This window comes from Pinus tabuliformis, chromosome 6 (assembly GCF_031772625.1).
Source record: "Pinus tabuliformis cultivar Carrire ecotype Pingquan chromosome 6, CPIR1, whole genome shotgun sequence".
Lineage (NCBI taxonomy): Eukaryota > Viridiplantae > Streptophyta > Pinopsida > Pinales > Pinaceae > Pinus > Pinus tabuliformis.
Genome location: NC_142292.1, coordinates 777245115 through 777317203, shown reverse-complemented (window position 1 = coordinate 777317203; position 72089 = coordinate 777245115). Strand labels below are relative to the sequence as shown.

Genomic DNA, 72089 nt, shown 5'->3' with positions numbered 1-72089 from the left:
GAATCTCCTACTAGGGCTTCATGATGATTGGAAAATAGGCTTCCTAAGTAGTAGGTGCTTAGAATAAACCTAATTTTCTAATTCATCCAAAAATTGAAGAAATTTCACTTACAAAACTCCTTTTTAACCCATAAAAGTATCATTAAATCTCAGTTCCATAGATATAACCTAGAAGAGAGAATTAAGCCAAAGAATATATAGCATGCCTAGTTGAATTTTAATACAACCTAGTATCCCATAAAATAGCTCACATCCAATGAAAAGGTCTAGAGATGATACTGCAAAACTATTGGGCACTAGTGGAAATTGTAAGTGTCTGCAAAACTTATAATCCTAGAATATGTGAGTCCTCTTTCTCATCACACCATACCTGAAGCATTAATGGGTCTGGTTCTAGCAAGTCTATGCTTGCTAGCTACTCCTTAAATTGGGAGCTTCCATTCAAATTCTCTAAAGCATGGATGCCCAAGGTGATAGCATTATTTTTCCTCGACATTTGGTTCTCAACATCCATAACCATTTGGAAATCATCTTCTCAATGGTACCTCTCTAGAGGCTAACATGAGAGAAAAAATCATTCAGACTAGATTTAAAATCATTCAGACTAGATTTACCACTGGGCTAATTTATGTCTTACCATCTTGGCTCAACTATTGGAAGGGTTCTCTTAAGTGTTCATTATTTCAAGGAAGACATGCATATACATTTGTACTAAGATACTTTTTCAGGAATGTTCTTGAAATTTAAATCAATCGACTAGATTCAGATCAAATAGGTCATTCCATATTTCAAAACCCTTGTCTTGAGAGGAACTTTCCACCTAACCTTGGAACTAATACAAGAAACACAATAGAAATTCAAAGACACCAAAATATTAATTACTACTGATGCCAAGATCCCAGGTAATGTCTAGATCACATTAGATTCCATCATTCCATATTATAAGAAAATAAACATTTTCCCATCATTTCTAAATTCTCTTGAAGACAAAGAAACCCTGAAGAGTGAAATCAAATGCTTTGCAAATGATATCCTTCAGGGAAAATAGGCCATTGATACCAAAGATATTCTCAGGAAAGAGAATCCAATGTTGAATCACAATTTTCCACAACACATTCCCACTAATCGTTCTAACTCTCTACTTTGCAGCCAACACCAATATTCAGGTCTTCATTGTAAATCATGATTTTACTTGTTTTCACATAGAGAGAGCACAAGCTCGTTCACTTTTGGAACTTCACATTTGAATCATTCTCCTCAATTTTGTTCATGGCATTGGTGGTAGCATGGTTTCTTTTATATCTTCTCTGCAATTTATTCTTAACTCTTTCATTAAGCCTTTGTGGGATTAACTCTAAATTGAATTAATCCATGGGACTTCAAATTCTCTACAACTCTGGGTTGTAATAACTTTTGCTTCTTACATTTTTCTCGTTTTTATTTCCATTGTGTGTGTATGTGGTAGACATGCAGATATAAAAAATAACCCTTTTCTTCAATCCAAAAATACTTTCACCTTTTTAAATGTTGGCTTACAATCTAGTATCATTGTTATTAGTCTACAATGAGTAATTGACAGGTTAAAATTTGGTATCAAGCCTCTGCTGCTACAAGTTGAAAAGAAGATTGGTCATAAATATTGTTATCACCAAAAAATTGATCATCTAGCCTAATTTACTAGATGGATTGAAGTACAACATGTAAAGCTAATTTTGCTATAGTAAAATTGATTTCAATGTGAGAAATTACTTAATAAACCACCTTTGTTAAGTAATTTATAGTTAAACCCATGAAGAATAATTAAATAAATCACTATTTATTTGATTTTCTTCTAGGAATAATTAATTAAACCATTGTTCAATTATTATTCCTTGTCATATTTGACCCAATTATGAAAAATCAACACATAAATTATTAATTATCTTATTTTTCTCTAGGAATAATTAATTAATTACTAATTAATTATTATTCCTTGTCAAATGTGACTAAATCGCTCGTAAATAATTAAATAAATCATTATTTGTTTATTATTCTTTAACCAATTTCATGAAATGATAAATAAATCATTTATTTATATATTATTTCTAAATAAAAGTTTAAATATTTTTTCCCTCCTAACCAAATATAATAAAATATTCCAAGTGGTTATTCGAAGAATGGGGTTAATAATATTTTATTATTGTTCATTATTCAAGGATAACTCAATATTTTGTTATAAATAGAAGGGTTTTCCATTCATTATTCACTTTTGATTATTTTCATGGTTGCACTCACTGTTGTAACTCTGATTATTCTCATTGTCGCACACCATTATTTGATGGGTTTACACATTATAAAGGAGAGAGACTCTACACAAGCTGAAGATGTTTGAGCATAGCCAAGAACCCATCCCATAGAGGGGGACTGGTAACATTTATTTCTTCCCTTCATAGGTGTTATAATAAAACTATTCTTTGTATATCTGGTTTCCATTGGACGATTAGAGTTATTACTATCTATTTTTGTTGTTTAACTATGATTGTGGCATAGATTAGAATTTTGGCAAGTTTTGTTTCTACCAGTTGCTGCAAATCTACAATGTTTAACAACCATTTATATTGTGGAGATCGTTTTTCATCCACAATCTTAAGTGGGTTCTTTTCGTACATCTTTGAGGAGAAAACACTACAATAAAATTGGCGACTACGCTGGGGAATTTCTGATTCTCGACAACAAAATTGGTGACTCCACTAGTTTTATACTTTAGATCCAGAAACCTGGGTGACCTTCGGTTTTTAGCTTATGGTTTATTCTTTTTTCAGTCTCTTAATGTTGTTTTACAGCTTTTTAACCCTAGATCTGTTAAATTTCTGACTTCCACAAGTTTTCTGGTCTTTTTCGCAGGTCACAGGAACAAGCCGCGACAGAGACGACAGTTTTTCCTGAGATTTACCAATCACACTTTTTAGCCCAAAAAGTGTGATCTGGAGTCCATGGCGCACCTTTCAGCACAAAAAGTGCGATCTCACCTGAAAACAGGTCAGTACCTGCGATTTTAGGGTTTCCGGGTTTTTATCAAATCTATTTCTGGGTTTTGTTGAGAGTTGTCTACTGGGTTGTTTGACCTTTGTCTCATCCCGCTTAGGCCTTGATCTACTCTGATTTACTCGTCAAAGTGGAATTTAGCCCCTTAGGGCTTCTAGTACGCTTCCACCTTTATAGGAGGAGTTTAGTTGAGTGAGTAGTCTGAGTTTCTTACAACACTTTCAACCATATTTTCCATATTTGTACCCTTTTATTTCAAATCTATAAAGATATGTTGTCACCATCCATAGTTTCATATTAAAACTTGTTTGTTCATTGGCCTTAGGGTCCCATCGATTGCCCTAGGTTTTTCACCCATCTCCCTATCTTTTTGCAGCGATCTTCCTCTCTGGTTTTTTGTTGTTGATGCACCAATTCCCAATAGCTTGGTGTCACTTGATCCCAGTCACACTGACACTTAGATCTCTTGACCTTTTTAGTGTGTTTCCAATCAATTTCGCCACCAACCAACACAGTATTTTCAAACCCAGTTTGGGTGGGGTTTAGTTAATTGTTTTGTTGTTTATTTTCTGCTATTAATTTTAGTTTATTTTCAGCAAGCTTTTTTCTTTTTTACAAACACAATCTGGGCTTAATCAATAAATAAACTTGCACACACAAACACACCTTAAGCGAAGGGAGTTTGATTTACACCACCAAGCCAAGACTTAACATAAAAAATTTATCTCCCCTCATCGAGAAAAATGCATATGTTGATCTCCCCTCACCATTTCTGTGTCACGTGTGTCTTAACACCATTGCGCCACCAAGGCGGTTGTCGCAGATACTCTTAGGCCTTCTGGTGGGCTCCAGTATTGTAGCAATAATGCTACAACTCCTGGGGCTCCCTATCTCTAATTTTATCAACCCGGTAGTTCGTACAAACTTGGAAGCGACGGTGCTGTATGCACAAGTACTAGCTCTTGTCGCAGTTGTCACTTGGTCAGCTGGCACAAGTCCGCTAGGGCTCAAGCCAACTTCTATATGCTCTCAGAAGAAGCTTTCTAAATGATGGACAAAGGCTATCTCAAGGGAAATTGATCTACTTTGCAAAAATGAACTGAAAGCCAACCAAAGCATGGAAACCCTAGTAAACCCTAATCTGACTAGTTTAACCTCTATGATGCAATAGTGAGAGTGCAACTGTCTAAAAAGGATGCCATTACTTCTAATGATGTGAAATGCATGAACTCAAACTACTTCTATGAAAGAGAACATTGTTTTTGTATTTTTGCTTAAGTGATGGAGTGATTATGAATTTGTCTCTTATTAGGGTTTGGCTGTGCAGAGGTGGTGCGAAGGGAGAGAAAGCTTGGGAAAGGTCAGGATGGCTAGGAGAGGTCCCAGAGGGTCCCTAGCATTAGTCCACAGAGGTCTACAACATTCGGATGCTCGGCAACCAAGTTTGCAGGCTTCTACAGGATGTCTGCAGGGGATCCTACAGGAAACTAAGGAATTCTACAGGAAGTCTGCTAACTTCTACAGGATGTGCTGTAAGTGGAAGTTTTGGGTGATGGTGAAGGGATGGAATGGTTTGGGTGGATAGGTGAGGTGGAGATGGAACTTGTGATGGCTCAGGGGCAGAGGAACAAGATGGAGAGAGAGTGCACGGAGTTGGTTGGTGGATAGAAGGATGGGATCAACAAAAGGTCAAAAAGCTGAAGCTACGTGGCAATGGATGAGTTGGAGGGTAAACGAGCTGGACAGAGGCCGAGTAGGTGGCTTGAGGAGAGGTCAAGAAGAATAAGAAGGAAGTGGAATGATATGGAGCAGTGTAAATGAAACAAATGACTTATGTCTTGCACCAAAAACGAGAATTCATTAACCTATGATACCTGTGCCATTAAACCTATGAACAGCAATGTAAAACCGAGAAAAGAAACTGTGCATGGAATGAGAAATGTAGAAGTATGGTTCAATATCAAAAGTGCATGGATGGAGCTTCAACGAAAATGACTATGTTGCAGCTTGCATGGAAGTAAAAGACTGCGTTTCTTTTTGGTGGTTGATATGGACTGCACCCCAATCCCTAAACAGAGATGGCAGTGATCTCTAACAACCTTTTTCTTGGAGCTCCTGTGTATTACAAACCTCCTATCTGAATCTAAACAGCTGAAAGCAAGTAACCATAAGCTAATCCTACTCAATCACACAAAAACTAAATCAGCAGACTGTAAATTCGAATTGCATGTCAAAGTAAAGAAACAAAGTGCTGGAACGAAAGGCAAATAACACTACAAAACAGAGGAGGTCTATTGCTCTCAGGTTGGGCCCTAACCTGAGAGCTATAGCTCCCTTAAAAACTCAGAATTAGATCCAAATCTGCTTGCCTTTATTCATAATCAAAAGTCTAATGTCATGCCAAAACTGGCTTACAAAACAACAAAAACCGAGCTGTAACTCGTGCTTAGAGATTACAATAGTAATTCCAAAAGTCAAAAAAAGCTTCTAACAAAGGCTACGGCCTCCATATTTATACAAAATGAGGATCAAGCTGGCTGCCTTCATTCGTGGAGCTTGGCTGTCTAACTGAAAGTCAAACTGCTGTAAAACTGCTGATCCTGTAGAACATGATGGCTGCCTTTGAGCTCGTTGGGGAGAGCTGTTAGAGCTCGGAGTTAAGGTGAAAAGTACGAGGGAAGTCATTTAAAGCTGTAGACAACCTCCCTATAAACATGCAATGCCACCTTTGCTGTCTCCTTGTCTCCTTTTGCGTGGTCTTTTGCTCTCTTTAATGCCAAGAACCTGAAATCATCATGTATTAGTCACATAGATATAATGCCTGCCCTTCTTCCTACAAACAACACGAATATACTAAGAAATGAATTCATAAGTGGTAAAAGATGAATGGTTGAACAAGGTAAGTAGGCCAATATGAGCCCAAATTGTACCAAAAATTGGGGCTCATCATCACCCCCCAGCTAAACTATTTGCTCATCCTTGAGCAACTTTGCTCTGGCTCCTCGTCTTTGGCCGAGAACTAGAGCCCGGAGCATGCTCTTCCTTTCCTGTTTTTGGTGGCCCTGCCTTTTCTGCCCCTGGTGGTGATGAGGGTGGCACTTCTTCCCCCTTTTCCATTTCCTTGAGCCGGGCTTCGGAAGGCGATTGGCCTATTTTTCGTGTCCAGGAAGTTATTTTTGGGCTTCCCCTCTCGGGGGTGGCTGATGTTTTAGAGGGGGTTCTTGCACTGGGTGAAGTAGGGACATCCCCTAAAATGGTTTGGCTGCTGGGTGGAGGCTGCGGCTTGCCCGTGTTTATCCTCTTACTTCTCCTGGCTTCAGATGATAGAGGGGTCTCCATCTCTCTCTTCTCCTTCGGCTTTGGAGGTGTACTGAGGGCGGCCAGCGCAGCTGCTGCCTCCTTTTCGAGAATACCAGCCCTCTCTTCCTTGCGTTTTGCTTTCTCAGAGCTCCTTGTAGAGGGCCCCTTCTTTTCAGATTTCGGGCTTCCTATAGAAGACCCTGCTTTGCCCACTTCCGGGCCTTCTGTAGAAGATCCTTTCTTTACCAATTTTGGGCTTCCTGTAGAAGACCCGGTTTTAGCCACTCTCGGGCTTCCTGTAGAAGCCCCTGCTTTGGTAATTTTCAGGCTTCCTGTAGAAGACCCTTTCTCTGTCTTTAGGCTTCCTGTAGAAGCCTGTTTCTCAATGATTTTCGGGCTTCCTGTAGAAGCCCCTTTTTCCAATTTCGGGCTTCCTGTAGAAGCCTTTGTCTCTGTTTTCGGGCTTCCTGTAGAAGCCTGTTTCTGCTTTCCTGTAGACACAGGTGTCTCCACCTTTGCTTGCTTAGCTGCCTGAGTTTTGCTTTTTGCTTTGGTTGCAGGTGCTGATGAGGTACTTGGGCTGATGTGGACCACCTCAGCTTTATCCATTCTGCTCTTCAGCCTCTTTTCTCTTGCTGACAAGATAGGTGTGCCACCTTTTTCTTTGTCATCCTTTTCCTCATGCTTCTTCTTTTGTTCTTTCTTCTGCACTGTGGTCGGGGTCTTCTGGCCTTTTTCTCTCTTTTCCTCGGCCACTGCTTCTTGTTCCTCACTGTTGGAAGAACCCGTTTCTTCGATCAACATTTTAATGTCTCCATCTCTTGTCAAATTCCGGAAGGATTCCCATGAGAGGGGAACCTTATATGAATGCAGCGCATCCTCCACAAGAAGCTTGATCAACCCATGGTGGGCTATCTGATCTGGTATGCCCTCTTTTAGCTTTGTGGCACACTCCATTAGAGACTACAATAGGAAATAAGGGATGCTCAGTTTTTGTTCTACAGGAAGATCAATCCGGTGCCTTAATTCAGTGAGCAACCGAAAGTGATATGCATACACGATGCTAAAACGGCCTTCACAAGTTATATATTTCATGATTTGCAAACTGACTTCATTCCATGGTGGCGACAGACTCGTTCTTCGTACCCCATTTTTGTCCTCCGAGAATTCCTCCTCAGGTGGAAAGAATTCTTTCTTGGCCTGCTGGCTCAACTTCCGTTCTTCCTTATCCCACGGCAGACCCATTGGAAGTTCAGTGATTCGACTGATATATTGCGGGGTGAGCTTGAGGCTTAGGCCCCTGAAATTCACTGTGGCCAGTGTCTTGGATTTCGGCTTCAGAACCTGCAAAAATTCTTCGGCCACTTCATCATCGTAACCCTGCAGCTTATCACAAAAAGATATCCATTGTGCTCGTGTGAAGAGCTCTACCACCCCCTGGTTTTCCCTTAATTTGGCTGAATCAGTGGGTTCTCGTCTAATAAACCCACCCGGCATGATAACACAGTTTTGTTAACCAGAGGACTTTTACACAATTTAATTACTCGACATCCTGTAGAATGACAGTATAGGCACAGCAGACAACAATTTCACCGTTTTTTCTATGACCGGACTGTGGACGACAATCTTGCCACCTTTAATAACCAGTTGCATGAAGAGTTCAGGGTTACCTCTTTAATTGGCCACCTTTTTACGTGAGGCACCCGCTTCCCTATAGAAGACTGCGTTCCTGTAGGATGACAGTGTTCCTGTAGAATGCAGTGTTCCTGTAGAATGACAGCGATCCTGTAGAATGCAGTGCGTGGATTTCGGAAGAGACTGCAGTCGGTCTGCGCCTTGAGCGTGCTTCTCAATCGCTCTGATAGCCCAAAATCTCGGCGTATCACACTGCAGAGGGAGCAGGATAGCCGCTCGAGTTCAAACCGGTTGGTGATAAATGCATGAATGAGATCGAGCCGATTAGATTTCAAATTCGGCGGAATCCATGGCGCGGGGGGTGAGTTGTCCCCGCCGGACCGTTGGGTGACGTCACCCCATCATTCCACTGTGCATTCACTTGCTGCTGCATCAATTCCCGCGGATCTGCCGCCGCCTCTCCTGTTGAACTCGTTTCCTCGACGGGATTTCTCTCACGTGCATGCTGTCCATTCTCTATGTCATGGCCGCCACCCACACATCCAACTAGACCATTAACTGGCCGACGTGGCCAGCCAAATGGCCACACAGTCGCTCAACCAATTCACCTTTACACCTAAGCAATCAATCGAAGTAACATTCATGCAGTCTGATGGAAGGAAGGGTCGAGACACTTACCTGCGTGGCTGTACACGATGTCTCGGCTCTTTGGACGATGATGAGTTGATTTACCTGCTGCTGGCGGACTTACACAGGCCCGGAGGTCCATGTTCATGAGCTGTCGTCGATGGATGGGATGCTTCAGTTGCATGCACCCACGTTTCGCTTCAGATGGCCTGCACGGTGAATGGTATCCACTCTAGCAGGTTTAACTGTTACAGGGCTCCCGCGGGATGTCTTGGAACAGTTCTTCCTCCTTGGGTGCATGCTGCACGACGATGGATGGCCTCACGATCATGCTCTCGGGGCCTCGGGCTGACTATGATGAATATGGTGTGAGATCTCTAGCGCTTTTTCCATTTACAGGTTGTTTTTTCTCGAGACTCATCGATCTGCTTTGCTGGTGCAGGTACTTGGTTGCATGTCGACAAGGACGGTGGAGCAAGATAATAGCAATGTGCATGGTTGACAACCGTGGCATGCATGCGTCCAAACTGATCCTTAGCCGTTAGATCGCCTCATGAAATGAATTCTGGCCCGTTCTGAGCTTCTACAGGAAGCTTCCTGTAGAAATACAGCGTTTCCTGTAGAAAGGATGCGTTCCTGTAGAGAGTCTGCACCTTCCTGTAGAAGATCTGCATCTTCCTGTAGAAACTCTGCATTTTCCTGTAGAAAATCTACGTCTTCCTGTAGAAGACTCAAGCTGGAATAAAATTGCACATACCTTGGAGAAAATGAGGATTCTTGGAGGAGGTGCTGGTGAGGTGTCCTTGCTGCATGATGAGGACCCTTGGCTTTGAGTTGAGAGGCTTCCTCTCCTCCATAGAACACCTGCATGCAATTTTACATGATGAATCTGCTGACCTTGTTTTTCTTTTGTTTCTTTCTTTTTTTTTCTTTTTTTTTTCTTTTTTTTTTTCTTTTTTTTCCTTTTTTTTTTTTGAAAGATAACAGGGGCGCCTCATTGAGGTTTTCACCCTTGCCATCTGCCTTGAGCGCCTCAAAGAGGTTTTCACTCAAGGATCTTTTTCCAACCTTTTTTCTTTTTTTTTTCTTTTGAACAGACAATAGGGGCGCCTTAGTGAGGTTTTCACCCCTACCACCTGCCTTGGGCGCCTCAGAAAGGTTTTCACCCAAGGATCTTTATTATTATTTTTCTCTTTTTTTTTTTTTTTTAGATTCTTCAGGGTATGCCCAAAGTAGAGGCAGAACCCTTCTCTATGACCAACACCGCCTTCTCCATAGTTTTGATGAACTCTTGTCTTGAGGGAGGCTTCCTGTAGATCTTCAATCGATGCCCATTGACAAGCATGGGGATGGCTTCCTCATCAATGGTCCTAATAAGCACAGATCCATTGTCATGACATTTTTCCACTGAATATGGCCCTAGCCATCTGGTTCTCAGCTTCCCCTTGAAATCCTTGTATCTGGAGTCATACAACAAAGCCCAATCTCCCGGCTGAAATTGCTTGTCATGGAGATGTTGGTCATGCCACACCTTTCTCTGAAGTTGAACCACTTCTGAGTGAAGGAGGGCCTGCATTCGGTGCTCATCCAGGCCATTCAGCTGCAATAGCCTTTCTTGTTGTGCATGGCTGAGATCTAGGTCCAGCTGAGCTGCCATCCTCAAAGTGTTGTATTCAAACTCAATGGACAGCAAAGCTTTCTTCCCATAGACCAGCTCATAAGGTGTGAAGCCGGTGGTGGTCTTCCAAGTGGTGTTGTAAGCCCATGTGGCTTCAACCAGGCGATCTGCCCAGTCCTTTCTGCTGTTGCTCACCACCTTAGTCAAGATCCCTTCTAATGCTCTATTGGTGACTTCCACCTGCCCATTTGCTTGAGGGTGATAAGGGGTGGAAGTCCTATGCTTGATCTTGTGATGAGTTAGTAGATCTTCAACCAGGTTGGAGGTGAACTGGCTCCCTTGATCGGTGACCAGCTCTCTTGGATAGCCAAACTTGTAGAAGATGTTTTCTCTTAGGAACTCGGCCACCTTTTCTTCTGTTGCTGCTTTGATTGCTTTAGTCTCTGCCCACTTTGTCAAATAGTCAGTACACACAATGATGTAAGACCTTTGCCTCGAAGAAGGGTTGATTGGGCCCACAAAGTCCATGCCCCACTTCTCAAATGGCTCAAGAGTCACTTGAGGTTGGAGAGGCATCTCATCCCTTTGGGTCGGTTTCCCCATTCTTTGGCATTGGTCACACTGGCTGACATATCTTTTGACATCTTGATGAAGTGTGGGCCAATAGTAGCCTGCCTGCAGGATCTTGAAGGCAGTTCTCTTTGCTGCAAAATGTCCTCCACAAGGCCCATCATGACAAGAGAGGAGGATATCAAAGACTTCCTCCTCCCTTACACAACGCCTTAAGATCTGATCGGGGCCAAGCTTGAACAGATTGCCCCCGATCCAAGTAAATGAGGCACTTTTTCTGATGATTCTGCTCTTCTCTCTGGAAGATAGGTGCGGAGGGAATTGTGCTGAAACAAGGTAGTTTGCTATATCAGCAAACCATGGAGAGAGCACTGAAATAGCAAACAGATGTTCATCGGGCATCTGGTCATCCACTGTTCCATCTTCATCTGCAGACAAATTCAATCTAGATAAAAAGTCAGCAACAACATTTTCTCTACCTGGTTTGTCAACAATGGTCAAATCAAACTGCTGCAATAAAAGTAACCATCTAATAATACGAGCATTCACATCTGGTTTATTCATTAAATATCTAATTGCAGCATGGTCTGTATGTACAAAGGTCTGGTAACCAGTAATATAATGTCGGAACTTGTTCAGTGCATGGACCACAGCCAAGAATTCTTTCTCGGTTACAGTGTAATTCAGCTCAGCTTTGGACAAGTTTTTGCTAACAAAGTAAATGGCATATGGAAGTTTTTGCTCAACCTATCCTAAAGCTGCACCTATGGCTTTGTTCGAGGCATCAGTGTGGATGTGGAAAGGTAGGGCCCAGTTTGGACCTCTCAGGATTGGGGCCGACACCAACTTGTCCTTCAATTCATTTAAAGCCCTCTGACAATCGTCAGTCCATTTAAACTCCACATCTTTTGCCAACAGGCCAAACAATGGCGAGGCTAGCTTGCTGAAATATTTAATGAATCTGCGGTAATATCCTGCTAATCCCAAGAAACTTCGGACATCCCTTACCTTTTGAGGAGGTGGAACCCTCTTGATGAGAGCAATTTTGTTAGGATCCACCTGCAACCCTTGGCAAGAAATGGTATGGCCTAGCACGGTCCCTTCAGTCATTAGGAATTCACATTTTTCAGGACTAAGGGACAAGTTCATCTCGATGCATTTGGTTAGGACTTTTCCCAGATTGGACAATGCTTCCTGGAAGTTGGCCCCATAAGGAGTAAAGTCATCCATATAGATTTCCACTGCATCATGGACCAGCTCCGAGAAGATGCTCAAAACAGCTCCCTGGAAGGTAGCAGGAGCATTGCATAGCCCAAAGGGAAGAACTCGGTAAGCAAAGGTACCCCAAGGACAAGTGAAGGTGGTCTTATCTTCGTCTTCCGGGCTGATTTGGATTTGGTTGTACCCGCTAAACCCATCCAGGAAAGAGAAGAACTTCTTTCCTGCCAGTCCATCCAACACTTGATCTATGAAAGGTAGAGGGAAATGGTCTTTCTTGGTAGCTTTGTTCAGTTCTCGGTAGTCCACACAGATTCTCCATTTCCCATTTTTCTTGGGAACCAACACCAGAGGGGACACCCATTCACTATCTGAGATGGGGTAGATGAATCCTGCATCCAACAGTTTTTGCAATTCTTCTTTGACAATGTCCTTAAGAGCTGGATTCATTCTCCTCTGGGGTTGCCTAACCGGTTTACAATCCTCTTTGATGTATATATGATGGGTACAGACTGAAGGATGGACTCCTTTCATTTCCTTATAGCTCCAAGCAAAAGCATCTAGGTGGTTGGCCAACAGACTACACAGCTCCTTTTCCTGGGAAGGAGATAGGGAGGAGCTGATCTTCAATGCTTTCTCAGGGCCGAACTCCACATTCTTGACTTTGGGAGTAACAGGGTTGGTTGTACAAAGATCCACTAAGGTGCTAGCTTGGGCATCCTCCACCAATTTCTCTAAGGGTAGTGCACTGGAAGGTGGATTCTGGATCAAGGTCTCGATCAAGTCATCCTCGGTTGGGGGGTCTCTTCTAGTGGTATCTAAGGTGCACAGAGGTGCTGAGTACACCTCGTCCTCCTCTCCTTCTTCCAACCAGAGTGGTAAGTCATGCTCTAAGGAGGGTTGGGCAGGAGGGTATAGGACTAGCTGCTTGGACATGGGACCATTTTTGATGGTTATGTTTCCTGCACGACAACTTATGTAAGCATCTGCAGTAGCTAACCAAGGCCTTCCCAAAATGAGAGGATATCCAGTAAGCTTTGCCTTTGGTTGCAGAACCAGGAAGTCTGCAGGGTATTCCCAAGAGTCAATAGAGACCAAGACATCCTCCACAATCCCTTCGGGAGTCACGGTGGAGCGATCTGCTAATTGCAGTACTTTCGAGGTCTTCCTCAAGGAACCCTGAAGATTGAGTTTGAGCATGGTATCCCTGGTCATCACATTAATGGCAGCCCCCAGATCAATCAAGGTGTGAGGTATGATGGTGCCATTGATGTGGACATCTACTACAGGACTTCCAGGATCTAGGTACTTTGGGCAGATGACTTGTCCTAGCATCAGGTCAGACAGTTGTCCTATGACATTAATGGTTGAAGCATCTTTCTTCCGCCTGCCTGGGTGTTTGAAGCACTTTTCCTTAACCAGTTTGTTGTATATTGGCACATCCTTGATGGCTTGGAGAAGTGGTATTTTTACACACAACTGCTTGAGCTCACCCAGAAGCTCATCCTCCTCTGGGTTGGGTTGTGTGGTGGCTGTTAGTCTCTCAGGAAAGGGTGGAATAGCCTTTGGTTCACTTTCTTGTTTATCTTCCTCATCCTCTGGGGGAGGAGGTTGGCGATCTGGTAGAGTCTTTCCAGATCGAAGATTGATCTCCTGGATCTCCACAGCATAGGTAGGGCATGAGGTTTCCCTAGTGTATACCTGCTGGGCCTGTCTATTGTTGGGGTTCGGGTTCGGTTGAGCAGGCATTTGAGGTTGCCTTGGAGGAGCAGGAGGTAATGGCTGAGGTTGAACTGGTGGTGGAGGCAAGATGGCAGGAGGAGTGTTGTATTGGGGCCTCCACCCCGACTGAGGTGCATTCCATTGAGGCTGTGGCTGGGCATGTGAATGATATGAATGAGAAGTAGGTTGAGTGGGGTACTGAGGTGGATAAGACCATGGAGGAAGCATGGACCATGAAGGATGAGCAGGGGGACCCCAGGAAGGCATAGGAGTCGATTGGTTGGGGCTATAGTAAGCTTGAGATGCCCCTTGCATCCCCTGCTGATAAGGTCTAGATCCCTGTGGCCTCCTTTGGTTGAGGTAATAGAGAGGTTCAGTGGGAGGTTCTGTCCCTTGGTACATGGCTTTAAACCCAGGTAAGGTTGGACACTGATTTGTGGGATGGTCCTCCTCACAAACGAAACATACTTCAACCGAATGCAATGGGCATTCGTTCTTAGGGTGTCTCCTTGTGCACCTAGGGCAAAAGATAGCCAAGGCTCTCTCAGCTTCTTCTTTCTTCTGCTGGATTCTGAATGTGTCCAGCTGCATGGCAATGGTCTGTCTCACCTCACTCTTGAGATCTTCTAATTGATTTGCAAGCTCATGTTTGGAGAAAGGAACACTAGTTGAGAGGAGGTTTCCCCTACCTCATTTCCTAGCTGCCCTGGAGTGGTTTCTAAACACAGTCTTGATGTCCTCATAAGGCAGTTGGTAAATGTCCCCCCCAGCTAACATGTGAAGGGTATCTAAGAGGTCTTCAGGGACTCCTCGGAGCAGGACCAACTTGAGGGATTCAGGGTCAAGTGTGCACCTGGCCCGCTTATAGCTTAGTTGGAACCTCTCCTCATAATCCTCTAAGGACTCATCATTTCCCATGGTCATCCGAAAGATTTCTCCCTTGGTTTCCTTAGACCTACAATAATCCCTGTACTTGGTATTGAAAGCTTGCTGCATCTGAGCCCAAGTGGTGATACTATTCCCAGGTAAGCCCATGAACCAGCGTAATGCTGCATCCTTAAGAGTTGAAGGGAAGAGTTTCAGCTTTTGCTCATCTTCAGTATAGTCATAGGTTCTACAGAGGACAGCAAACTCAAACAGGAAGGTATCAGGATCTTCAGTAGTCAGTCCATGGAAGTGAGGTAAGGCGGAGGGGCTAATGTTCTTCATTTTCATTTCTCCATTGGTCTCTCGGATGGGGAAGGCACCTTCTATTCTCTCATCTTCTCTTCTATTGTCAGCCATAGCTTCAGATGGAGTGGTCTCTAACTCTTCTTCTACTATAGGATCTTTGTATATCTCTAGATGTTCACCTATAGGTTCTTCTGGGTCACTGTCACCAAAAAAGAGAGAAGGGTGACTCAGTGATGTGGTGGGGGTGTTTGGTAGGAATTTGTCTGATCTATCTCGGTTCCTACGAGGCATGAAAGGGAAAAGACTTTCTTTTTTATTGTTTTTGCTTTTTCTTTTGTACCTGCAAAACTGAAACAGATTGATCTACAGCTAACTATGAAGATGCAGAATTAAACTGAAAGCAGGAAAGAACTAATCTACTCTACTCAAATGAAATTGCAGAAATGAAACGCTAGTCTACGCTTGCAGAAATGAAAGGCTAATCTATGAAAGAAGGAAATGCTAATCTATGAAAGCAAGAAATGCTAATCTATGAAAGTAGGAAATGCTAATCTATGAAAGCAGGAAATGCTAATCTATGAAAGCAGGAAATGTCTATGCTACTTTTGCAGAATGGAAATGAAATAAACTACTTAGCAGAAGGCAAGAGTAAGAAAGTAGAAGAAAAGCAACAATTACTAATACTCTGACGCTTCCCCGGCAACGGCGCCAAAAAGATGGTGGGCTCCAGTATTGTAGCAATAATGCTACAACTCCTGGGGCTCCCTATCTCTAATTTTATCAACCCGGTAGTTCGTACAAACTTGGAAGCGACGATGCTGTATGCATAAGTACTAGCTCTTGTCGCAGCTGTCACTTGGTCAGCTGGCACAAGTCCGCTAGGGCTCAAGCAAACTTCTATATGCTCTCAGAAGAAGCTTTCTAAATGATGGACGAAGGCTATCTCAAGGGAAATTGATCTACTTTGCAAAAATGAACTGAAAGCCAACCAAAGCATGGAAACCCTAGTAAACCCTAATCTGACTAGTTTAACCTCTATGATGCAATAGTGAGAGTGCAACTGTCTAAAAAGGATGCCATTATTGCTAATGATGTGAAATGCATGAACTCAAACTACTTCTATGAAAGAGAACATTGTTTTTGTATTTTTGCTTAAGTGATGGAGTGATTATGAATTTGTCTCTTATTAGGGTTTGGCTGTGCAGAGGTGGTGCGAAGGGAGAGAAAGCTTGGGAAAGGTCAGGATGGCTAGGAGAGGTCCCAGAGGGTCCCTAGCATTAGTCCACAGAGGTCTACAACATTCGGATGCTCGACAACCAAGTTTGCAGGCTTCTACAGGATGTCTGCAGGGGATCCTACAGGAAACTAAGGAATTCTACAGGAAGTCTGCTAACTTCTACAGGATGTGCTGTAAGTGGAAGTTTTGGGTGATGGTGAAGGGATGGAATGGTTTGGGTGGATAGGTGAGGTGGAGATGGAACTTGTGATGGCTCAGGGGCAGAGGAACAAGATGGAGAGAGAGTGCACGGAGTTGGTTGGTGGATAGAAGGATGGGATCAACAAAAGGTCAAAAAGATGAAGCTACGTGGCAATGGATGAGTTGGAGGGTAAACGAGCTGGACAGAGGCCGAGTAGGTGGCTTGAGGAGAGGTCAAGAAGAAGAAGAAGGAAGTGGAATGATATGGAGCAGTGTAAATGAAACAAATGACTTATGTCTTGCACCAAAAATGAGAATTCATTAACCTATGATACCTGTGTCATTAAACCTATGAACATCAATGTAAAACCGAGAAAAGAAACCGTGCATGGAATGAAAAATGTAGAAGTATGGTTCAATATCAAAAGTGCATGGATGGATCTTCAACGAAAATGACTATGTTGCAGCTTGCATGGAAGTAAAAGACTGCGTTTCTTTTTGGTGGTTGATATGGACTGCACCCCAATCCCTAAACAGAGATGGCAGTGATCTCTAACAACCTTTTTCTTGGAGCTCCTGTGTATTACAAACCTCCTATCCGAATCTAAACAGCTGAAAGCAAAGTAACCATAAGCTAATCCTACTCAATCACACAAAAACTAAATCAGCAGACTGTAAATTCGAATTGCATGTCAAAGTAAAGAAACAAAGTGCTGGAACGAAAGGCAAATAACACTACAAAACAGAGGAGGTCTATTGCTCTCAGGTTGGGCCCTAACCTGAGAGCTATAGCTCCCTTAAAAACTCAGAATTAGATCCAAATCTGCTTGCCTTTATTCATAATCAAAAGTCTAATGTCATGCCAAAACTGGCTTACAAAACAACAAAAACCGAGCTGTAACTCGTGCTCAGAGATTACAATAGTAATTCCAAAAGTCAAAAAAAGCTTCTAACAAAGGCTACAGCCTCCATATTTATACAAAATGAGGATCAAGCTGGCTGCCTTCATTCGTGGAGCTTGGCTGTCTAACTGAAAGTCAAACTGCTGTAAAACTGTTGATCCTGTAGAACGTGTTGGCTGCCTTTGAGCTCGGTGGGGAGAGCTGTTAGAGCTCGGAGTTAAGGTGAAAAGTACGAGGGAAGTCATTTAAAGCTGTAGACAACCTCCCTATAAACATGCAATTCCACCTTTGCTGTCTCCTTGTCTCCTTTTGCGTGGTCTTTTGCTCTCTTTAATGCCAAGAACCTGAAATCATCATGTATTAGTCACATAGATATAATGCCTGCCCTTCTTCCTACAAACAACACGAATATACTAAGAAATGAATGCATAAGTGGTAAAAGATGAATGGTTGAACAAGGTAAGTAGGCCAATATGAGCCCAAATTGTACCAAAAATTGGGGCTCATCACCTTCACCCCCTGTTTCCACTTGGGCATATTGCCCCTCCTTGTTGGGTTCGAGTTCATAGCCCTCTGAGTCCCCATACTGACTCTTCTCCCAGTTCATCTGATTCTGAGCCTCCTTCACCGCATATCGTCACCATGTCTGGACCCACAGCTGGCGCAGGAACCCAACCCGGAGTTGGCTCCGGTTCTATCTCGGTAGTCACATCAAGCAGAACAGTCTCAAGAACCATGTTACCAGCCCCCATGCTCCCTTTTATGGCTGGGTTAAGTTTACTGGATTTTAGCCAATTGATAAACGACCCTATACACCACGATGCTGGTCGGGCTGCTATGTCGACTAAGCTTCCCTCAAACATCCCAAAGTTTGAGGGTAATGTTGGAGAGGATCCTACCAATCATGTTCGCTCCTTCCCTGCGTGGTGTTCTTCCAACTCCATTATTGATGACTCCATCTGTCTTCGGTTGTTCCAATGCACGCTCACTGGAGACGCTGCAAAATGGTATGTAAACCAGCCCACCACATCTCATTCCATTTTCGCGATGCTTGCTAAAGCGTTCCTCTCATATTTCCAGTTACCTCTCCGATACGACATTGGTATGGAGCTATTGACCTCATTTCGTCAGTCCTCTGCCACTCGCATATCCAACCATGTTCAAGAGTGGTGTTGAAGGAGGAGCACATGCCGTGCCCCGCCTTTCGAAGACCATGTCTATCTAGATTGGTTTCTTAGGAGCCTTTTAACACCCATTGGAAAATATGTCGTGTCCCATTTTCCTCAAATCGAGGAAGAATCTCTCCAAACCGCTATGAGATATGACATGATTTATGCACAATCAGGTTATGTCTATACCGTCATAGCAGACCTCCCTTGTCCTAGAAGTGCCAATGCACCGGGGGCATCATACGTCATTGACGGTATCGTTGGAACCCTTTCACATTCGTCGCCATATACTTAGCAAAGTAATGGCTATCTGCTTGTGGGGCACCAGTTCCTCTAACACTCTTGCCCCTCCCTCTAACTACATGTTTTCAGGGCCCCAACCTGTCTACCAAATTGTTGCTCCTCCTTATGCACAGTCGAGCGCTCCAACCCCTCAAGCATTAGTGCCACAGCCTCCCATGCATCCTCAGCCCTAGCAACCACTGCCCCCTAAGGGTCAAGTGTTTGTGCAGTAGAGTGCGACCAATCCCCAAAATTCAAATAAAATGAATAAGGGGAAGGGTAATCAAGGTAATAAACCTAGTGAACCCTAGGGGAACCAGCCTAATAATAACAACCAACAACAGGGAAGCCAGCCCAAGCATAACAAGGCTATTCGTACAAACAAGCCTTGCGCATGTTGTGGTGTACATGGTCATTATACACATGAGTGTCCTCTCTTACCCCAGATGCTCCAAATGTGAGAAATTCAAGCAACTTCTAGAGGTCAACAACCACCTCAGAATCCTGTGCCATCTCAACTGGCAGTGCTTACAAATCCTTTTCCTCAGCAAGGATTTGTTGCTACTCAACCTCTACTAGGTCAAGCAGCCCATCCACCCCAACCTTCTGGTCCTGGTGACTACCAGATCCTCATGATGAATTCTGATGAGGTTAATCCATCTGATATCGACCTGCAAACTCAGTCACATTACTATGACAAGCCATTGACTTCGTCTGCCACTGAGTCCAAAACCAAAGCGTCTACTAAGCCTCTTATGACACCAAATATTTTGTTACAGATCCCTCAACCTAAAGTTGAGGCAATTCCCAAGATCCCAAAGGGACCATTACGCTGTAATGTGGCTTCTAGTATAGTAGACGACTTGGCACAATCACCTACTTCCATGTCGATGTTGGAAGTACTCCACTTGTGCCCATCTCAAAAAAAATCTCTACTAACTGCCTTGGGCACAGTAGATTCTTCTGATGATCTTTTGATTGTCTTCCTAGTTGATACATAAAAACACCCCCCATTGCATTCATATGTTTCTTTCCAGATAACAGTTCGAGTCTGTAATGCCATCATCTCCTAATGCATTATTGACGAAGGTGCATCCACCTATGTAATGTGCATTGTCGTTTGGAAACAAATCAAGTCACCTGAGTTGTCCCCCTCCACCATCACTTTACGTGCTTGGGATGGACACTCCTCTCAACCTCTCGGCATGTACCACAATTGTCCAGTGACCCTTGCGGGCAAGATTGTCCATGTAGACATTGAGGTTATTGATGCCCCTTTAGATTACAACATTCTCTTGGTCGTAGTTACACATATGCCATTTCAGCTATCACATCTGTGGCATTCCATAAGATGTGCTTCCCCCATTAAGGGAAGATAGTTACCATTGATCAGTTGACTTACTACGACCCGACATTCGTGACCTCCCTCGAGTCCATTATCTCATCGATGCCAGATATGCAGTCTCCAACTCCTCTCACCTGTGTTTCACCCAGAGTCTATAAATATTCCTCATTATTGGGTGCTTTCCCCGGTCCTCCCCCTGTCATATCAGAGCCTAACTCTATGAGTGTTTGCATGTTATAAGCGTCACAGGCTACCCTCAAGCAGTCTGGTACATTCAATCTACAACCAGCTCCTCAGCACCCTGCGGTTACCATCCCATCTAAGCCCTCTAGATCCACCTGATCCAAGTCTGGGTGTGAAGAACGACCCTTCCAAGACCTTTTACTTTTATGATGTGTTAAAATTGCTTTTTAAAAGAACATTAACGAATACATCTGCATGCAGAAAAGAAGAGGAACATAACAATCATTAGCACATGAAAACATAACTGTTGATAACGAAGTTTGTCTAGGAGGGACTACGACTCCAGGCCCCGTTGTCAAGATGGTGTAGGCCGCTACATTAAATGCTGTCAATAAAGGTGATGTACACAAGAGATGATGTCTCGATCATATAATGAAAAATGCCCTCATGCAGGAGTGGCTCTAATAGATATTCCACAACCATAATTCTCAATCAAAAGACTCCTATCAATATGATACAGAAACATGCATGATGAGCATCCTACCAACATGGCACAAAAGGGATCTCAATGCAAAATCATGTATGACGATAACAAGAGTATCCTAGCAACATACAACAATGGATCTCAAAGCATAACATGATTAGTTATGACAACAAGTACATCACATAAAAGATTCTGCATCAAATCAAGCAAGGAATCATGACAACATGTAAGAAACAAGATCCTGCATCAACATCAATCAAGGATCTGTGCAGTATAATGCAGAAAGAAGAAGTACATGAACAAATCATATACCTCACAACCAAGGGCCATCTGAAGAAGTGGATGTCACACTGCTGAAGCTGCGCGGACCATCGATCATATGAAGATGGTTGTTTGCACATGAATGCAGACATCTGCACTGGCACTTAGAAAAGTGATTAGAAGAAGAAATGAGAGAATAAGAAATCTGAAGACACCATCAGATTTGTGGCGTCAAGTAGTGCTGAATCGACTATCCAAAATCCAAATTCTAAGAAGTTGAGAATTATGGGCTCAAGGAATCTTTTAGATTCCCCCAGGATTCCTCAAAGATTCTGCTCCATGGATGGACTGCAAATATGCAACTCAGATGGCGAATTTGATCTTGTCATTGCAATCCCTATGAAAAACCATGAAAAACAATTATAAACTTGACTATATTCTGAAATGTCAAAATTTTACCTCCTTGGGAAAATTTCATGGCTCATGGTTCCGCTCCCTGTTTTTGCTGAAATCATGGTTCCACATGCATTCTGGAAATGACCGAAAAATGTAGAACTTTGATGAAGAAACGAACAACACCATTGTGTTTGTGGCGACGAGAGGTGTAAAATCCATATAAAATTTATCAATTCTGACAAAGTGAAAATTTTGTCCTCCTGCAAGATTCATGGTTCCTACATTAAAATATTAATTAATTCACTGCCTCAAAATCTGTGCCCGCATTCTGCCTCCTCGAATTTTGTGCAAAGGTAAAAAATCTGAGTTTAAATAAAAAAACCCTAGGCAGATTCACCAAGGCGAAAGTGGTTGGCGCATTCTTAAAAGAGGCAACCTGTTGAGGAGAGGTTGGGGGATCAAATCCCACCCTCTCCATATATAAACTTTTATACCCCGAAATGATGTAATAATGGGGTTGGTTCCGCATTGGGCGATCCGCTCCTTAAACCCCGCATTAGACAACATTATCACCTTAACTTCTGTCGGCATATAAATATCGGTGCTTTTCCAAAATCGGTGATCGGCGTGGTCGACGCCTTCAAAATCAGCGCGATAGATGGGGTATCTCCGATATATATATCGGTGATCGGCGCTTTGACTGGCGGATGAATCGGCGCGATATATGAGGTATCGGTGATCAGTGTATATATCAGCGTTGGGTTATGCGGTGGTTACGCCGATTTCAAAGATTGGCGATCAAATATGGCACTGTTGGCATATGCTTAATATATATATATATATATATATATATATATATATATATATATATATATATATATATATATATATATATATATATATGGTTGGGCCGATAAGGTGTGGGCTGGGTCCACCGTCGATGGCCTGCACCCATCCCATAATACAATGTATTATATATATGTGGCATATATTTAGTTTGGAAGGTTCGGTGGGGGTTATTGCCGCCGATCCTAAACAAGTACATTGTTTTATTGTTTTATATACTTATATTAATAACTATATTAAAACGAATTTTGTTTCATGGTTATTTAATAACTATATAAAAATGATTTTTGTCTCTTATGCAGGTTTAGGAGATCAATGAAAGAATGCCAAGTGTCAATGCTTGATGGGCTGCCATGTGGGTCCCACGTGCTTATTGGGATGCCATGTGGCACACTGTGGGCCCCTCTTTTCCCCTGTCATATCAAACTTTGAAGAGCTCTATCTTTCGCATATGAACTCGGTCTGACGAACCGTTCGCACCTCCGTGATTAGGATGACGAGATCTACGATCTGGTTCTAGTTCAAGCATAATCCAAACACTTTGATTTTTGAGCCATCTTTGTCCTGTGTGTCTCTCTAAAGCCACCAGGATCAATCCTCCCCATTGAGGAGCTTTTTGTCCTCCAAAAGCATGAAAAAAAATAATCTGCACTTTCTTTGTACCCTGTCTACATCACAAGTGTCCTGAAAGGGTCTCACTTCCATCTCCTTCACCTTTGTTCTTCGGAGCCTTAAGCAATGAGCCAACACCTGCTACCTCTGCAACCTGTAGTACATGGTTTTGAAAATCACATGCTTGAATGATATGATCAACTGATGACCCAAAACGTCCCATACTTTGCCACGAGTTTATAAATCGTACTCGGTGGTCAAGTTTACAACAAGATGGACGTAATACTCCAGTTATGGCAACAAGGCCAACATATCATTGTTGCTTCAAAAAGTGATGGAAAACACCTCATCACTGCAACACATGATTTACATACATAAGGCCAAACATTATTGTTTTGACAAGTGATGGAAACATAACATCACTTTCAGAGTTTTAACATGCAACTCAAAATACGACTCAAAACATGACCATACATCATTGTTGCTGACCAAGTGATGGAAACATATCATCACTTTTACACTTTAAAATGCAACACATTATTTACAAAAGAATGATGATGAAACGAAAACATGTGAAAAAAACCATTTTTCACTTATCAATGTGAATGGGTCACCTCCTTGAGGTGGTTTTGCTTGTCGAACAACTGCTCTTCCTGGTTCACGCACTGACGCTTTGTCTTTAAGGCACTACTCTGGATGAAGCTTCCAGCAAGTGGCTCTTTGATGGCCATTTTTGTTGCAATGACTGCAGTAGGCTTTCTTCCTCCATATCTACTTAACCTGCTTCTTTTCATGTTGGTGAGAGGGTCTTTCATGCCTCATGAGTGCTGCCATCCTTTTCCAACACTTGGAAAAGGTATGGTTAGGTAAACCACAAAAAGTACATGTTTTTCGATGCCTTGATCTTCATTCATTATTAACAACATGATCATAATCAAAATGAACATTCAAAGATCGAAAATGGTTATACCTTCCTTTGTTGTTTCTGATGTCAATATGGCAATGAGAGCCAATCCCTGTGGTGTGATTTTCAAACACAGCGAAATCATGATCAGGAAACATACATGAAGATGGATAACTACTTTTTACCTCACAGGGGTTACGCTGTAGCTTTTCCAAGGCCTCGTCCTTTGCTTGCAGCTGTCGTAGCAAACTTTTTTTTTCCTCTTTCTCTTCATGTAGGCGCATCTTCAATTCATCATTCTCTGTTTGAAGATTATGTTTGTTTTGCTTCAGTTCTTCCATGGCCTCTTCTGTGGCTTGCAATTGAAGCTGCAATCGCTCCTTTTCCTTTATCTCTTTCTGTAGAGTTTCATACATAATTTCCACTCTCTTGGAAATGTCGAGCATGGTCTCGTACATCACTCTTTCATCCTCTGTCATTGTTCACACTGCAATTCACATCAACGCAAAGACCGCTCTGATACCACTTGATCCAGGTCCGAGTGTGAAGAAGGACCCTTCCAAGACCTTTTACTTTCGTGATGTGTTAAAATTGCTTTTTAAAAGAACATTAACGAATACATCTGCATGCGGAAAAGAAGAGGAACATAACAATCATCAGCAAATGAAAATGTAAGCATTGATAATGGAGTTCTTCCATGAGGGACTACGTCTTTGGGCCCCGGTGTCAAGATGGTGTAGGCTGCTGCATTAAATGCTGTCAATAAAGGTGATGTACACAAGAGATGATGTCTCAATCATACAAGGAAAAATGCCCTCAAGCAGAAGTGGCTCTAAGAGATATTCCACAACCATAATTCTCAATCAAAAGACTCCTATCAGTATGATACAAAAACATACATGATGAGCATCCCGCCAACATGGCACAAAAGGGATCTTAATGCAAAACCATGTAAGACGACAACAAGTGTATCCCAACAACATAAAACAAGGGATCTCAAAGCATAACATGATGAGTTATGACAACAAGTACATCACATAAAAGATTCCGCATCAAATCAAGCAAGGAATCATGACAACATGTAAGAAACAAGATCCTGCATCAACATCAATTAAGGATCTGTGCAGTATAATGTAGAAACAAGAAGTATATGAACACATCATGTACCTCACAACCAAGGGCCATTTGAAGAAGTGGATGTCACATTGTTGAAGCTGCTCGGACCATCGATCTCAAGGCATCGATCGTATGAAGATGGCTGCTCGCACATGAATGTGGACATCTGCACTGGCACTTAGAAAAGTGACTAGAATAAGAAATGAGAGAATAAGAAATCTGAAGACACCATCAGATTTGTGGCGTTGAGTAGTGCTGAATCGATTGTCCGAAATCCAAATTATGAGAAGTTGAGAAATCTGGGCTCAAGGAATCTTTTAGATTCCCTCGAGATTCCTCAAAGATTTTGCTCCATGGATGGAGTGCAAATCTGCAACTTATATGGAGAATCTGATCTTGCCATTGTGATCCATGCGAAAAACCATGAAAAGCAAGTATAAACTTGACTATATTCTGAAATGTCAAAATTTTACCTCCTTGGGAAAATTTCATGGCTCATGGTTCTGCTCCCTGTTTTTGCTGAAATCATGGTTCCACGTGCATTCTGGAAATGACCGAAAAATTCAGAACTCTGATGAAGAAACGAACAACACCATTGTGTTCGTGGCGACGAGAGGTGTAAAATCCATATAAAATTTGTCAAATTCTGACAAAGTGAAAATTTTGCCCTCCTGCAAAATTCATGGTTCCTGCATTAAAATATTAATTAATTCACTACCTTGAAATCTGTGCCCGCATTCTTCCTCCTCAAACTCTATGTAGAGGTAAAAAATCTGATTTTAAATGAAAAAACCTTGGGCGGATTCACCAAGGTGAAAGTGGTTGGCGCATTTGTAAAAGAGGCAAATGGTTGAGGAGAGGTTGAGGGATCAAATCCTGCCCTCTCTATATATAAACTTTTATAACCCGAAATGATGTATTAATGGGGTCGGGTCCACATTGGGCAGCTCGCCCCTTAAACCCCGCACTAAACAACATTATCACCTTAACTGTTGTCGGCATATAAATATCGGCGCTTTTCCAAAATCGGCAATCGGCGTGGTCGACGCCTTCAAAATCAGTGCGATAGATGGTGTATCGCCGATATATATATCGGCGATCGACGTATATATCAGCGTTGGGTTATGCGGTGGTTATGCCGATTTCAAAGATCGGTGATCGGATATGGCGTTGTCAGCGTATGCTATATATGGTTGAGCCGATAGGGTGTGGGCCGGGTCCACTGGCGATGACCCGCGCCCACCCCATAATATAATGTATTATATATATGTGGCATATATTTAGTTTGGAAGGTTTAGCAGGGGTTATTGCCGTCGATCCTAAACAAGTAAATTGTTTTATTGTTTTATATAGTTATATTAATAACTATATTAAAACGAATTTTGTTTCATGATTATTTAATAACCATATAAAAATGATTTTTGTCTCTTATGTAGGTTTAGGAGACCAATGAAAGAATGCAAAGTGTCAATGCTTGATGGGCTAGCATGTGGGTCCCATGTGCTTATTGGGATGTCATGTGGCACACCGTGGGCCCCTCTTTTTCCCTATCATATCAAACTTTGAAGAGCTTTATCTTTCGCATACAAGCTCGGTTTGACGAACCGTTCACACCTCCGTGATCAGGACAACGAGATCTACAATCTGGTCCTAGTTCGATCATAATCCAAACACTTTGTTTTTTGAGACATCTTTGTCCTGTGTGTCTCTCTGGAGCCACCTGGATCACCACCCCCTATGACCTCCTCCATTTGTGGGTGCCTCTCCTATGTTTCCACCAGGAATTTTTCCTCTAGGTCTCAACCATCTAGGAGCTATTTCACTGGGACATTACCCTGCAGGCCATATACCTTTCTTATTTCCCCCTCCGGGAGTATTTTCTGTCCCTGTCATGGCTTCGCTGGTCCTTCCTAACATGACTTTGGGGATCCCAGTATGGTACATTGATCCCCCTGCAAGCATTCCGCTTGGTCAACTAAGACCTTATCATGCTTTGACTCTGGTTCAATTCGTCCCTATGGCCCCCGTCGCTGCTTCAGTTCCATCATAGCCTCAAAAGGAACCCAGTCCTATTGCGAAAGCATCTGGACAGGGGGAAAAGCTAAAATAAAAGAACCTAAGGACAAGGTTGTTGGGCACGCCAACTCTATGCGCTTTGGGTAAAGTTGTTGGGCACGCCACCACTAATTGTCCTGAGCTCCCTCATCTTAAACCTTTGGTTCATGAAACGTTCCCTAAGTCCAATATCCTTGAAGTCCATATTAACTTGTCGGGTCCACCCAAGAAACTCAGAACGTTACGCACAAATCACCCTTATGCTTTGTACAATCATCATGGTCACTATTCCCATTGTTGCCCTTGTCTCGAGGAATTTCGCGACTGCCTTGAAGTGCTTCGCAAATACGAGGCCACTCTTAGTGGATCATCTACTCCTATACCCATGGATTTTGGTACCACTAGTCAACCGGAACAGGGGGACTCTGATCCCACCATTGTGATCCCTCCCCCCGATGTCGAGATGATGGACACCATAGGCCATATCCTTTACCTGTCATCATCCTTGAGTTCCTTGCAGGCAAACCTTTTTGAGGTTTCTGCGCGCGCTTCTATCGAACCTCTTTCAACAAAATCCTAGGTCTCAACATCTGTAGATCCTCCATATACTAGCTCGTTATCTACTATTCCGGATGACACGTATATGAACCTTCTCTATCAGGTTGATGCACCAGATATCGTCGCCGCATCATGTAGTGAGTCTTCCTCCTGTCCGTGCATCTCCCATTCTGATGAAGACATCATGGAAGCTATGTCTACCCCTGATTACCCTTGCACTTAGGTAAGGGGGCATATTTTTTGGAGGATTCTGAAGGCCATCTCCTTCCTAATTCTCCCAATGCACTCTACCTCAAGAAATTTTGCTCATAGCATATCCCTTTGATTTGCATGTCTTTATTTTTGTCATGAAGTTAGGTAGATTGCATCATCTCATCCGTTGTCTTTTGCACCTTTCAAATGGATCCATCATCCACACCATATATCAGTCATGCTGACGGTGTGAGTTGCTTCTCCAGGAATCTAGCCTCGGCAGCCTGGGCCATTTTTACCCCCTTGCATACATTAGTCCTTTCAAATGATGTGTGCATTGGATCTGCCACCAATAACTAGGCTAAATATGATGTAGTGATAGGTTTGTTAGTCGATTCCCTTGCTCATCACATCCTTCATCTTCATGTTCATTTAGATTCCTTGCTACTTGTCATGCAATTGAATGGTGTGTATCATGTGCATAACCAAGTCATATTTAGAAAATATCTGCGAGTTAAGTTGTTGGTACGTGAATTTGAAACCATTACTTTCAGTCATGTTCCTAGAGCCCAAAATAACTATGTAGATACCATTGCAAATAACATTCTAGATTTGCATTCATTAAATTGTTGCTAACATCATCAAACTACAAGATCCTTACAAGTGTTGAAGTGCTCATAGCTACTATTTAATTCTCCTAGTTGTTTAGAATGGAGTACATGAGTAGAATGGATCTAATTTCTTCACCTCAAACAAATTTAATAGACGCAAACTCATTGATAATTATATTAATTTCATGTAAATGATCTACACTTGAATCACCCTCCTTCATCATGAGATTATGCAACTTCTTCATAAAAAAACTTTGTTTGTTGCCATATTTTTCTGATACAAATCATGTGGCCTTTTCCATATTCCTTATCCACTCTTCTCACTAGCCACATCGAAGTGGACATTTTTTGCTATGTAGTGCTCGATTGCAACAATGGCCTTCCTGTCTAACAGTTTGTGGGCTTCGTTAATCATCAATGAGAGATTTTTTTGTCACTCCCACAATTGGCAAATAATGATTGTTCAAAATCAATATATTCCCCATTAGTGATTCTCATAGGGTGAAATTGACCTCAATAAACTTCTCCATATCATTCATTGGAGTTCTCTCCATACTAATTAACCTAGCTTGCATCAATAACAACATAAACCTATGGGTCTAATATTGTTATTAAAAATAAGAATAGTAGAGGACAAAATAAACTCAAACTCAAACTAAATAAATGATAAAAGCTACCAACAATACACTAGATTTAATTAACAAATGAAAATGCATCAAGCCACACACTTTTTTCTCACACCCCATTTTCCCATGAAGGATTCCATGGGCTAAAACCATGGGCCAATACCATGGAATACCAATACCACATGATCAAACAACCATAACTCATTTTCAAAATTGTCTTGAAAGGAACTAATATCATCCTAGGTTTTGATTTTTACCTCTTATGATGTTATCAAGAGTTATATAAGTTTTATTTGTTTTCAAAGACATGAAAGTAAAAATCCTTGTCTACACATCAAAAACTCATTATTGAGTCACTTTGGTCTTTATTTCCCAAATAGAAAAACATAGTTAATCATGTTTGTAATCTTTTTTTATATTATATTAATAGAAAGACTAACTAGCTTATCAAAACAAACGTAGTTAAACATAGAATTTATAAATATGGATATAATTGTATTTGACAAATATTATATCATGTTTATATCTAAAAGAGGTTTGCATATCAAGAGATTTGATCCCTTTCAACCCTTGGTAGATCTGGAGTTGAGGTGGATCTAAGTTGGTTTAATTCCCCCTTTAATATACTATATTCCACATGAATACCATGGGTCAATTTTATTTTTATAAGGTAATTTTTATTTTGTTATTTTTATTTTCAATTTATTTTGACTAAGTTAAAATGTTTACATTAAATTACAATATATCTACCATACTAGGTTGGAGAGGTCTCTCAATGCCACACACATATATTCCTAATTAAAGAAGTTCAAATTAAATAATATAAAATTAATTAAACATTAATAAATATTGAATTTTGTTATTTTTCTTTTGAAGTTAGGCAATTTGCATTATGTCCATAGATCAAAAAAATTCTACTACTAATCTCTTTGAACCAGTAACATAAGTTCAGAGTCTTGAGGTTGCTAAGACCTTGCCTAACTAGAGCATATTGTAAATAGAAACTTATAAAAATAGGTTGGTTGTGCCAAACTTTGACATACATCGACATGAGAAGACAAAAAATATTGCTAATGTTGCAAGCAAAAAACCTAGCGAGTCATAACAACTATTGGACAGAATCTCCAGGCATCCGCGTTGGCTAGTCACTAGCCTCATCCGAAGAGAAGGAGATATGGGCTGATCTCTTGGCTAGAATGGTTAGCTTGCAGTGTATATTATCATTGTTTTCCTCCAGCGATATCAATATGATAGAATTCTCGTGCAAAGTCCTCCTATATCTTCATATGTGGTCTGCAATATTCAAATAATGTTTAACTTTATGCCAACTTCATATCATGATAAATGAAGTGACATAAATACATATACTGCGCAAAATATAATAAAAACCACACCACAACCCCTTTCATGTAAGTTGGCATCATACCAAGGACACACTTTGGGGAATTGAAAATAACTTATTAAAAGAAATTCTCAAACTAAGCGCAAGATGAAGGTAAATGAAATTTAACCTGCCACACATTGCCTGTGTTGATATCATTGAAGACCGCATCTTAGTATTTTTGGTGGAATGATGCGATGTGCCTTTCATTCTTTCCACCTACCCTCCCTTTTTGAATGCAATGGCAATTTCACAGATGTGTTTCCCCACCAGTCTTTCTACGTGCTTTCTGAAGTTGTCAAAGCCGGAAACTGCATATTTCCCATTCTTTTCTAACCATGGGCGACTATGTTGACGCGAGGTACACACGCACTTGCATTCTTATCCAAAACAGAAAACAGAGGAAGGTTCATTGTTGGCAACGTACCCATTATCATTACTTCAGTCATTATCGATAATGATAGGCCTCAAATATGAATCAACAGTCTCTTAGTCATTTAATTTATGGTTTTCAGTGTCGATATGCTCTCCTGCCAGGGCTCCACCAATCTCCTTTAGGTTTTCAGTGTACATCGTCTGAAAATAAGTTGACAAGGCCAGGTTAATGCAGAAGCCACCTGGCTTGGGGACCCTAAGTGTGAAATCAATATATTTTCCTGGAGTTCTTGACCTGTTAGCAACTTCAACACTGCAAGTTGTCCTAATCTTTGCGGTGTATTATGTATTTTGTTCCAAGTATTGGAGTGTAGCACAGTGGATGGTAGAGAGGAGGATCTAGATCAGTCACTTTTTCATAGAATGGAGATGATAGTAAAAGCAACTACAATTACGATCTTGCTACCAGTCATCCTATGTTGCATCCCATGTGGAGGTAATTACCCTTTTTATTAATGGTCACAGAATGGTATAGGCTACTTAAAATTTGAGTGCCAATTGATACTTGGGAGGCTTTTACAATTGTATGTCTGTAATTGCAGCTGTTGTGACCCTTCATCAGTCATTGTCTTGTGAAATATCATTGCTGATAGTTGTAGTTATACAAGTACTGATATGGTTCTGAAGGGGGATATGGTTCTTAAGGGTTGTTCGTGTGATTATGAATTATGGTATTTTCATGGTTCTGCTGTTGACAAGATTTACAACACTGGGTCTGATTTGGGTTTGCGAATTTGTGAATTTGGGTATCTATGCTTTTTTTGCTGTTGACAGGATTTCTAATATTGGTTAGTGATATGGTTATGAAGGGTATTCATGTGATTATGAATGTTTGTATTTACATTGTTCAGCTGTTGACAAGATTTGCAACACCGGGTCTGGTCTGATTTGGGTTTGTGAATTTGTGTATTTGGGTATCTATACTTTTGTGCTGTTGACAGGATTTCCAATATTGGTTACTGATATGGTTATGAAGGGTATTCATGTGATTATGAATGCTGGTATTTACATTGTTCTGCTGTTGACAAGATTTGGAACACTAGGTCTGATTTGGGTTTGTGAAATAGTGAATTTGGGTATCTATACTTTTGTGCTGTTGACAGGATTTCCAATATTGGTTACTGTTATGGTTATGAAGAGTATTCATGTGATTATGAATATTGGTATTTATTTTGTTCTGCTGTTGACAAGATTTGGAACACTGGTCTGATTTGGGTTTGTGAATTTGTGAATTTGGGCATCTATACTTTTGTGCTGTTGACAGGATTTCCAATATTGGTTACTGATATGGTTATGAAGGGTATTCATGTGATTATGAATGTTGGTATTTACATTGTTCTGCTGTTGACAAGATTTGCAACACTGGGACTGATGTGGGTTTGTGAAATTGTCTGAATAGGTATTCCTACTGTTGTGTTGTAGACAGGATTTTCAATATTGGTTACTGGTTACTAACTCACTGATATGGTTGAGATAGGTATTCATGTAATTATTAATGCTGGTATTCACATGATTCTGTTGTTGACAAGATGTGCGAAATTGGGTCTGATGTGGGTTTCTGAAATTGTACTAGGTATTCATATCGTTGTGTTGTGGGCAGGATTTTCAATAGTTGTTGTCAGGACGATTGTATATATTTGGGATTGCTTGCGCTGGTTACGCTGTTGATACCCAAAAATCCACTTCCTATATGACTTTAATGTGGATGTTTCTATGGTCTTGTTATTTGGATCTCTGTTTTCACTCCATTTTGTGTTTGCAAACGGGAATTGTTGCAGAAAGTGGAAGCAGAGGCAGGAGTTTGGCGCAGCGTTTACCAGCCCTAGGCGTTGACTATGGACAAACTGCAGACAATCTTCCTCCACCATCTGCAGTAGCAAAGCTCGTTCAGAGTACAAGTATTTCAAAGTTGAGACTATATGGAGCAGATCCTGCAATTCTTCAAGCATTTGCTAACACAGGAATTGGGTTAGTTGTAGGCATTGGTAACGATCAAATCCCATCTCTGAACCAGCTGGCTGTAGCACAGAATTGGATTAAGAACAATATCGTTCCTTTTGTTCCTGCCACTGATATCATTGGAATCTCGGTGGGGAACGAGGTTCTGTTCAGTGGGGATGGGACTCTGATTTCCCAGCTCCTCCCTGCATTGCAGAACCTACACACTGCCCTTGTTGAGGTTTCACTTGACCAGCAAATTAAGGTCTCCACACCTCATTCTATGGCCATACTTTCTACATCTGTCCCCCCATCTGCTGGCCGTTTCAATGAAAGTTTTGACATGAAATCCCTGCTTGACTTCCTGCAGAAGATAGGGGCCCCATTAATGATCAACCCATACCCCTACTTTGCTTACAAGAGTAATCCCACCGATCAAACCCTGGCTTATGCACTCTTCGAGCCCAACCCGGGCTTCTATGACACAAACAGTGGGCTTACCTATACCAACATGTTTGATGCTCAGCTTGATGCAGTGTACTCAGCCATGAAATATCTGGGTTACCCTGGTGTTGATATAGTGGTGGCTGAAACAGGATGGCCATCAGCGGGGGATCCTACAGAGACAGGGGTGAGCTTACAGAATGCAATTGCTTACAATGGCAACCTGATCAAGCATGTGACCTCCATGACGGGGACCCCATTGAGGCCAAATAGGTACATTCAAACCTATATTTTTGCCCTCTTTAATGAGGATCTGAAGCCAGGACCAACTTCGGAGCACAATTATGGGCTGTTTAAAGTTGATATGACAATGGCTTATGATGTGGGTTTGCTGCAATCGCCGGTAAGTAAATTGCTTCATATTTTCCATTTTTTTTTTCAGATAGTGCAGTTGGTCCTGACTGAAAGTTCAACCCTTACTAGAGTTGGTTCTGAAAGGCCTTACTGGGTGGGTCTTGATCGTAGTTTCTTTTTAAGGCTAAACAGTCTTACATTGGATGCGTTGAGAATTTATCTGTTATTTCTAATTGAATCTGTAAATAAGGCAGAGTGCAGCTCCATCTCCTCCTGCTCCACGCACTGGGGGGCCTGTGACAGCTCCTCCTACAGGGAAAGTTTGGTGCATTGCCAAGCCGGGCGCCGAAGAGCAAACTTTGGAGGCAAATTTGAACTATGTTTGTGGACAGGGCATTGACTGTAGGCCTATTCAACCAGGAGGTCCTTGCTATTCACCAAATACAGTGGCAGGCCATGCTGCTTATGCCATGAACGCATACTATCAGACTGCGGGTCGGAACAATTGGAATTGTGATTTTGCGCAGACGGGAACTCTTACCTCCACAGATCCAAGTACGCATGTGAAATCCTCTTTTCTATGGCTGTTAATTCTTTGTTTGAAAAATCCATTAGACTTGACTACTCAGTCTACCAGTTCTCTGCATAGGACACTTCGATTACAAAAATAGGAAATTTCTGACTAATACAAGAATTGGTTTCAATTAAAACAAAGAAAAGGTCATCGAGAAAATAAGATCAAAGATTTTGTTTTAAGTCAATCTTTATTTATTTTAAACCCCTTCCATCAGAGCTTTTGATAATCCATTTTTAGTAAATTATTTATAACAGTTCCATTGGTGATTGATGTAGACTTCTCAACCCATAGTTAAAACCCTAGGTGCTTAAGTTCCATCTAAATAAGAACTTGACCAAATCAAAATCAAAATTAATTTTATCTTTCGAAAAATATCCTACTAAACACTCCTTAACCTATCTAAATTCAGTTTGATGTTTGATATGCACCTTTACTAAGTTTGAGGTAAGATATTTTAAACTTTAATCATTGAGAGATTTTACATAACATTGAACTTCATATCAAAATTGAGGTGAAAGGATCCTTTCATAGTTATTATATTCAGTAGGGAGTGGTAGGAAGAAATGGGTGCTTTATGGCCCCAAGAAAGTAAGCTGCAAAGTACTCATGGGGTTTAGGATGTATGACAAATAGCCAAGTTGAAACTTATGCCTTCTATTAGGGGATTCAATTAAGTCAAAGAAAATCAGGTAGTATCTCTCAATGTTTTGGGAGACTCTCTCCATATTATTAGCATTTGGTGAAAGCCTCATCTTCGAGGGATAAAACATTATAAAGTCTCATGAAAAGAATTAGGAAAGAAAAGAAAGAGTTCTCTTTGGTACCAATATTTCCATGTTTTCCATGATCTCAATAAGAATGTGGACTTATGTGTTAATGAATGGTGTAAATTAAGATTGGGAGATTTAAAAATCAATTGTCAAATTAGGCCCTCTCCAATTCCTTAGAACTAAATGGAGTGACATTGCACAATTATGAAAGATTGCATTATCAATTAGTAATAGTTTGACATGTAATTTTCTTTTTGGTGGGTCAGTTTTGAAGGTATATACCTACAAAACCTCATTTTTTGTTGTCCAATTTGGAGTCTCTATGGAAAAATTTATAGTTTTGCTAAATAAGAGGACTCAAGATTTTTTTTTGAAGATATAGTTATGTACCACTTGATGTATTTGCTACGATCCAGGCACATATGTGCATATAAATACAAAATTCTCATTCTAGTTATAAAAAGAAAAAGTGATTATATTCAATACGTCAAATGTGCCATCTAAATTTAATACCTAATTACGAAGCGTTAATGGAATACTCCACTTTCTCTTGCTTCTCTTTGTCCTTTATGCAAATTGCATCATCTAAATCTAATATCTTATTAGAATGGATTATGGTACCCCTTGTTTCTCTTTTTCCTTGGTGCAGCTATACTCTTTTGGACAATCACTTTATATAGACTTTTATTTTTTGTAATGTGAATTGTATTCCTTGTAAAATTGGAGATTACATCAAGAAAAAGATATATCTTGTTAGTCTCTCACTAGGGAGACTTGGCCATAACAAAAAAAACTCTTCGTAGAGAGGACAGTGATAACTTAATACAAAAAGAGACTGCAAAAAACAAAAGATAACTAGAGTCTTGTCTTGGGATGCATTGCCTCGAAATACTAGTATCATAAGATACATAGAACATATACATTAGATAGCTACTCTAAGGGATCCAAGTCTGAGACTACAATTTGTACAGGATCCTTTAAGCCTTCATGAGTTGTTCCCATCATAGGGGATCCCAAGGTGGTGCTCTATTTGTCTAACCTATGATCCACATTTCTCAGATGGTGGTGAAGGTGCTCTAGTGAATTAAGGACATCCTCCCAATGCTCATGTTTGTCCACCAATGTCTGATCGAATATGAATTTCATCTACCCATATAGGCCTATGGTTTGCATATATTAGTTGAAATGACCCCTGGTATGCCTAGTATTAGGGATCCAATCAACCCATTCTACTAATACCTCTGGATTTGAGAGAGGGACTTTGTGTGTGGATGCTTCTCCCTTAACACGACTAATTTCTTCCTAAATAGGGCCTAGTGTCAGGTCCCAAAATATCCCAAAGAAGTCCTTCAATCGATGGTGCATGCAGGTGTGCCCCCTTTAGGCTCATTCTTGATAATAAGCTCCCACCTCCTAATGCGCGCCCTCTGACATGGCATTGGCTCTAGAGACGGGTGATTGGAAACATAGAGTAAAGATTGAAGACAACGAGAGAGTTATAAACCACAGAGAAGCCGGAACCCCAAGTATGTCTCAAACTGATGGCCTTTTCTAAATTGGGGGAGACTCATAAAAGATTTCAGCTAGGTTTGTACTACAGAGGGTGGTGCAATTCTCTCCCTACACCACTTCCTCAAGGCAATAAGTCTCCACCATAAATCACCCTTACCACAAATTCCCCAAGAAAACCTCAATCGCACTACAGAACCAGTCGACCAAAATTGAGAACAACGAGATGAAAACGGGGAGTTGGGAACATGATTATATAGCCAAACTCTAGGTGCAGAAAAGCCATCATGAAAACTAGAACTAATAGTTGGACTCTTGAATTCCCCCACATCCCATAACCAAATAAACCTCAGGATAACTTCCTTCCATCTATCGCTACAATTACACATATGGTTGGTTCCAAGAGGGAGATAAAACAAATAGGAAATCAGATAAAATGGCACAACAGAGAAAAGGATTGAAAAATCCAAACATCATTCCTTCCCAATATTCCACAAACACCATAAAAGGGGGTTACAAGAAATCTCGGCATAGTATATCCAAATTATCGTCCAGGCCAAGGCTAAAAAGGCCAACTTCAAAAAAACAAAAAACAATTGACAATTGCAGGCATAGGAGTAGAAAACACCTTGAGGGCCAAAGACTACACCATCAATACCAAAACTAGAATCCAAAAACTAGAAACTCCTCACCCCTCAAAACACAGATAACTCTGCTTTCTTTCCTTGCATGTTGCAGAGTTCTGATGAACCTACGATTTGGAAAGTATATAATACCAAAACCAAAGTCAAGAAACAAAAGAAAGTTACCCACAAGCTGGTGCCTTTTTGAATTATTGGAAGAAAAAGTTGTCCCTATATGCTGGAGAATTGGTTGGATTACCCCTAGTCCAACGCATTCGTCCCACGAACCAGTGCAATTGTGTTGCCACCAAAACATATATGCTTTACCTTTCTTCTTCCCTGCCCACACCAGAGTTTGCAGAAGGTAAGTGACAATTTGTGAGCAAGGTGGTTGTGCATGGAGAAAGCCATGAGAGAGGCCTTGTTAATGCCCTCTTCCACACGAATTACAAACTCGAGAACTACACACAACATCCACCACCTCCACTCTATAGATTTTCTATTAGACATTTGATATCCCATTAAATGATTTGGTCTTGTTTATCATCGAAGTTCATTAAAACTTATCGGGGACGTGTTGCCATGTCCCGGGGTTCTTCAACCAAGTGGGATGCTGGTAGCCCCCATTTGTCTTGAGAGTCGCCTCATCCGAGAAATCATTGTATATAAACTTAACTACATAATCTAATGCATTTGTTGCCCATAAAAAGTAGATCAATTAGTTTGTGTTAGATTTAGTCTCCATTAAATCATAGGTTTAAATATTATAAAAAATAATAAATCCAAATCTCATTAGAAATTAAAAAAATCAGAGTAAGAACTTGCAAGAACTTGCTATAATGAATAGAAACTGTACCACTAAACCTCATAGTGACATTATCAGTCGAGGAAAAGATTTTTTGAAAGATACTGAAAAGGATGCCACCTTTTTCAAATTCATTAAATAAAATTTATTTGATTTTGAGCGAATAAAATTTACAAGGAATGGCCTTTCTCAAATTCACTAAATAAAATTTATCTGATTTTGAGGGAATAAAGTCTGTGGCTTAAACATAATTTTAGTTTTTCAAACTATTTTTTTATTATTATTATTTCAGACTCAAAATCAACGTCCAATGATTTATCCTTTCCATCATAGTTTTTGAAATTTCCATTTTATAATTTATCGCATAGTGAACTGTTATTTTCCATATATATGTTAATATAATCGATTGGACTTTTTGTTGCAGGCTACGGGGCCTGCGTTTACCCGACCGTCTAAGATATGAATCGATCACTCAATCCTAGTGTTTTCTATTCAACTTGTTGTTCGGTATATATTTTCCAACCTGTCATTTCATATGAGTGAGATGTATGAGGTACCTATTTTCAAAGTTGTCATAGCATATGCATAAGATGTAAGGTGTATATTTGGTTATTCTCCCCTTTAAAGTCGTTACTCTGAACCTGTCTTTCATTTCACAGAATTTGTGAATGGTAGTGTTATTTTTTATTTATGTATTAAAAGAAATTTAAGTGATGTTATAACCTGCTTTGGTGTAAAAAAATTAAAATTATTTATATATTAAAAGAAATTTAAGTGATGTTATAACTTGGTTTAGTGTAAAAATATTACTAAGGCAAGTCTATTTTAATTTATGATTTATTATAGGTTGAAAATATTAAATATAAAGATTGATGATTTATTATAGGTTGAAAATATTAAATATAAAGATTGATTATTTAGATATGGTAAGGATTTTTATAGATGAGATTTTTTTTTTTAAAGAGAGATGATGTTGAGTAAAAAAAATCAAATATCTCATTTTTATATTAAATATTTATCATTAAAATGTTTTAATTCTATTTTTTTTTGTGTATAATAATGAAAGAGATGTGACATGTCGTATTTTAAAATATTTTTGATAAATAAAAATTCAATTTTAACTATAAATAAATTATTTCTATATCTATCTTAAATAAAATATTTTTATATCAATTTTCTATAAATATAAAATGGGGTGGGTTAATTTGGGATTGGCATGTTATGAAGTATGATGTAACCCATGAGATTCAATGTTCAAATTTTCTTGGATGAACCCAACCAAAAAAAATAAAAATAAAAAATATAAGATTAGATTTTCAAATGCTCTTGGATAAAGCTAAAAACAATAAAATTATAAAGGAAATATAAAATTTCTTTTAATGATGAATATAAACTCAAAACATGTCATTTAAAAAGAATTCCAATATATATACAAATATTTCAATTTCTATCTTAAATAAAATATTTTTATATAAAATTTTCCCCTTATATTTATATAAATTAATATGTTTTTTTTTTTTTTTAATAATAAAAAGGGGAGGTGTAATATTATTGTATTTTTCATATCATTTTATCTTTCTATATAATTAGGGCAACCATATAAATTAAATGGTTGGTAAACTCAAATAGGTATCAATCCATAATAAGCATCAAAACTCTTATTCATCATACATCTAGCGTGGTTAAAATTAAAGAAATAATAAAAATTAACTAAATTATAATTTTAATAATAATTAATATATAAGTTAAACATATATACATTTAAAAAAAACATGTAACAAGATTCTTAACCCCACCTCACTTTATCATGGAGATTTTTAATTTGAAAATAAGCTTTGTTACAATACCATGGGTTAATATCATGGTTTATCATGACTATATACCCAAAAACCTTTACTCATTCATATGACACTTTGGAGATAAATCTTAACCATTGATTTGTGTATACTACTAAGAATATTCTAGAATATTCTATGGAAATTAAATCCTTACCATCCACCTAATAATTATTGATAATTGAATTAGAATTCCAGTATGAGGTAATATCTTAAAGTATATATGAGGTGATCATGGACTTAGAATTATAGTTACTCCAAAGTCTAACAATTTACATCTAAAATTTGTAAGTTTCTTTTGTCCTTGAAGAATATATCCCCAAGAAACTCCTCACCACTTTTCTTCATTTGATGATGATGCCTAGCGTAAAGCAGGGGGCCTAGAGTTAGTACACTTGACCCAAGTAGATACTAGTGGCCACCCACATGTTCCACTTATTCAAATGGTTCTACATATTTGAAGTTTTTCAATAGTTTTTCAAGTTCCAAACTCCCACCACATTTTTTGGGCACTTGGGCCTTGTGTTTTGGCATTTCATGTAAGCTACCTCATCTTTGAGTGCCCTACCAAACTCACAAAGTATGGATTAAGCATGGTAAGGGTCCAAAAAATTCCCTAAATTGAGTTTGAAAGCAAAAGTTACAATGTGGAGGAGTTATTGTGTTGAGTTTGTATGTAAAAGTTGCAACTCCAAGAAGTTAATATATCTAGTTTGTATGCAAAAGTTGCAACTCGAAGAAATTAATGTATCAGCTAGAATTTGTTAGATGCTTGCAATGCCTAATCCATACTCTGTGAGTCTATGAAGACACTCAATCAAAAATTAGGTAGCTTAAATGAATTGCCAAAAACACAAGGAAAGTGCCCCAAAATTGTGGTGGGAATTTGGAAGTTGAAACACTATAGTAAACTTCAGAACCATTTTGAATTAGTGAGTGGCCACTAATATTTACTTGGATAAATGTACTAACTCTATGCCTCCTATTTACACTAAGTACCATCATTAAATGAAGGAAAGTGGTGAGGAGTTTTTTGGAAATATATTCTTCGAGGAAAAAAGAAACTTATAATTTTTGTGTATAAATTAGACTTTTGAGTAACTATAATCCTAAATCCATGATCACCTCATATATACTATATATAGTTCTTACTGGGCATCATATACTTAATTATGTGTTAGGGATATGGCACTAGTTTTTTATGATTATCATTAATTATTATAGGATGACTACTATCAGTTGTATTATTTACTAGCATAGATCCATCTTAATCTAAAATCTATCAAGTGTTGAGAAGGATTAAATCTTCAGATGCAAAGCTATTTTTGAGTGACTTGAGGAAAAAGTTTGCACATTGAAAATTTAATTTCTCTTGATTCTTGGTAAATCCATAATTAAAATAAATATTGAATAATATTATTTATATTTATATACATTTTGGATATAAAAAATTATTCTATTTCTAATTTTATTAAAACCGTAATAATATGAATATAAATATCGACCAACTTGTTTGTGCTACCATTGTTATAATTGATCACTAAATGAAAGTGATGTAAAAATTGCATCTACTTGTAATGCCTAGATTGTTGTAGTTAACTATGGGCCTACAGATACTATAGTGGTTAGTTATCTATGTGGATTACTATCTCCTTTCCCATCAAATAGTGTTTCCACTTCTTCACAACTTACACTATGGCATAGAGATACTTGTTGTAGGTAGGGTAGTTAAGAACTTCCCCATGAAATACTTCAAAAAGGTAGCATGCAGACCTTCATCCCTGCATCAAGACTACTCCCATAGCATACATGCTTGCATATGTCTCCACTTCGAAGGGTTATTGCAAATTCGGTAATGCCAGAATTAGTGCTTGACTAATATTTTTCTTTAGCCCCTCAAAGGCCCTCTATTGACCCTTTACCCAATGGAAACTCTTGCCATTGGTTTTTATAGTGTTGAATAGTGTTGCTACTATTGAAAATGAGGCCATGAATTTCCTCAAGTATTTTGTTGCCCCAACAAAACTTTTGACCTCAAAAATATTAGTATGCATTGGACACTTCATGATGGTCTCCATCTTGGTAGGATCTATCTTTATCTCTCCTCCATCTATCACATGCCCCAGATGTAGTATACCTAAGGGGGTAGTATGGGGTACAGAGGGAGGTACCCAAGGGAATAATGTAATAATGGGATGGGCCATAGTTAATAAATAAAGTGGTCTACCCACATCATGTAAGGGACCACAAGTAGTTAGCAATAATATGATAAGCCCATGGTATTGAGAGAACCATGGTAATGACCGATGGTATTGTATGTATGAATCTTATATAGAGGTTAGAGACTCCCCATTGAGAGAGGTCAATGAATATTATATGGACAAGCATATGGCTTGTGGAGTGTTCTCTTTCCTTAAGGAGTGAACGTATGGTGTTACCCTACCTCAAGGGTTTGATTAATAAAGAGAAGCATTTCTATATTTTGTGTTTGTAATTCTCTTGATATTATTTACAATTATTGGTTTTATTTCCACATTCATATATCTGGGTCAGATCTGTTACAAGTGGTATCAGATCACTTTCTTGGGCAAGCAGAGAGATATTTTTTTATTTTTTATTTTTATTTTTGCAGGAATTTTTTGGGGTGGCGAGTTTGCAGATCAGATCTGTAACTTCTGGTGCAAAATTTGAAGGAAAAGATTGTAGATATGGATTCTTTGCGAAACAATACCCAATTAAAAAAAAATCGGCTGAATCAAAGTTCGGGTTAGGGAGATATTGCTGATTTAAAAATTAACTGTGTTGCAGGAAATTTCGACGAAAAATTGTGGATGGCATACCTACAGTAAATTTTTGTTATTTGTGTGGGGAATTTTGAGAAACTAATTGCATATATGAGATCATCTTGCAAAATTACCCAATTTAAAAAAAACAATCGGTTGAATCAAATTCCGGATGAGGGAGATATCGCTGATTTAAAATCGACTCTTTTTTAAGAAATTTTTGTGATGGTGGGACAGTCGCAATGCAAATATGAAATACTAGAGTGCCCAGATCGGGATTTCTATTTCATGGGCAGATGTAGAATAGTCATTCCATTTCCGAAAACAGGTCATAATAAGGATTCTGAGCAATATTGACCGAATTGTGGCCATTTTAAATTTTCACCAAGTAAGTGATTTTTTTCAAAACCCTCTTCATGGCTTCTAGCAAGAAATATTTTATAGGGAAAGGTAATGGTCCTACTATTGAAGAATTCATAGAAAGAGAAAAGTCATTATGTCCAAAACATTGGAAAGGTTTACTATGTCTTAGTATGAAAAAATAGGCCGCCATATGGTGGAACTCACTTAACAACAAGCAGTTGTCCAAACTTTCGGATGAAGAATTTGAAAAACTCCTTTTGGACAAATTATCTCATGCTAGAAAATAAGGGAATGAGACATGTAAGGGGTTATTTTCTATTAGTATATCCTTATTATAGGTTCATGGATGTATTCAGAATGAGAAGATAATTGTGTCTATCAATCATAGTTGCAAGTATAACTTTATTAATGTTCATTTGGCTAAAAGATTGCAAATCCCAGCTAAGCAAATGGAGCACACATAGGTTAATAATGAACAGGTGCAAATTTATAAAGATCTGAAGATTTCTATGGATAAGTATGTATTTCATTCTGATTTTTATGCTTTAGATATGGCTAATGTGGATGTTGTTTTGGGATACCCTTTGATGGAATCTGTTGGTAATATCAATATTAATGTGCAGAAGGAATTCCTGAAGCTCTGGTATAGAAGGAAGAAAATTACATTACAGGATATTTTCATCAATAAACAGGTAGAGTTCAAGGAGGCTGAAGAAAAAGATGTTCCAGGGACTGACACATCAAATGAGGAATCTGTGGTTGAAGTAATATTAGAATATATGAAACAAAAACAGGCGCCACAACATGTACCAGCTACCAATCAGGCTCAATTCGGTGCTGAATTAAAGCAAGATACATCATTGGTTAAAACTTCAACCTATCACCACCCACATCACCCAGCAAGAAAACAACCAACAAGGTGGCAACGAATCAACAATAAGAGCAACAAACCCTGCATGATAGATAAAAAAGTGTGACAATCCATCCATAGCACATCAATAGAGAGGAACCGCCATGATCAACTCCCATCTCAAGCGAGCGAGGCACCGGCTAGATCGAGTAATCACTTGTCTCTGGGATGGCTAGATGCACATGCATGGTACCAGTGGACTACTCTGTTGAGTAGATCTTATTATTTGTGTTCTTCTTATGTTTCAGGGATGAAACATGTTTAAGGGGGGTGGAATGTAGTATACCTAGGGGGGATAGTATGGGGTACAGAGGGAGGTACCCAAGGGAATAATGTAATAATGGGATGGGTCATAGTTAATAAATAAAGTGGTTAACCCACATCATGTAAGGGACCACAAGTAGTTAGCAATAATGTGATAAACCCATGGTATTAGATGGATGGTATTGAGAGAACCATGGTAATGACCCATGGTATTGTATGCATGAATCCTATATAGAGGCTACAGACTCCCCATTGAGAGAGGTCAAGGAATATTGTATGGACAAGCATATGGTTTATGGAGTGTTCTCCTTATTTAAGGAGTGAATGTATTGTGTTACCCTACCTCAAGGATTTGATTAATAAAGAGAAGTATTTCTATATTTTGTGTTTGCAATTCTCTTGAGATTATTTACAGTTATTGGTTTTATCTCCATTTTCATATATTTATGGGTTAGAGCTATTACAAGTGACATCAGAGCACTTTCTTGGGCAAGAGAGATTTTTATTTATTTATTATTATTATTATTATTATTATTTATTTATTTATTTTTTCGCAGGAATTTTTTGGGGCGGCGAGTTTGCAAATAAAATCTATAACTTTTGGTGCAAAATTTGAAGAAAATAATTGCATATCTGGATTCTTTGCAAAAAAATACCCAATTAAAAAAAAAAAACCGGCCGAATTGGAGTCCGGATGAGGGAGATATCCCTGATTTAAAAATCAGCTGTGTTGTAGAAAAAATTTGACGAAAATTCATGGACGGCGGATTTACAGTAAATTTTTGCCATTTTTGTGGGGAACTTTGAGAAACTAATTGCAGATATGAGATCCTCTTGAAAAATTACCCAATTTCAAAAGCAAATCGATTGAATCGGAGTCTAGATGAGGAAGATATCGTTGATTTAAAATCAGCGTTTTTCCAGAAATTTTTGTGATGGTGGGACAGTCGCAGCACAAATATGAAATTCCAGAGTGCCCAGATCGAGATTTCTATTACATGGGAAGATGTAGAATAGTCATTCAATTTTTGAAAACAGGTGATAATAAGGATTCTAAGAAATATTGATCGAACTATGGCCATTTTAAATTTTCGCCAAGTAAGTGATTTTTTTCAAAACCCTCTTTATGGCTTCTCGCAAGAAATATTTTACAGGGAAAGATAATGGTAATACTATTGAAGAATTCATAGAAAGAGAAAAGTCATTATGTCCAAAACATTGAAAAGGTTTACTATGGTTTAGCGTGAAAGAAGAGGCCGCCATATGGTGGAACTCACTTAACAACAAGCAGTTGTCCAAACTTTCGGATGAAGAATTTGAAAAACTCATTTTGAACAAATGGTCTCATACTAGAAAACAAGGAGACATGTAAGGGGTTATTTTCTACTGGTATCTCCTTATTACAAGTTCATGGATGTATTCAGAAGGAGAAGATAATTGTGTCTATCAATCCTAATTGCAAGTATAACTTTATTAATGTTCATTTCGTTAAAAGATTGCAAATCCCAACTAAGCAAATGGAGCACACACAGGTTAATAATGAGCAGGTACAAGTTTATAAAGATCTGAAGATTTCTATGGATAAGTATGTATTGCATTCTAATTTTTATGCTTCAGATATGGCTAATGTGGATGTTGTTTTGTGATACCCTTGGATATAATCTGTTGGTACTATCAATATTAATATGCAGAATAAATTCCTGAAGCTCTGGTATAAAAAGAAGAAAATCATATTACAAGATATTTCCATCAACAAAAGGTAGAGTCCAAGGAGGCTGAAGTAGAAAATGTTCTAGGGATTGACACATCAGATGAGGAATTCATGGTTGAAGTAATATTGGAAAATAAGAAACAACAGCAGGCGCCACAACATGTACCAACTACCAATCAGGCTCAATTAGGTGGTGAATTAAAGCAAGATACACCATTGGTTAAAACTTCAGGCTATCACCACCCACATCACCTAGTAAGAAAACAACCAACAAGATGGCAACGAATCAACAACAAGAACAAAAAACCCTGCATGACAGATAAAGAAGTGCGACAATCCACCCACAACATATCAACACAGAGGAACCGCCAGAATCAACTCCAATCTCAAGCGAGCGGGGCACTGGATAGATCGAGTAATCACATTTCTCTGGGATGGCTAGATGCACGTGCATGGCACCAGTGGACTACTCTGTTGAGTAGATCTTATTATTTGTATTCTTCTTATGTTTCCGGGACGAAACATGTTTAAGGGGGTGGAATGTAGTATACCTAGGGGGGATAGTATGGGGTACAGAGGGAGGTACCCACGGGAATAATGTAATAATGGGATGAGCTATAGTTAATAAATAAAGTGGTTAAGCTGCATCATGTAACAGACCACAAGTAGTTAGCAATAATGTGATAATCGCATGGTATTAGATGGATGGTTTTGAGAAAACCATGGTAATGACCCATGGTATTGTATGTACGAATCCTATATAGAGGCTAGAGACTCCCCATTGAGAGAGGTCAAGGAATATTGTATGGACAAGCATATGGCTTGTGTAGTGTTCTCCTTCCTTAAGGTGTGAATCTATAGTGTTACCCTACCTTAAGGGTTTGATTAATAAAGAAAAGCATTTCTATATTTTGTGTTTGTAATTCTCTTGAGATTATTTATAGTTATTGGTTTTATTTCCATTTTCATATATTTTTGGGTCAGATCTATTACACCAGATACACCAAATACTATTATGCAAACTCACACTTCTTGATATTTTCCAGCAACTAGTGCTTCTTTAATGTCTCCAATACTTGAATCAAATGTGAGATGTGCTCCTCCCAAGTAGCATTTCATACTAGTATATCATCCAAATAGACGATAAAAAATGAATCTATAAAAGAGTGTGGTAAATCATTCATTAAACGCATAAATGTAGTGGGTGTATTACATAGGCCAAACAATCATACAAACCTTCCCTAGTTTTGAAGGTAGTCTTCTAGGTACCTTCTTCTCTTACTCGAACCTAGTGATAACCAAACTTTAAGTCCAAATTGGTGAAGTATTTGACTTATAGCAATTCATATAGTAGATCATCTATCCTGGGAAGGGGTTACATGTTCTTCAGTGTAATTTTTTTTAACACCTTGTAATCAATACACATTTGCCAAGTACCATCCTTCTTTGGAACAATAATGATGGGCGACCCACATGGTGAGGCGGTTGGTCAAATGACATCATGTTCCAATAGCCACTACAATTGCTTCTTCAACTCACTTACTTCCATAACAAAATGCCTATACAACCCAATGTTTGGCAATACAGATTCCAATAACAGTTGAATCTCATGCTTCACTTCCCTCTTAAGTGGTATCCCTTTAGGCTCCTGGAACATATCCCTGCATGTCTATAACAACTCTTCTAGTTGTTTTTTATGTTTCTTAGTACACCCCTCCAAGGATTATTTTTCTCTCATTAACTCTTCTACAGATTGATTTCTCTTAAAAATAGTAAAACATATTTCTCGCTATAACTAATCTATTTTTTTATGGTGAAGGATTTTCCATCCTTGATTAGGAAATATTGGTTGGCTCTCCACATGAGGATTGCATTCCACATGAATATATATGGAATTCCAAGCACCACTCCACATACGTCAATGGGAACTATGTAGAATTTTGCTTCATCAATAAAATTAACATTAATAGCAAATCTGATTTTGTATTTTTTGGTTAGATTTACTTTTACATCCTTATTTACCTATCCCAATTGATGTGGGCTTGTATTATCACAAAATTTTAATCCTATTTAGTTGACTAGATCTGTTGTAGTGAGGTTTTCTTGTGAACTTGGGTCAAATAGACCATTAATTGGTTTCTTCGTGACTTGTATCTTTATATGGAAGTGTCTAGTCATTTCCTTCTCATTTTGTTTTGAAGGCTACTTAGATTCACCTCCTTCTACACTAATGTACAAACGATATTCTCATCCATATCTAGCCTAATTTCCACCTAATTTTTCAAATCAATGGCTATGAGATTTGTTTTCTGAGCACCTTTATTTCTAGTCTTTGGGCTAAGCTCTAGATGTAGATTCTAGCTCTTCTCCTCTTTATGGTCGTTAATGTGACAATGGTTTCAGTGGTTCTTGTGATCTTTGCAATGATGTGTTGTGGATATTGTATTTTTATATTTCCCCCTTCCCACTTCTTCTTTCCCTCCTTAAAATCATCTTGGTGATCCATCTACTTCGACCCACTTGATTTCTTTTTCTTTGAGCCTATTATCTCTCGGTAATATGCTTGTATACAAGCCTCATCCACCAATTTAGGTTTGAACAACATCACCTTTTTCTTCATATGGTTATGTAGACCCCAAAAATACTTGAGGAGGATGTATGGGTTCTTTGGGGAGATATCTAATATTATGGCCATATTTCTAAATCCTATGGTGTACTCTTGTACACTCTTCCCCTCCTTCTACTTGAAGTAATTCCATCAGATCCACTAGTCTGTTACATAACCAATAGGGTAAAATTGTGACTTTATGAGAGTTTTGAAATCGTATCACTTATTCATTGGATGATCTCCATCAAACTTCAAGGTATTTGTGTGGCTTTCCCACCAAATCAAGGAATGGCCCTCTGATTTCAGCCTAACAAAGAAAAAAAATTTCATTTCTCTATATGATGAAAAATAAAATAAATTTTTGGTTGTTTTAACCAATTATTTAACTTCAGAGCATCAATCTCACCTTGATACCACTTTACATCAACCTTCACTTCCATTTTGAATAGAATTGTGAATGGTTCACAACACTCGAAATAGGTAGATCCTTTTCAAGTTCTTACTTAGACACCCCTCTCTAGTTCTTCAAGATTTACTAATTTCCTCTTTGATCTTACCTCCATGTTAGAACCTCCATATTATTTAAATAGCCCAAGAGTATTGGTCAGGGCTGCCATGAGGAGGATCACATTATGGTTTATATCTGTGACATGTGCTTCTAATTGCACAAACCTCTCCTCTGTAGGATCTTGAGGGTTATTGATTGGTCTGATTTAGAATATTAGATTGATGTGCTAAGATCCTCCTCAGATTAGAAACAAAATTCTTTCATTGTGCTTAAGGATTCATGATTTTTTGCAAGTGAAATGATGAGTTTTTATGTCAATTTTGTGAGAAATTTAACATAAATAAGAGACTAAACAACAACATCAACATGTACAGAACATCATCAAAAACACATTACAATAGGAACTTGATAAAGAAGTTCACCCCTCCTGGGCTACGTCTCCTTGATCCAGCTTCCAATGGCTTGAGCCTCTCTATTGGATGATCTCCATCTAACTTCAAGGTATTTGTGTGGCTTTCCCACCAGATTAAGGAATGGCCCTCTAATTTAAACCTAGCAAAAGAAATATTTTTTCCTTCCTCTATATGATGAAAAATAGAATAATTTTTTTGTTGTTTTAACCAATTATTTAACTTCAGAGCATCAATCTCACCTTGATACCACTTTACATCAACCTTCACTTCCATTTTGAATAGAGACTGTGAATGGTTCACAACACTCGAAATAGGTAGATCCTTTTCAAGTTCTTACTTAGACACCCCTCTCTAGTTCTTCCCGATTTACTGATTTCCTCTTTGATCTTACCTCCATGTTAGAACCTCCATATTATGTAAATAGCCCAAGAGTATCGGTCAGGGACGCCATGAGGAGGATCACATTATGGTTTATATCTGTGACATGTGCTTCTAATTGCACAAACCTCTCCTTTGTAGGATCTTGAGGGTTATTGATTGGTTCGATTTAGAATATTATATTGATGTGCTAAGATCCTCCTCATATTAGAAACAAAATGCTTTCATTGTGCTTAAGGATTCATGATTTTTTGCAAGTGAAATGATGAGTTTTTATGTTAATTTTATGAGCAATTTAACATAAATAAGAGACTGAATAACAACATGAACATGTATAGAACATCATCAAAAACACATTACAACAGGAATATGACAAAGGAGTTCACCTCTCCTGGGCTACGTCTCCTTGATCCAACTTCCAATGGCTTGAGCCTCTCTATTATGCTCAAAAGTGTAAAAGAATGTGTTTACAATGCTCAAATGCTTCTACAACATGCTCCAATGAGTCCAGAATGTTCAAAAATGGCTATCTAGCCTCTTTTTGCATCTCATTTGGTTGAAAAATGAAGAAGTTATGACCTCTCCTAGTTAGCCCACTATTCGCTCCACAAATTTCTCCAAATCTGGCATGATCCTCCAATTTCGCCCCAAAAAGCGCTAATTGGGCGAATATTTCGCCGCGCAGTGGGAAAAATTGTAGGACGGCTAATTCCAGACATAACTCCACTGGCGGTTATAAAAAAAAATGTCACGACCTACAAATAAGGTGATCACATGGGTGTTTAGAATGGAAGTTGGCAGTGCGGTTACCGTGACGGAAACATAACTGTTGCGGGCTGCGAACGAGGTGTTCACATGGGAGGGCCGATGGCGGTTATGCTGGCAATCTCCCCCCAACCTTACGTCAACATAATTTAAAATATAATTTGTGACCATAGTTTGTTAAGTCACATGTTGCGAGCTCAACGGTAAACCTTGGCATTGTTGTATGGGAGGTCACGGGTTCGACCTTGGCCTCCGACTTGTCTTACCAACCAAATTTTTAGCCGACCATTAGGAGGACACGTGGCAGCCATAAACTATCGCAAATCGCAATCGGCCGGAGTAGGGGTGATTCTCCATAACGGGTCGTTGTGTTGTGCGATATGTGATTGTGATATCGCAATCGCAACCTGACTCTTTCGGGGTTGATTCTATAAACGCACTTGATCCATGTGATGTGCGATTGTGATTTATTGCGTCACACTTCGGCTTCTCTCTGGGGCCGATTCTTTACCGCCAACTCGCCTCCGATCTGCGTTTTTGATATCAGAAATCACAACCTGGTAGTGCTGGGGGCCGATTTCCTTAACCGCGGACCTCTTCCTTCTGCGAAATGCAAGGCCAAGGGCAGCCTGCCACCTAGCGCTTCCTCATTCACTGAAGAATCTGCCATGTCATTTCCTTTGCCTTTTTTTAACTATTTGACAAAGTGAACAGATCGCGTTTCTGGGAGCATACGGTATCTGTTTTGCACGAAACGAGTTGCACCAGATTCAGGATGACGAGAATTATCTGGTTGTTCAGGTTCCACACCATTCTGACAATTTTGATTTTTGAACATAATTTTGAGCTCCTGATCATTGATAGATTCGTCAGTCATGGCTAGGGTTTGATGATTTTAGCCTTAGCTAGTATGGATCCCCTACAACTCCCCAAATTATACCCAGAGAAACTTATTATTATACCAATATGATCTATAAACTTCCATGGATATTCCACTATATTGTTTGTCGCAAAAGATCTAAAACATTATGCTTAAAATTTGAAATCTAAAATATGAGGGTTAATTTATCCTTAGATTTATGGAATCATTAATTAATATGTTATCCTTATGCATGAAATAGTATAAAAATAGAGAATAAAAAAATAAAACTCACAAGCCATAATTAACACAAAATATATCCCGAGAAACCCTTTCAGGAGAAAACCCAGCTGGAAGGTGAGGTTTCTTTGCTCTCATTCTCTGAATGGAAGATGGATGTAAGTACAAGGAAGTGAGATTTGTGGCATGTGGGTTGCTACAATGCAAAAATCCTCTATGTTTTCTCTCTCCATATCCACTCACAACTACTCTGGTCATCTATGGAACAAAAATTCCTCCAATAGAATAGAACTTGTTTTCCTTCCAGTGGCCTGGCTATAACACATCCCAATAGAATACTAGTGGTTAAATTTGACCCCTTTGACTCTTAACTAGAGTTACAATCAACTCTTTTAGAGCCTTCTTCATTATGATAATGTGTCTAGCCCCTTTTCCATGAATAATGGGGGTTGATGCATCATCCTCTCAAATCATGGTGGTCAAAACATGAAGGTCAACTTCCAAGTGGCATAAATTTTACATATGGACTTTGATTGAGGCAATTATTTCATTTTTGGAAAGATATATGTGTGTATAATACCCCTAGGATGTGCATTTATTAAGTGGTAAATTTTTACCCCCAAAAACTGACATTTTATGTCTCAAAATACTTTTGGAAGGTTTCAGATCCCAATTTGCCAAAATAGGACCCGTTGCTAAAATTGGTCCCATGCGCTGATTCCTCCACGTTTTCCTCTCTAAAAGCATCAAGATGAAAGAAAAATAATATAATTATCCAATCCATATCAGATCTACATAACATGATTTCTAAGACATAACTCCTAGTTGAAACACCACATGTTTGCTCCTTTATCTTTGTGGAAGATGTCAAAATATGGATGGATGAGAATGCACCATAATAGAGCATTGAGATCAATGCAAGAACAAGTAAAGGCATAAATAAATGTGGTATAAGTCGTATATAAATGGATATAAGTTAAGAAGCATAACAAAAGAGTTGACCCAAGTAATGGATTGATATAACCATCCTTATTCCTTTGTAACTAAATTGACATAGTCAACTTTAGCCATTGTATAAAAATATTTTAGGGAAAGGGAAAAGGATTTGAAATCGGCATCAACATTAATGATAGTGTTAGCTTGTTACATGGTTAGTTGTTGACAATCGCACACGTTTTTGAGATGTAATTTTGTCCACTATGATGTTGCAGAACCCAATTTTAAATCTTATTTGAATGAATGAGTATTTTAGCTCCCTTTCTCAAAAAATTGATGAGCATGTGTATGTTATGAATACGACTGAAGTTATGTTGTTTCTTGTATATGTTCTTGAATCCTAAGTAATTCATATTTTGTATGTGATAATGGTTTTCCTTTCTATTTATATTGTTTAATGTTCCATTCCACATAGTTATGATAATTGCATGTTAGTTTAGCCATGTATGTGGAGTTGCAGAAGACTTGTTGTATCTCCCTATATCTTTAACACTCTTGGCTACACTTCAAGTGAGATATTATTTCCGTTGGGAATATTAGAATGCCAACCCGTCTAGATAATAGCATAGCCTTTTCTCGGTACTCCATGAGAACCATAGTCTCCATATAACACCATAAATGGTTCCATTTTCAAGAGATATATACATGATGGTCGGTAGAATTGATAAGTATGTGAACTAAATTTGGTGGGAGAAAAGGTTTGAAAATTTTGTAGCACAAGATTTCAAGTTTCATGATTAGGATCCTTCAATTTGTTGAGAATATGCAATGTATAATGCAATTTATAAAGGCCAATATGAGATGTTTTTGTTAAAAATCCCTGTGAGTCTACATAAGTGATTTAAGAGAGTTGAGGAAGCTCTAGAGTATAAGGGTTGGTAGAGAAAATCAATTCAATGGATTGTTTAGAATGTCATTGCATTACAACAAGTATATCACTAGGTTAACCATGTTGTGGATTTCTAGGTTGAGAATACTATAGAAGGGTATACTATATAATTCATTGCAAAAAACTAGAATTTTTTTTAAAGTAGAAGTGGTATTTAAGAAAGGTGATTGGTGTGGAATAGTATAGGAAATCCCTCTCTAAATAAAAGATACTTTTGGTAGAAGAGAGCATGTTTCCATGGACCCTTTAATACATGGCTAACTAATTCCTCTACAAAATGTGGGATGGTTAAAAGGGTGTTAGAGAGTTATGGGTTGTAGGAATACTATACAATGATGGGAAAATAAATGACTAGTGAGAGGGGTGAATGAGGGACATTAAAGAGATTGGCCATTATAGATTTGTGGAAAAAGAACTAGATGCATGTGGTAAGAAAGAGAAATGATTATTTGTAGAAGCAAATTAATGATGAGGTCATAATGAGGGAAGGATAAAAGTTTTGTGGAAGTTGAGAATATAAGGAGTGATGGTGAACTCATGTTTAAAAGAGAGAAAAATAGTAATAGCGGAATCCCAATGAGAGGTATCTAGGGTGAAGGAGTATCAATATAGTCCAAAAAAATGGATAAATAAGTGTTGGAAAGAGATGTAGAAATATTAACTAATGAAGTAGATCTAACCTAAAAGAATCCAATCATAACTAAGTGGGAGGTTTTTAAAAACCTCATCAAGTCCTAGGTTTACCCTATTGGGTATGTAGAGAACCAACAGATTCATTGGTATCACCTCAGGAAGAGGTAAGGATAGAGTATGCAATAGTACAACAATGAATTAGGAAAGATGGTGATCGTGTTGGCTATCCCTCCCAAGAAGCCAAAAATACTCCTAAATTATCTAGGGGGTCTACACAATCATTTGTGAAAGAAAATGATTCTCTTGAAACCATGGACTATTAATGAGCCTCAAATTCAAGCAAAATTAACCTAGAGAACATAGGCCATAGGAAAGGATATCCAAGTGATTCTTAAAAAATTACCACTAAAGTGCTTCCAAGGAGGGGAAGAAGAAGTGCAAAGGAAAGTACAAGAAAATGGTAGCTACTATACATTAATGCAAGGATCCAAACAAGCACTACAACCATTTCCATATTGATGTTCACACTAATGAAAAGTGTTGGAAGCTACATCTAGAGTTGAATCTACATAAATATAAGAAGGACGCTAAGAAGAATAACTTGCTAACCATCTATTCAATCAACCTATTAGAGAGTAGTTTAGATGTGGTTGAGAAAATTTTATGCATTCATTGTAGAAGGAAGTGTGTCTAAGTATCCGTCATGACAAGGAAGGGAAGGAAATGATAAAATTATTCCATATTATGATCCAAGTCAAACGACAATTATTCTAAATTTGAGGTTGCAAGGTGGAGCTCCAAGAATGAGTAATCCATCTAGATCAACATCATTTGCTAAAAAAATTGAGGGTCCTACCTCATTCTAGGATGTCATGAAAGAGAATTTTGCTTCACCAGGCGGACAACCCCCAAATATGTCAATTCCAAGTCCCTATCTGGTTGAATAGATGGAAAATGCACAAGATCTATCAGTAAATTTGTCAGAAGTAAGTGGTATTTTTAAAACTCTTCAAACCATAGCTCATATTTGTAGATTTAATGGTTTTTGGCCCAGATACAAAGATATGAATTAGTAGGTATCCACCAATTGGACCAATAAATGTGATATTTACCAGTGTTCGAAGCGGTTATTTAAGGTTCAATTCAATAAACAGGTGGATTTTTTATTTTGTTTTAAATGAGAGACTATGGTTTTGGGGAAGGGAAAATCTCTTGTTAACTCCATGGTTTCCATCTTTTGATGCTACAATAATGATGGTTACGAAGATGCAGAAATTGGTGAGACCACATAACTTGCCTCTCAGTTTTTGGCACCACCAAGTTTTGGAAGGTATTAGAAACATGTTGGGGAATTTTCTGAAGATGGATCAACAGTACAAAATGGAAAAAGGTATTTTTACTTTTGCTAGGATCTACGTTAAGATATACCTTAGTATAGGCCTTCCAGATCACATTCATCTGGTTCATAAATATTTTAAGTGGACTTAATTGTTAGATTTTGAAAATATGGCTTTTAGATGTTGGATTTGTCATTAAGCGAGGCACTTGCAGAATACATGTCCCCAAGAAAAAAAATGAACAAAGAAAAGATCACATAAGCCAAAGGGATGTCAACTTTTAGAATTTATTTTTAGAAGAAGAAAACAAAGAAATGGATGAGAATCACCAATAAACATAAGAACAAAATCAACATGGATCCCAAGTGAAGGAGGGTCAAAAGAAGCATAATAATCCTCAAAGTCGCGCTGATAAATCCAATGAAGGGTATGTTGGAAATACTGAGAGGGGAGTGAATCAATATTTCTTTCCAATTGTTATTTTTTCCAGTTAAATTATTTGTATTTAGAACACAAAATGAACAATAGGAATAAATGCTTTTATTAATATAATCTTTACAATAAATCAAGTACAATATATATAAGGCTCCAATGTGTTTCCAAGCACCAACTTGGTCATTTGTGAGGCTCCAACCCTATCTTCTCAAGACACCAACCTTGTGTTTAGGAGCACCAACTCCAAGGACACCAATCCTTCCAATTCTGAGGCACCAACCCCAAGGGCTCCAACCCTATAGTTTTTATTTGTCAAGAAATGTTTTGATTGTATTACACTGCTCTCAAAATCTTCTTCATTGTGTTCTGTCAATCTACAGCTTCATTGCTACATCAATGACATGTCTTCATATGAGGGAGTCTCCAATAATGTCTCCAAGATCTTTGTTGTGGTAACTATTTCGGGAGTGATTTCTTCTTATTGTCGCAATATCTTACTTCCAAGTAACACACTCACAATCACTTCAATGCTGGTGTTGTCTACTGCTCCCTTCAAACGATGATAGATGAAACTTTATTTCCCTTCACAGAACTGTTCTTCAAAATTGCGTTATGTACTTGATTAATTCATCACAGGTCCGAGCCTTTCAAGGATTAACCCAATCAACAGAATTGCTTCGTCCTTTAGCGTCCTCCTGTCCTATTGGACCTTTGGCTTCCTTCTATCCTGTTGGACCTACGGCTTACTTCTGTCCTGCTGCTTACTTCCCTCTCACTCGATCTTCAACTTCTTTTGTACCTTCATCGTCTGCCAGACCTTTGGCTTCTCGACCTTTCGACTTATTCTTTCGTTCGCTTGACCTTCCGGCTTCCTCTATTCCTTCAAGTTCACGAGTTGTGAACTGTTACCTCTTCTCTATGATAGATGCCTGAGATACGTTGCCCATATGGAGGTCCCACATGCCACGTCATCGCCTTTAATCGCAATCGGCAATTTGACATCCCTTAGAAACTAGCGATACTGTGGATGTGAAATTGTATAAAGTCATGTTATAGTGGTGCAGCGGGTCCGCAATATGATATCACAATCAGAGGTTTTACCATCGCTACATCTCTTCAAGACTTGCGATATGTGACGGATGCGATATTTCTTTAGGACGTATTATAATGGTGCAACAAGTCCATAATGTTATCACAATCGGAGGATTTGTGGGACTTTGACTAACCCTCGCAGTTGGCCATGATCTAAGGGTTGACTATGAGATTGACGACTATGATTGAGTGCAGGACTTCAACCACAATCAAGGAATTCCGTACTTTCCTACCCTCGCTCTTCCGATAGTTTTTGTTCCTGTGACTTGTTTCTTTGATGGCTTTCGATAAACTCTTCATCTTACTCTTTGGCTTCTTGATCCTATTTCTTTACTGGATCTACTACATCATTTTATGTTCAATTGTTGATCAATTGACCTCCTACGTCATTTGTTGTTAAATTGTTGTTCAATTGATGTATCATTTTCTGTTCAATTGACCTCCTGTTGTTCAATCCACTTGGGTCCTCCATCTCATCATATCATCATATATCAAACTTTGAGCATTATGACCAATGGGCATCAATGGGAAATCATGTATCAAAGAATTTTCCATCATAAAAATTGCTATATTGACATCAATGGCAAAGAAGTGCACAAGGACTCCCCCTGTCATGCAACATCTTTATGAATCAACTTAATGTGATGCTAGAGAAATAAGCCCCATCTTTTGGCGAAGATATTCAAATGCTTCTCGAGGAAGAGGTTTTGTGAAAATATTAGCTATGTGCTCCTTAGTATTGATATATTCCAAGATGATGTTTTGTTCAGCTACTTGTTCATGAAGGAAATGATACTTGATTGGTATATGTTTGGTCTTTGAGTGCTTCACTGGATTTTCGTTGAGACTGATAGCACTTGTGTTATCACAATAGATGGTGATTGGTTGATTTGTATCTATGTTGACATCTTTCAAAGCTTCCTTCATCCATAATATTTGAGTACAACAATCTGTAGCAACTATATACTCAGCTTCAGCTATAGATAGTGATATGGATGTTTGTTTTTTGCTTAGCCAAGGTACTAGACAATCTCCCAGGAAGAATGCATTTCCACTAGTACTTTTTCAATCATCGACACTTCTGGCCCAATCAACATCAGTGTATGTCGTCACAGTAAGAGTTGAGCTCTTAGGGTGCCAAAGACCGAAATCAGGAGTTCCTTTCAATTATCTGAGAATTCTTTTTACATCCAACAAATGGGATTGTTTAGGAGCTGATTGAAATCTTCCCACCATTCCTACTGCTTGCATAATGTCAGGTCTTGTAGTAGTTAAGTATAGGAGGGATCCAATTATTGACCTGTAATGAGTTGCATCTACCAGAGGACAGTCATCATCTTTGCTTAATTTGCAATCTATGGTCATAGGTGTGCTCATGGGTGCACAGTCTTCCATTCCATATCTTTTAAGCATGTCTTTAAGATATTTTGCTTGAGATATGAACATGCCTGTCGTGGTTTGAGATACTTGTAGTCCAAGGAAGTAAGATAACTCTCCTATCATCGACATCTCGAACTCATGGCTCAGGCTCATCTCATCATTATTACTAGTAAAAATCAGATCATCAACATAGACAAGAGTAACTAGTAACTTATCCTCATCCATATTTATGTAGAGATTACTTCCTACCACCCCCTTCTTGAAGCCTTGTTGTTGTAGATAGTGATCCAATATTGCGTACCAAGCTCTAGGAGCTTGTTTCAACCCATATGAGGCATTTTTTAACTTACAAACAAAGTCTTTTCCTTTCGCTAGATTAAACCCTTCTGGTTGCTCCATGTAGACTTCTTCCTTGAGTTACCCATTCAAAAATGTTGATTTTACGTCCATTTGATAGATTTTAAATCCTTTTGAGCAAGAAAATGCCAAGAACATCCTTATAGCTTCCACACAAGCTACTAGTGCAAAGGTTTCTTCAAAGTTGATTCCTTCAATTTTTGAATAACCTTTACATGCAAGCCTTGCCTTATTTCTAATGATTTTTCCATCTTCATTCATTTTGTCTTTGAACACCCACTTGGTTCCAATTATATTTTTATCCTTTGGACGAGGTACTAGCTCCCATGTCTCATTCTTCTCGATTTGAGACATTTCTTCTTCCATGGCTTTTACCCAATGAGGATCCTTGCTTGAGTAAATGTTTCTGGTTCTATCATAGATAGGAGAGCAACATCATTTTTCTTTGGTGTACTTGTCATCCTTCTTCGGGTTTGTATCCCTTCATCTATATTGCCAATAATATGCTCTTCTAGGTGATGTTTTTGGAGAAACTTCATCTTTGAAGGGGTTTGAGATGGTTCTTTTTCCTTGTGTTTTTCTTGATCTTTTTCCTCTTTTTCATGTTCTTCTTCAATGAGAGGGTCAACTTCATGATCTTAAATTTATTTTTCTGGAAGGTCTTCATCAATCTTCACATCAATGTTTTCCACTATTTTCTATTATTGTAGCACTTGTAGGCTTTTCTCCTTGTAGAATATCCAAGGAATATCCCTTCGTCAACTTGAGAATCAAATTTTCCTGGTGAGCCATCATTGATTTTTATGAAGCACTTGCTTCCAAAAATCTTGAAGTATTTTACTGAAGCAGGTCTTCCTTTCCATAATTCATAAGGTGTCTTCTCATTATTTAGTCTTAGTTGAGTTCGATTCAAGGTACAAAGAGTTGTCCCAGCTGCTTCTCTCTAGAATTTTTGCTGCAAGTCAGCTGCTATTAACATTGTTCTTGCCATTTATTGAACTGTTCGGTTTCTTCTTTCAACGACCCCATTTTGCTTGGGTGTTCTGGCAGTAGAGAGTTCTCTTTCGATTCCATGTACTTTATAGAATTCATCAAATTCTTTTGATGTGAATTCTCCCCCTCTATCTGTTCTAAGACATTTAATATTAGAATCCTTTTCATTTTCTAAAAAAGCTTTAAGATTCTTAAAAACACTCAAATGCTTTAGATTTATATTTTATGAAATATACCCACACCATTCTAGTATAGTCATCAAAAAATAAAGCAAAGTACATTTCTCCTTGGAGTGCCGGAGTTCTAGTAGGTCCACATAAATCAGCATGGATGATCTCCAAAGGTTTTGATGTAGAAAACTCCTTGGTCTTGTGGTTGGTTCTAGTTTGCTTTCCATGTTGACATGGACCACATACTCCTTGATTTGGCTTGAATAACTTTGGGATGTCTCATACTGCATTAATCTTGCTGATAATGATCAAGTTATCGAAACTTGTATGTCCAAGTTTCTTGTGCCACAACCAACTTTCATCTGTTTGGATTAAGTAACATTTATCTTCTTGAATTTTGTTTAGAATGTAGACGTTATTTGATGTTCTAACTCCTTTCGCCACAAGTTCCCCTGAGGAAGAGTTTCTTATTTCATAATATCTAGTGCTAAAGTCAACATTATGTCCTTGGTCACAAATTTAGCTAACACTCAGGAGATTGTGTTTGAGCCCGTTTACTAGCAAAGCATTTTCAGCCTTTCCTTTTCCATTAATAAGGGTAATAGTTCCTTTTCCAGCAATTTTGGCAGATCCACTTCCAAAGGATACATTTCCTTCCTTTTTGTCCAATGAGACAAACTTCCTTTTGTCCCATGTCATATGTATGGAGCACCCACTATCCACAAACCAATGAATTTCATCATTGTGAGCACATAGAGCTAGGCCACATTTATCCATGTTGGGATTCTCATTTTTTGCTTTTCTTCTTTTGCGGGGCAATTTTGTTCATTATGTCCATTATCATTACATAAAGAGCAAATTGGATCAAGTTTGGCCAAGGGATAAAAAGAATTGTAGGTCTTGATTTTTCCTTGCCCTATGAGGCCATATGGTTTGTTTGTTTGATCCTTCAATTTTGGTGTTTCATTCTTACGGGCCATGCAATGTTTAGCTTGATGACCAAAATTTATACAATAAAAACAATGCCCATAAAAATAGTTTTGTACCTGTTGTAATAGCCATGATTTGAATCAACCTTCTTTCTTGGAGTTAATCTCTGTTCATTCTTTGGATTTGAGATGCGCCTTTGATGAAATAATTTTCTTCTTTTGGGTTGCTGGAAAGTATGTCGGCATAACTTTTCACATTATTCTTAGTACTTGATGATTCTCCTTTAAAACCTATCCTAGATTTGTCATGTTGAGGTTTTTGATTATTTAGGATAGAGTCAAGTATTTGAGAGCTTTCCAAACCCTTTTTGACTTGCTCCAATTCCTTCCTCAGAGATACTATTTCAGCTTCACGTTCTTCACAAATTTCTTCTTTTTCTTTTAGCTTATTTTTCAAGAGGTCTTCCCTTCTTTTTGTTTCCTCGTTTTCTACCTTGAGAGAGATGATTTTATTTCGTAATTTCTCATTTTCTTCAATGGCACTCATTAACAATTCATCTACATTTCCTTCTAGACCTGAATCATCATCATTTGTGAATGCCATGAATAATACTTCTTGGCTTCCAGCATGGTCATTTTCTTCATCTAATTCTTCATTACCTCCTTTGTGGTGAGGGAATTGATTAGTTGATTTCTTTTTTATGACTACAAATTCACCTTCATCAAACTCATCTTGCTTAGAGAAGAAATTCTTCTTATTGAACCCTTTCTTTTTGTATACCATCCTTTTAGAATTTTCCTCACCATCACTATCATGCTTAAGAGGACAACATAATGACCTATTATTCCACATTTGAAACAAATAAGAGGGTACTTACCTTTTAGCTTAGATCCTTTCTTTAGTCTTCGTACAAATTGCGCCAATGCAGATTCAACATTGGAGTCATCACTACTGGTATTCCATTCTTTCCCCTTTTTTGATTTTGAAGCCTTGAATGTTACATCTTTGGAACTTGGGCTTCCTTTTCTCATCTCATAGGCAATGAGGATTCCATGAAGTTCATCCATCTTGAGAGTATCTAGGTCCTTCATTTCTTCTATAGCACTTACTTTGTAGTCAAATCTGTCTGGGAGAGATCTTAAGACATTTTGAACAATAGTGCTTTCTTCAATGTTTTCTTCCAATCCTTTAAGAGAGTTGACCACTTCAGCTACTTGGAGAAAGTATGATGCAATATCTTCTTCATCATCCATTTTCAAACTTTCAAATTGCCTTCTATGAGTTTGAAGCTTTGCCTTCTTAACTTTGGAGTCCCCATCGTATAAGCTAACTAGCTTATCCCATACTTCTTTGGCGAGTCACAATTCATGACTTTTGTAATTTCAGAATCAGTGATTCCACTAGTGATGGAATTTAAGGCTTTTTCATTTGCAATGTAAGCTTTCCTTTCATCTTGATCTGTTGGAAGAGTGGAAGGAGCTGTGTACTCATTTAAAACCGAATGCCAAACTTCAGGTCCAGGGGACATTAAGTAGTAGGACATTCTTTTTTTCCAAAAACCAAAATTTGTGCCATCGAACAGAGGAGGTCTTCCTGACGCTTCTTGATTTCTCATTGTGACTAAAAATGCTTCTTCTAGTTGTTAGGCTGATATGAAGAAGCTGGCTTTGATACCAATTGTTGGAAATACTGAGAGGGGGGTGAATCAATATTTCTTTTCAATTGTTATTTTTTCTAGTTAAATTATTTATATTTAGAACACAAAATGAGCAATAGGAATAAATGCTTTTATTAATATGATCTTTACAATAAATCAGGTACAATATATATAAGGCTCCAATCTGTTGCCAAACACCAACTTGGTCATTTGTGAGGCTCTAACCTCGAGGGCTCCAACCCTATCTTCTCAAGGCACCAACCTCGTGTTTAGGAGCACCAACTCCAAGGACACCAATCCTTCCAATTTTGAGGCACCAACCCCAAGGGTTCTGACCCTATAGTTTTGCTTTGTCAAGAAATGTTTTGATTGTATTACACTGCTCTCAAAATCTTCTTCATTGTGTTCTGTCAATCTACAGCTTCACTGCTACATCAATGGCAACTGTCTTCATATGAAGGAGTCTCCAATAATGTCTCCAAGATCTGTGTTGCGGTAACTATTTCGGGAGTGACTTTTTCTTATTTTCGCAATATCTTACTTCCAAGAAACAAACTCACAATCACTTCAATGTTGGTGTTGTCTATTGCTCCCTTCAAACGATGAAAAATGAAACTTTATTTCCTTTCACAGAACTATTCTTCAAAATTGCATTATGTACTTGATTAATTCATCATAGGTATGATCCTTTCAAGGATTAACCCAATCAATAGAATTGCTTCGTCCTTCGACTTCCTCCTGTCCTGCTGGACCTTCGACTTACTTCTGTCCTGCTAGACCTACGACTTACTTTTTCCTTCTGCTTACTTCCCTCTCACTCGATCTTCGGCTTCTTTTGTACCTTCATCGTTTGCCAGACCTTTGGCTTCTCGACCTTTCGACTTCTTCTTTCATTCGCTTGACCTTCTGGCTTCCTTTGTTCCTCCAAGTTCACGAGTTGTGAATTGTTACCTCTTCTCTGTGATAGATGTCCGAGATACGTTACCCAAATGGATGTCCCACATGCCACGTCATTGCCTTTAATCGCAATCAGCGGTTTGACATCCCTTAGAAACTAGCGATACTGCAGATGCGAAATTGTATAAAGTCATTTTATAGTGGTGCAACGGGTCCGCAATATGATTTCACAATCGGAGGTTTTACCATCATTACATCTCTTCAAGACTTGCGATATGTGACAGATGCGATATTTCTATAGGAAATATTATAATGGTGCAACGGGTCCACAATGTTATCGCGACCAAGGATTTGCGGGACTTCGACTGGCACATGGATTAAAAACGGCCTTAACCCCGCAATTGGTCGTGATGTAAGGGTTGACTATGAGATTGACTGCTAGGATTGAGTGTGGGACTTCAGCCATGATCAAGGAAGTCCGTACTTTCCTACCCCCGCTCTTCCGATAGTTGTTGCTCCTATGACTTGTTTCTTTGATGGCTTTCGATAAACTCTTCATCTTACTCTTTGGCTTCTTGCTCCTATTGCTTTACTAGATCTACTACGTCATTTGTTGTTCAATTGCTAATCAATTGTCCTCCTGCGTCATTTGTTGTTCAATTGACGCGTCATTTGTTGTTTAATTGACCTCCTGCTGTTCAATCCACTTGGGTCCTCCATCTCATCATATCATCATATATCAAACTTTGAGCGTTATGATCAATGGGCATCAATGGGAAATCATGTATCAATGAATTTTCCATCACAAACACTGCTATATTGACATCAATGACAACCTAGATTAACAGGATATTGATGCATGCTTCAGGAAATCAACATGAACAAATATACAACACCCGAGGAGCAGCCGAAACAAAGAGAAACCGCTCATCTGAGAGTTTGAACTCATATAATGAAGTGTCAACAAAACTAGAAGGAGAAGAAATGGAAATTGTAATTTCCAATCCAAATGATGGTGGTTGAAAAAAAGTTCAAAAAAGGAAAAGTAAAAAAGTGAAATTCAGTACATCTAGGTAAACGTAATTATGTTTTTGTACAATTTTTGCACACTATGAGTTTAGTTAGCTAGATTATTATGCGTTCATTAAGCACATGCAAAATGTAATTTTATTTTTTTAATATAATTATAGGTTTTTTCTTTGGGGAAAAAAGATCCAAGTCAAAAAGACAAAATAGATGCTATATTTGATTCCAATTCATATGCCAACCTCATATAGTTGATTTGGTTAGCAAGCTTGGGATGGAAGTTCATGATCCCCATACCCCATATCAATTGGGATGGGTAAACAAGGATGTAGAGCTTAAGGTGGAAAAAGGAAATGTGATATAAAATTTTATGTAAGTGCATATTTTATTGATGAAGTAGCATTAGATGTAACATCGCTTGATGCATGTGGTGTAATGTTTGGAAGCCCCTATATGTATATGAGGGATGCGATCTTCACAAGGAGAGAAAACCAATATTTCTTGATCAAGGAATTGAAATATTACATGATAAACATGCATAAAGGTAAGTCAAATATCACTTTATAAGCACCAACCAATCCTAAAGTTTAACTAATTCTAGTAAGAAGTGTGCATTCTTTTCTTAAGAGAAAATAAAGTGAGTGATGAATCAGTAAGGATGAAGGAATCATTGGAGGGATGTATAAAATAGTAGAAAAACCACTTAGAGGGGTCTCTGAAAGGATATGGGAGTGTTCTAGGAGCTTAAATAGTTACCACGTAAGAGGGAAGTGGAGCATGAGATATAATCATTGTCTCACACCATGTTACCAATATTGTGATGTAGTGAAGAAACAATTGTAGCAATTATTAGAGCAGAGTAATTTGACCAAGCATATCACCTTGTGGGTCACTTATCATCACAGTACCAAATAAGGATAGGACTTGCAAAATGTTTATCGACTATAGAGATTTGAAAAAAATCACACTCGAGACCCAATGCCCTCTACCTAGGATCAATGATTTGTTAGACCAATTGCAACATGCCAAGTAATTCACTAATTTGGATCTCAAATTAGGGTACCACCAAGTATGTGTTAAAGAAAAGACACTTGGAAAACCACCTTCAAGAAAGGGAAGGTTTGTGTGAATGATTGATTATTCCTTTTGGTTTATGTAATGCGCTAGATAAGTTTATGCAATTAATGAATGATATTTTGCATCCATATTTAGATTTATTTGTAATAGTGTATTTGGATGACATATTGGTTTATATCTCTACTTGTGAAGTGCACATATCACATATTGTGCAGGTGTTAGAGGCTTGATAAAGCATCAACAACTCACTAATCTTAAGAAATGTGAGTTTCCTTAGTATTCATTGGTGTATTTGAGGTGTGTTACTGGTGGAAGGTGTAAGACACCTAGTCCCCTTTATACCTTTATGAGGGAATAGATTATCCAAACTTAACCTCCAAGGTCATCTTAAGGAAGTGGGGATGTCAAATTTTTGTTTCCTTTAACCATCTTAAAACTCTTTTTTGAGGTCACCATCATCTTTTGTTCATTAGGATAATTCCAATAATACTAATTTCATATCATTCTAATATTTGGGCATAAATCTATGGCTCTCAAAGTATTCACTATTCTATTCCACATCAACATATCATACAACTAACATGTCACTAACACTTCATAATTCTTAAAATTGACATATGGTAAATGTGTGCCCATGTGTGACCATCATACAAGGCCACGTTTGCAAGTTGGACACTCGTCTACCAACCCACATATGGATCTATTTTTTCAATTATCAAACATTTCCAATTCTTATGTATTCTTGGATATTTGACTCTTCAGTGTTCTTGGATACCTGACTTTTATAGATTCATAAACCCTGGCAAGAGTGCTCTAGTCAACTAATCAAACATTTAGATATTTGGATCCAAACGTTTCTAAAAGTTCCTTTTTATTAGAAAGCCATATTTTTAAATTCTCACTCTATTCAACAAGTTAACTTTTTGGATATATGGATTCCCAGTTAGCTAGAAAATCTACAATTCATGTTTCATTAAATCAATTTAATTAGATATTTTGAATCCAAATATTTGAAATTTGATATCTAAAAATTCCATAAATCAAATTTATTAAAAAATATGAATCTATGGACTTTTAAATCAACATCACACACTTCCATGTTAGTAATGACACATAAGCCCACATAATCATCATCATGAATGTGTTCAACCTCCATGCTTCTAGATATTTAGATCCTCAAATGTATAGGTTGTCAAACATCCAAAAGAAGAATAAAAATCCATTTTATTGAAATTCTAGTTTCTAAAGTTGTGGTCCCCACATCACCTTCCACAACAAATACCACCTTGATTTCCACATAATCTCCTTCACAGCATCATCCCACATTATCACACTACATTGGAAATCCACCTTAGCATGCCATGTCATCATGCCACATCACCATCACATGTCCATATTTCCACATCAATAGTGACACATTAGTTTCCATATCACCATAATATATCAATTTCATCACATCAACAATGACATGTTTGCAACCATGTCAGTTTCCATGTGGAAACCCTACTTACTTGCTTGTACGATATTTCTTTTGCATGGATTCCACATATCCACTACATCATCTATCTAGTTGGCATCCAAACTTAGGCTTTTATTTTTGGGCTCAACGTGGATTTTGGAAAAGTTTTGAATCCCAAACTTTTGCCTAACTTGATTGTTAGGGTTCCTCCATGAACCAAGTTGCAACATTATGGGATTATAAACATATATCCATCCACATCCTTTCAAAGGTCAAAATTTATAAAAACTTTCAAATGCATAGATATCTAGATTTTTGGATATCTTAAACATCATATTTCCATCAAACTTTCACACTTAACAAAATATCGAGTGCATAGATATTTATATACCTAGATATCCAACACATTCAACCCCAGTTGAACTTCCTCCCCTTTATACCCTCTGCTCTACACTGGCCTTGGTCACAACTAAAACTATCCCATGTGACCAAGGGCTAGGGATAACTTCTAGGCACTAAATTTGGGGGTTTTCGTAGGCCTCCCTATTTGGAAAATGATGTCTCCCCTTGACCAATCCAATTTAGAAATTGAAAATTATTTGTGAATATCCCTTTAAGGGTATTGGGGCCCTTCCTAGCATGTAAGAGCATCTAAACTCCATTCACAACCATTAATCATGATTTTTACATGGATTCAGATGAGGTTGCTTGCCACTTATTTACTTTCATCTATTTGATTGAAACCTCTCACTTATTTTCAATTCATACACATAGGGCTTCAAACCAAATAAAATATTAGCCAAATGGAATGATTAAATAGGACTAATATTTGGCATGTCAACGCTCTCATAATATCCATCAAACATAAATACAAGAAGACCTCAAATTATGCTTATCCCAAAATGGGGATACATAACAATTGCTCATCCACATAGCTATCCCCACAAAACTTCTTAGCAACCACGTTCATTCTAAAGGCCTTTAAGGCATAATCAAGCCTTCCAATAGATTTCCACCTATTCACTAGTTCATAAGTGAACCATTTAATATCTTATATCAAATATTTTCTAAAGACTTATTCCTTTCAGTCATCACTTTATATCTAAGGCATTTGATCTTGCATCAAGATCCACTTTATCAATTGAACACTACTTATAAGCAATTCAAGGCTTCTCTTTCCTATTGGAGAATACCCATATCCCATGGGTATGACTCACTAATCGTCTTCCAAAACCAATCAACCATCCTATATATTCAAAAGGATAAAGGGTGAACATCTTGTGTCTTCTAATTCATAACATATTTATTGTCAAAGGTGTACTATAACCATGCATAAAGGATAGAAAAGCCACTAACAATTTCTATGAGATATGTGCTCAATAACTCATTACATTAAAGATACCATCCATCAATTATACACTACATGATCACATACAATTTAATAGGAAAGCATAAAAATATACACATCAATCAACGTCATTTTTATTTCATTTAGCATAATTTAAATTATAGATTTGAAGTACACAAGAACAATTATCTAATCATTTTGCATTGTTGCTGACAACTAATCAATGGTATGCCACTTTACAAAAACCATAGGCCCAATTGTTTATTTTTTCTTTTGAAACTAGGCATTCCCAAGCGAAACCATGAAGCCATTGGGGGTATCTCTCACTTATTCATTAATGGTGAAGTTATGAGGGCCACATTCCTTCATCAATACAAACTCAACAAGTTATCTTAGAATACCACAAATCCTAGAGCCTACCCAAATTTTATTTGTGGTTTCTCAGTTGTCTTGCACAACACAAAAGGATCCCCTTCAATACTCACCATTCCCTTGATGACCTCCCCTTTCTCAACGGTTAGTTCCTTTCTTAGAAACCATCTAGAAAGCAACTCTATCCACATAAAAACAACAATTTCCCTTCTCTTCTGCATAAGAGGACATTTTTTATTTTGTCTCCCACTCAAGAGAAACTTATTTTCTCCTGTCATTGATGATCAAAAGATTTAAGATTGCTTCTTACCCAATATTTGTGGGTTTCTTTTCCATTCAATTTTGTTTCAAATTTTCTAACTTGTGGTTAGATCAAAAGATTCTAGTCAAATCCCATAAGTCTCTAGATGCGTACTCTTCCCATACCTTAGATGAGATAATTGGGTACAAATCCCCATGTATCTATGTATTGTCAATGTGGTCAACCTCTACACTTATAGATATTTAGATCCCCATGTATCTATGCTATCAAATATCCAAAAAAACCCAAAAATATCATTTTATGGAAATTTTGGATTCCAAAGTTATGGTCTCCACGTCACCTTCCATAATAGATGTCACCTTGACAACCACATAATATTTTTCACGCCATCATGCCACATCATCACACCATGTTGGAAATCCACCTTAGCATGTTGTGTCATCATGCTACCCACCAACACATGTCCATATTTCCACACCAATAGTGACACATTAGTTTCCACATCACCATAATATATCCATCATGTCATGTCAACAATGGCACACTTTTTGCCACGTCAATTTCCATATAAGATCCCTATTTATTTGGTCATCTTAGGGTTCTTCCACATGGATTCCACATATCCACTATATCCTCTCTCAAGTTGGCATATGGATTTAGGTTTTTATATTTGGGCTCAACTTGGATTTTGGAAAGGTTGCAGATTCCAAACTTTTGCATGACCTAACTATTAGGGTTCCTTCATGTGCCAAGTTTCAACACTACTTGGTTCTACCCATTTATCCATCCATATCCATATATTTCGAAGGTTGATATTTATGTAAAGTTTCAAATGTGTGGATATCTAGATATATGAATATCTAGAACACCAGAGCTACTAGATTTTTGCACTAAACAAAATCTTGAGTGCCCAGATATTTGGATATCTAGATATCTAGGATATTTGACATCTATTGAACTTTTACCCATTTGTCCCCTCGCATTTTCACTAGGACTTGGTCACAACTATATATATCCCATGTGACTAGGGATTACGGATAACTTTTTAGGCACCAAATTTGGGGATTTTCGAAAACCTCCCTATTTGGGAAATGATGCCTCCTCTTGATCAATCCAATTTAAAACGGGAAATTTATTTTCCAACATTCCTTTAATGGGATTGGGACCCTTCCTAGCATGTAAGGGCATCTAAAACCCATTCATTCACAACCATTAATTAGGATTTTTACATGGAGTCACATGAGGCCACTTTCCGTTTATTTACTTTTCCCCATTTAACTCAAACCTCTCACTCATTCTCATTTTATGCACATAGGGCTTCAAACCTAATACAATATTATCTAAAAGGGGTGATTAACTAGGCCTAATCTTTGAGATATCAATGCTCTAATCTCCCTCAAACATAAAAATAAGAATACCTCCAAGTATTCTTATCCCAAAACATGGATAAATATCAAATTCCCATCCACATAGCTATACCCATAGGGATTCTTAGCATTCACATTCATCTGAAAAGCCTTCAAGTCCTAGTCAATCCTTTCAATATGCTTCCACTAATTCATTTTATCATAACACTTTAACACCTTATATTAGATGTTTTGTAAAGACTCCTCCCTTTGAGTGTTCACTCTAAATCCAAGGCATTTGATCTTACATGAAGGTCCACTTTATCAATTGGACATTGTAATAAAAAGTAATAGATTCAAGGATTCTCTCGCATATTTGGAGTTTTCCGCAACTAATAATCCATCTTGTATATATAAGAGACTAAGGGGTTAACATATTGTGTCTTCTCATCCATAACATATTTCTTGTCAAAAGGTGTACTATAGTCGTACATAAAGGATAAACAAGTCACTAACAATTTCTACGATATCTAAGATAAAACAAACTCATTACATTAAGATATAATATATAAATTATACATTAAATGATCACATACAATTCTATAGGAAAGCACATAAATATACACAACCATCAATATCATTTTATTTTATTTAACATAATTTAAATTATAGATTTGAAGTCCACAAGGGAACTTATTTTATCATGATGCATAGCTGTTGGCAACTAATGAAAGGTCAACCACTTTCCACCCAACCATAGACTCAACTTTCAAATTTATCCTTTATATCTAGACACCCCTAAGCTAGACCATGAAGTCATGGGGGGTATCTTTCACTTACTCATTAAAGGTGGAGTCATGAAGGCCACTCTCCTTCAATAAAAACTCAATGTGTTCTCTTGGAATCCCACTAAGCCCAGAGCATACCCAACTATTATTTTTGGTTTCTTAGTTTTCTTTCATAATAAAGAGGGATCCCTTTCACTACCCAATAGTCCCTAGTCCCTTGACAACCTCCCCTTTCTCGATGCTTAGTTCCTTGCCTAGAAATCACCCAAAAAACAACTCTCTCTTAGGCTACTATTGGTGTAAGAATAAAGTTTGCTCTCCTTCATACACATAAAACTAGTAAGTTCCCTTCTCTTCTACACATGAGAACATTTTCTATAATAACAAATTCTTTCGGAAACAATCACATAGGAGAAATTTCGTCGACGTGTTTCAAACCATCCAGTGTGGTTCATCTTCAGGACAAGATGATGAATCAGATCTAGGCAATGAAATAAATAGATGAAAAGAGCAACTAACTAGCCGTTAGAAAAAACAGCTAGTTTGAAAAAATATATTTATTTTTCTATTTTTCAAACTAGCTGTTTTTTCTAACAGCTAGTTAGTTGCTCTCTTCATCTATTTATTTCATTGCCTATATTTGATTCATCATCTTGTCCTAAAGATGAACCACACTGGATGGTTCGAAACGCGTCAACGAAATTTCTCCTATGTGATTGTTTCCGAAAGAATTTGTTATTATTAATATGGATCACAGAAGTCTAAACTCAGAAAACATTTTCTATGTTCTCTTCCACCCAAGAGAAACCTTAGCTCTCCCATCACAGATCATCAAAATACATAGGATTGCTTGTCCCCCAATCTTTGTGGGTTTCTTTTCCATGAAATTTTGTGTCAAATTTTCCAATTCATGATCAAATCAGAAGTTTCTAGTCAAATCCCAAAAGTCTTTGGATGGGTACTCTACCCATACCTTCAATGATATAATTGGATACAAATCCCAATTAGCTTCATAATTATGGGAATTGTAGCTCAGATACCAACTCCTCTCCCATTAATTATTTTCTTAGAGAAATTGACAATATTGGATTTTTTGAATATCTAGGTCAACCAATTAATTTATTGGTGGAGATTATTCCCATCGTTAGGTTCACTATCATATCCCCCTTTCTGACTTCCCCCTTTCATGGCTTCCATATTAGGGCTCTACCTCTCATCATTTGTTCAACAATTTACATTAAAAATAGAAATTAAAATTGTTGTAGGTCTTTTAAACCCTTTACATTTACATGCAATTAGTGTAATTAATTACAATGTTAATAGAGG

The 72089-nt window shown here is 38.3% G+C and overlaps 1 protein-coding gene across 1 annotated transcript; it reads left to right on the top strand.

Annotated features, from left to right (window-relative positions):
- Nucleotides 1–30674: 30674 nt before the first annotated feature.
- On the top strand, nucleotides 30675–38406 carry LOC149261031 (glucan endo-1,3-beta-D-glucosidase-like). Its single transcript, XM_089421584.1, has 4 exons — nucleotides 30675–31098; nucleotides 32441–33447; nucleotides 33653–33953; nucleotides 38107–38406. The coding sequence occupies exons 1-4, from the start codon at nucleotides 31026–31028 to the stop codon at nucleotides 38136–38138; spliced, it is 1413 nt and encodes a 470-aa protein (XP_089277710.1). The 5' UTR covers nucleotides 30675–31025; the 3' UTR covers nucleotides 38139–38406.
- The last annotated feature ends 33683 nt before the right edge of the window (nucleotides 38407–72089 follow it).

Coding starts and splice junctions, on each gene's coding strand:
- LOC149261031 (XM_089421584.1), top strand. CDS start 31,026: ATGGAGATGATAGTAAAAGCAACTACAATTACGATCTTGCTACCAGTC. Junction 31,099..32,440: donor ATGTTGCATCCCATGTGGAG/GTAATTACCCTT, acceptor GAATTGTTGCAG/AAAGTGGAAGCAGAGGCAGG. Junction 33,448..33,652: donor TGGGTTTGCTGCAATCGCCG/GTAAGTAAATTG, acceptor TAAATAAGGCAG/AGTGCAGCTCCATCTCCTCC.